Source organism: Ambystoma mexicanum, chromosome 8 (genome assembly GCF_040938575.1).
Source record: "Ambystoma mexicanum isolate Mex_15411 chromosome 8, UKY_AmexF1_1, whole genome shotgun sequence".
Classification (NCBI taxonomy): domain Eukaryota; kingdom Metazoa; phylum Chordata; class Amphibia; order Caudata; family Ambystomatidae; genus Ambystoma; species Ambystoma mexicanum.
Window position 1 is genome coordinate 1,466,196,190 of NC_090929.1, and position 72,089 is coordinate 1,466,268,278.

Below are 72,089 nucleotides of genomic sequence, written 5' to 3' on the forward strand. Positions count from 1 at the left end.
TTGGCATATGGGAAGAGACTGACGCATAAGGCTGTAAGAGTGAGTGCGCAAGTTATATTGAGGTGGAAGAGAAAACTTCAATTACTGTGTTTGACGTGGAGGATGAACAGCTGAAACTGAATAAGTTGCATACCCATTTGTGCTATTTTCCTTCTGGTGCACATTTAGTCTTTGAACATGGGGGCTGTTGATACCCTTTATCTGTTACGAGGATGAGCCTGAGGGGTTGACCTAATTGAGTATGGTCTCAATGGCGTTCTTGGTTTTGAAGCAAGACTGAGCTGACTGAGGCCAGTCTTAAGTGAATTTTTCCTTGTGATTCTTTGAGTCTGAGTCCATGATTGATATTACATTCTAGTGACCTAAATCTTCTAGTCTTTGTGTGTATCCCTGGTAATTTGTCTGTGGTGCTCTTGTGAACAGCTATGTTTTGAGAAATGTTCTTAATTTCAGGTGGTCTTTCACAGTGCAGAGTCAGCTGGCCATTTCATTCCAAGTGTTGGTTGCCAGAAACGACAAGGAGGTTCCTCCAGTTCAATTGTGGGACAGTTACTAGAGTCATTCTGCTGGATTGAAATGTTCAGGTAGGATTGTAGTGGGTGGATTTCTTCTTGGTGGAGGTTAGGTTTGTGCCGTCGAGGTGGTAGATAAGAGGGTTTGGAATTGTGTCCATCAATGAGATGAGGGATGTGACCAAGTAGTTTGGGCTGGACTGCCCCTTTTGTGGTGGGACCAAGCCTGATTTGCGCGTGGTCTTTCCCCTCTTGTAATGGCTTGGCAGGTGAAGGACAATGGTCTGGAAGGTGGCTTGGCAGGTGAAGGACAATGGTCTGGAAGGTGGCTTGGCAGGTGAAGGACAATGGTCTGGAAGGTTGCCCAGAGCAATGCCAGAGGTTAAGATTAATTCTAAACCTTCCAGCCATCACCTCTTTTGTTTAACTGTAGGCACCATGAGTGGGACGGGTATGCCCAGAGGTGGGTCCCATCCCTGTTAGGTCTAGTGACCCAGGCTACTCCACACTAATGAGGCACAACGAGGCCACAACATGTTTGGGGATGCTTGTGGTCTCCTGCAGAAGGAATGTGACCAAGCAGTTTGGGCTGGACTGCCCCTATTGGGGTGGGACCAAGCCTGATTTGGGCGTGGTCTTTCCCCTCTTGTAATGGCTTAGCAGGCAAAGGACAATGGTCTGGAAGGTTGCCCAGACCAATTCCAGAGATTAAGATTAATTCTAAACTTCCAGCCGCCACCTCTTTTGTTTTGCATCAATGGGAGAGCCAGGGAACAGAGCAAGGCAGTCTGCAGACATGACTGGGCTCTCTCTCTCCTAGCCCCATCTTACTCTGCTCCCTAACTAGGCACTAACTCTCTGTCCCTGCTAGACTCTATTTATTTTCCTTGTCTCCCAGATTCTTCTTCAAACCCCATCACTCCCCTTCCTCCTTCTTACATCCCTCCTACTTCCCCGCCCCACCCCTCCATTTTCCTTTTTTCTCTCCCCAGAACAGCTCTGTGATTTGATTTGAAGGTCTATGGAAAGGTCAATGTTGATGACCCTAATAAAGCGTCTAACTTGAGTCACTGGAATGGGACAGGGGCCAAGAACCAAAACCAGAGTCTACAGTCCCGGACATCAGAAATCAGAGAACTAATCTCAGGATTTTATTTCAGAGGGTTATGTTTGAGCCCATTAAGATCTATCTATTTTCAAACAGCTGACGTAAGGTAGGTAAATCGAGAGGTAGAAAGATTGAGAGACAAAGATGCACCTAGATCACCCACGTCTCTGGTGAGGATTTCGGTGTCATCTGCATACATTTGGAAAAGTGGTCCATAAATTTTGACTAGGTCCATACATTTTGACTGGATTAGTCAAAGGCAAAGGTTGTATATACTGATTGAAAAAGATAGGTAGAGCAACAGGTGATGGGGTCACCAAATGCAAAAGATTTGGGTTAAGCAGTGCACCCATGGACTGTCAGTGCTCCAAGAGAAGAACCCCTTTCCCGGCTGTTGGAGTGCTTACGTGCATCCCATCATGTTAGTGCCCCTGGATGTTGCTGTGGTACACAGTGTGGAATGAAACAGAAAGACCTAACAATACAAGTTCACCAGCACCGCCATCATACACCATCATCTCGGCATAGTCCAACACTGATGCAAGGACCAGTACCTGTACAACTCTCAGAGCACAAGCAAGCCTGATGGTGCTAAAGGATGACATTGACCTCAACTACTTGTTGTAGTTGATGGATTACTACCTTTTCCTGAGCCGTGCTTGTGAATGGCTGCATGCAAATTGTCTGAACTGGGTAGTTTGGGGATTTCGAGGTGAGAATTTTTCAACATTGTCAGATTTACATCATGCTTCAAAACAGTCCAAACCAGGATCAATTGTGATTGAGCAAATAACAATTTTCTAAAGATCTTCTAACACAAAATGCCCGAGTTCTTAGTAAAGGCTTGGTGGACAAGGTTCCCAAGGAGTCTGTCACTCTGCATTTGCCTATCAACGCGGGGAGAAACCTTTGACTCAGAGGCTCAAAGAAGCTGAGGGCCAGAAAAAGGCCATCATTGTCCAGTGCAGGATATTTCATACAGGGATTCAGGATATTGTCAAAAGTCTGGGTAGCAGATGAGAAATGTTGGTTTGCAGTGTAGATGAAGACTAGAGTTCACAAACAAGTCTTAATTCTTGAGTTAGGCAAATTTGGCTTTGAAAAGACGTTTTTTGTGGTTTAAATCTTGTTGCTGCAGCACACATTTGTTGGCAGCTACCAATTCTGTTGCAAACCATTATAACTCAGTCACTGTATGATTAGGTGCGGCACGTTTTATTTGTAGTGGGGCAAAGGAGTCAATGGAGAAAGGCAATTTACTATGGTAATTTGTCATAGAAAAGGAGTGGTGATTGGTGCTGGCTGAAGGTGTTTGTTCAGAATTACATGAAAGGAAAACATGTATGTAACATACATTTATGTATAAGACAAAAACTAAGATCCATTATCATGCAAAACAAAGCATATTTTTCTCCTCTAATAATGTTATTTTCAATGCAAGCATGTCCTACACCTGATGAACTCTGTTATGATACATTATAATTTCTGACATCTACAGCATACATTATACTCAATGATTTTTACACTGAGAACATCTTTTCACTGAGCTGGTGACTTAGTGGCCAGGGCAGCCAGGAAGCCCAAGAAAGACTTATATGGGCCACAAACCTTCAGTATGTGGTCACAAGTCCCACCCACCGTTCAACATCACAGTCCCCTTTGGAAAGTGATACGTCTTTATTTTTATCATTATTATTGTTAATGTAATTATTATTTTATTAATTAACCGTAGTCACTTTTCTTGCAGAGCGACTTGCGCACCTGGAGACCATGCAAATGGCAGCGGTGTGTGGTATAAATCAACATAACATTATTGTGGTATTTATTGAGCACAGTCCTAGCTTTGGGAAGCAACGGAACACTTTACAATCATAGGGGAAAGAACTTGGTAAGGGGAGCAGAAAAACAAGGGAGTGGGGAGCTAACTACAGTGGAGGGTGAGAGTGAGCAATTTGTCGGCAAGAGATCTACCAGCAACTAGGGGGGGAAAGAGTGGGGATCCGATCAGATCACTCAGTCTCAGCTCAGGTAGGGTGGGTAGTGGAGTGTGTGTAGATGGAGGTGCTAGGGAGGATCCATTTCTTGAAGAGAAGGGTCTTGAGCTCCTTCCTGAACTGGAGAAGTGGGCAGGTGAGTCTGATGTTGATGGGGAGGAGGTTCCAGACAGAGAAGGCATGTCTTCTGGGTCTTTCCTTCATGCACCAGCGGAGTTCAAGTCTGCACATGTCTTTAATTCTGTTGGATTGTAGGCCTTCAGAGAAGCTGTTTCTCAGTGAGGTAGATTGGGGATTTCAGGGTGACAGCCTTGTAGATGATGCAGTAGGCTTTGAACATGTAATTCAGGTTGAAGTGGTTGAATTTACAGAGTCCTTTGATGAGCGGTGCTGCAGCATGCAGGACACATCTCTGAGGTGCCAGAGTAGTTGCTGAAAAGCATTGCCATAATCCAGGCGGGTGATGACCAAGGCTTGGACAGCAGATCTGAAGTTGTTTTCTGGCATGAAGAGTTTGATTTTCTGCATTAGAGAAAGTTGGTAACAAGCCGTTTGAGTCTTCCTTCCAATGCGCGGTTTGAAGGAGAGGTGTCTGTGGATGTCCACCCAAGGAACTTGGCACAGTTGGCCAGCTGGGGTGTGAAGCCCCCAACGTGCATAGCAAAGAGCCAGGCCTGGATGTCAGGGTGTTCAGTGCTGTTCAGCAGTAGGAATTCAGTATTGGAGGGGTTGAGCTTCTGGTAATCACTTCACATCCAAGACTGGATCAAAGAGAGGCAGGCCTTGAGCCTGTAGGTGTCTTTGTTGGAGGATATCTTGAGGTAGAGCTGTGTGTCAACTGTGTATTGGTGGATGTGGATGTCTTGTGTAGCAAGGAGGTTTCCAAGTAGTTCCATGTACAGATTGAAAATCACAGGCGAGAGGATGGATCCTTGCGGGACTCCACATGTGATGGATAGATTAGGTGTATTAGGTAGGAGAGGGGCTAGGCTGTCTAGCTTTGGGGGTACATTAAAGGACGGCATTGAAGGGCGATATGAAAAGGCATGTTTTAGACTGTTTGAGACAGGTTGAGCTGCTTTAAGGTAATTGTGCCATTTATTAGAGATCAGAGTTGCTTTGAAATATGCTATCTTCTCAGGTTTATCCCATGCAAGTAGTATCAAGAGGACATTTTAAAAGTAAGGTGGAGAAAGTGAGTGGATAAGGATGCTTAAACTTTTATACAGTATGAACGGGCACATAAAGTGAATATGTCACCACAACTAGAGCTAAAGTGGGGTCTACTGATCATACTTTCAGCAGTAAAACATTAACATGATGTGAGAGATGTTCTAATGTGGCGTTAGTAACTCATTCCACGGGCTTCACCAAGGGGTTATGCCCTGGCAACCCGAGTTTATGGTCTGAGCAAAGTGAGGGCGGCTAAGAAGGGCTCTGGGACCAGGGGCATTGCTAGGGGGGGCTAAAGGGGATATAGCCCCTAATCTTTTGGTTGTAGCCCTGGATAGAATCTCAGGAGCTACAGCCAAAAGACTAGCTAGCCCCCAGTCCCAACAGTTCCGACACCAGCGTAGCCCCGGGTCTTTTCCAGACCTAGCATCTCCCCTGTCTGGGATGTTACCCCCAGTGTAGACCTTGGAACGGGTTACTAACGCCATTAGCACCACGGTTTACCAAAGAACTATATTTACCAGCTAAGGATGGTACATTAGAAATGTTTAAACAGTTCAAAGCAATATTATCAGCATTTGCTTTTCAGACAAAGTGTTCCATTCCCGCAATATTGTAGATTTTGTGTTCTCTATTGAAAAATATAGTTCTGGATGAACCAATACTTTTGGATTAGTCTGATCATTATCTGGTACCCTTCCCAAATCAAAGCAATTCATCTGACTTTTTTAAGACAAGGTAGGTCTGAAAAATCAGCTTTTCTGTCTGAAAAATCAGATTGCCCCTTTGACATTTTACCAGACAAATTGTCACTGGTCGGAACATAAAGGACTACGGAATTGGAAGTGGATGCACTCTATGCAATGAAGTCTTTAAGTCAGTTTGTAACCCAGTATGTACCAGAAAAGTATTCTAAGCCGAACAAGATGTCTGCTGCTTGGTCCCATAAAGAGTTATCTAGAAGGCAGAGAGACTGTGGAAACAGTTTTTTTTTTTAATGGCTAGAACGTCTTCAGATCCTTAGAAAAAAAAAGAAAAGCCAACATAAAAGCAGCAAAAGCTACAATTTATTCTAACAGTAATAGACAAGCAGGTTGTCAATCACAAGCTTTTTTAAAGAAGTGTGCCGTTGTATGAATCCACTATCAGGGATGAAGATTGAGCACGCTGTTAAAAAATCAAGTGACCTGAATTATTTTTTATCAGTACATTTAAAACGACGAAAAATGAACTTTAAATTAACAAAAATTATAAGCTTTTTCCAGGAATCATGCCAAGAGCTTTTACAGAATAGCATGCCTCTAAATCTTTCGATGTAAGTAGCCTAACCTCATTTATACATTCTACCTCACATATTGATTATATAGTTATCATCAATTATAAAATAATCAAAAGGTGAGGCTCGTCTTCCACTTTTTGCAATTGTAAATGCTTATTTAAAGCAATGTTTTTCCTGCAAATTTGAAGGTGAAGGCTGGTAGTATTCTTCCCCTTTAAAAAAAAGCTAAATTAGATCCAGCAGACTAGGTGAGCCTTAAACCACAAACCCAACTCCCCTTCTTAAGGGAAATAATTGTGAGGGTTGTGGCACTTTAAGAAAATATTGATCAAGCTGATCTGATTCAACCCTTTCAATCAGATTTTAGATCTAGGCCTGGTACTGAAACAGCGTTGCTCCAGTTGATGGACGCTGTTCTTCTGGTGTTTGATGGTGGTGCGGCGGCCTGCCTCTTTGTGCCGCTTGATCTTTCAATGGTATTTATACAGGTGACCATCAGATGCTTCTGCAGACTCTGAGGCAAGGGAGGCCAAGTCTGGAATGGTTTTTATTGTATTATTGTGGGACATATTTGGCCCAAAAGGAAGGAAGCTGCATTTAGCCACTTTGGGCCTAAAATAATGCAGGACATTGACAACATGCATAGATGAACAGCAAACTGAAAAGGCAGTTTTTAATTCATATCTGACACATACCATAATACTGTTTCAAATAAAGAGAAATCCACTTACTGATTGGGCCTTGCATGGTGATTGAAATAGCCAAGAAAAAACATGGAAAGCCTGGCATTTGCAAACACAGAAACTTCTATCATGGAAGTGGGTGCATTTCGCAGCTGAAATAAGAAACACATGGAGTTCAAATTCGCTTGCCAAAATGCATTGTATTGGGGTTCTAGCAATCCATAGTATTATCAGAAGTCTGTTGTGCTTTCAAAACTGCTAGCATTTTTATGTGTGTTGGGAAATGAAATATACAAAGTGGTGCATGCGCTGCTTTTGAAAATGGGAAAAGGTTGCAGTTGGTTTAAATCTCAATCGTATTAAGGAATGCTACTTCTCATGATCTTGTAATGTTCCAAGGTATTGTTTAAGGTTGACATTCTGGATTTGTTGTGGGACAGGAGGATTGAACTGTTTATTTGGCCTGTGTTCCATGGGCTGGGAGGATTCCTCAGGGGCAACGCGCTCGTCTTGCAAGACGAGGCAGAGCAACACAGGTTCAAATCCAGGATCCACGCTTAGAAACCTCTTCGGTATTAAGCAATTTATTAAAAACCAATAATAATTATAATTATGTACATGAGACCCAAAAGTGAAATACAAAAAGTGCATTTTTGTATTGAAGCTTTGTTTTGTGCCACAGAGAAGGTGGCGTGTGTAATCATTTGGTGAAAGCATTCATTGGACATATTATTTAATAAATATATATTCTCTCTGTACCCCGGCCTGGATCTTGGCTTATTGGTGGCACAGGTGGAGGGCTATAGGTGACTCTATATGAGTCCTAGTCAGGGCTGGATCTAATCAGACACATTATATATTGTGTGAAGCTTTAGTTGGGAGTTGGAGGCATGAACTCCCCATGTTAAGGGTAGTCTCTAAATATATTGTTACATCTTTCAGTTGGGACACAATTTATGTTGACAGAAACATCTTGGTTTGCTGCTCCTCCGTGTACTCTCTGGGGTTTCAAAAGGTATTCCAACTGTATCCTCTGTGTTAGCCAATCTATACCAGAAGCCTCTGGGAGGACTTGGCGGCAGGATGGAGATTTCTATCCATCAATATGCAGATGACACACAATTATATCTGTAAGTGCCATTGGTTGCACATGTCCACCACTTGGAGAGCTCCCTGGGTGCCAGTGAGAATCGGATGGCAGCTGCATCCCTGAAGTGGAATCCCTCGAAAACAGAATGTAGGCTTTTCACTCCTAAAAATAACCAGGAGTTTACTCCAGAATGAGATCTAAGCACTAGCATTCTAGCCAACCATCTCTCTCTCAGAAAGAAGGCTTAACATCCCTAGGCGTTCTTTTAGATCCAGAACTTAAATTCAATTCTCATGTAGAAGAGGGGCAAACAAAGCTTATTTTTGACTGCATTAAAAAAAAATTACAACATTTCTTTGGACCCCAGCGGATTTTTGTAGGATTGTGCTAGCTCGTGTGGATGCTGGGAATGCTCCCTTGATGGACATCTCTAAGATCATGCTGTACTGGCATTGAGATTGGACCATCATACTGCTACCAAATTGGTGACAGGGCATCGGAAGTTCGACTCAATAACACACATCTTGAGAATTGTACACTGGTTGCCCTTGGAGGCACTATTTTCAAAATAGGATGTCTGATGTATAAGCTACTTCGCTCTGGACAGCCAAGTTATTTGACAGAAAAATTGAAGTTGTCAGGAGGAAGCAGAACGACTTGTAGTGGCGATTAGAAAATCCATGTGCAAAAAAGGAAACCACAAGTAAACAAAACTTCATGCATTATGCCCCAACTCTGTGGAAATTGCTTTCAGTTTCCTTGCGTATATCCTCCTGACTACTTGTATTCAGAAAAATCACGGAAGACTCTATTATTTACTCAAGGTCACACGTTCGAGTTCCTTTGGAGATAACAGGAAGAAGTTTGGGTGAGAGGATGGGTTGCACATTTTCCCTGGTTTGTGTTTGGGGTTTTATTCGTGCTGTCTTTTTTAATGTTGTATTCTTTGTAGGCACTGCACCTTGCTACTTATTCGAGTTAGGTTTGCACATGATCACACTGCAAAAGAAAATAAAAACATTTCAATGTCACTCAACTCAAATTCAGTCCATCATTTGCGAGAATACGTCCTTAATTGCAATGTTAAAAATCGCTTCTGCTGTCTTTCTTTCTCACAGATGAATGTGAAATAACGTGGAGGTGCGGGTACCTTAAAAGAAGGACGACACGTCCTTTTCATGACCTCACTCAACCGCCTCTCTCAAAACCGTCTGGTTTCACCATTCTACGTTCCATCGTAGTTTCCAGAACTTTCCCCTGTGGCAGTGTAGGATACATGCCACAGGGTGCGCGGCGGGAGCAGTGCCTGTAAGATCATAAAGGGCTTCAGCATCCAAAGCCCTACCAGTTATCAGCAGCTGAAGGGAACGTTTCCAAGTTTAAAACAAAACAGACAGCCTTAGAAATAGGGGTAAAAACAGCAGATCGGAACATGGCCCTCATAAGGACTCCGGTGCTAAACCATGGTGCTATTAGCTAAACCCTTAACGCCTGGGTCGTAATGAGGCCCCATCATTTTAATGTAGCTGGTAGGATCGAGCAGTGGGTTAATTGGAATGACGAAGAGCTGCCAAACGTTAAATCAGAATATTATTTCAGACAAAATGTGCAGTCAACCTTTCAAAACATAATATTACATTTCTATGATCATGTTTAATCCCTGTGCAGCGTACAAATAAGGTGGTAAACCAAGGAATAAGAGGTGTACGTCTTGCTCGTATGCTCCAGGGATGTTAAATATGTTTTGCTGTCATAGCAGTGAGTGCCGGGAGGATAGCTTAGTGGTGACATGCTCGCCTTGGAAGCAAGACAACGTGGAGCAACACAGGTTAGATCCCGCGCTTAGAAACGCCTGGGTATTAAGGGTGTGATAAATACCCAATTATAATTATAGTGGTAGAGGGGAAGGGAAGGGAAATATGACTCCTCCTCTTTCTTCCCACTTGATATGATATTTATAATGCACTTAATACCTAGAGGTTTCTAAGTGCGGACCCGGGGATCAAACCTCTGGTGCTCTGTGTCATTTTATTTCCAAGGCGAGCACGTTGCCCCTGAGCTATCCTCCCGAGACTTGGCCTGCAAAATCATCTAGTTGTACACCTGCATGAGATTGTCATTGGAATCTATTGTACTAATTCTGCAAAGGGTTATTTGCCTTTACCTTTTTTACTGTGTTGAGATCTTTCTATATTCCTTCTCGCTCTCTTCATTCTTCTTCTCAGTTTCTATTGGCCCTCCCTGTGCGCAATCTCGTTTTTTGCTCTTTTGAACTTCTTAGCCCTCTTCACTGGAATGCTCTTCCTCTTTCTCCCCGTTCCATTCCGTGGTTCCCTAAGGTCTCACTTACTCCAACATCCCTGAGTAATTGTTCTCCGAATTTGATTGTATATTCATTTTAATTGTACCATTCCTCATCCTCTGTACGGCGCTCTGGTTTAAGGTCCTTAATAAAATCCAAATAAAATCCAACTACAAAATGGAGAGTGAAAGGAAAGAGTAAAGGGGATTTGCCTGCATTTACTCATTACGTTTGCACTCCGTTTTGTGAATGTGAAAAATTGTATGCAGGAGACCTAACAGCACTTATGTCCTAAAGTTAGTGGTCCCCTTTATGCAATGAGCACTTTTGTTAAAATGAGCCTCGATTGTGAGTGCGTGTTGGTCTCAGTGTTTGAGAACGCGTGTCTGACTGTGCAAGTGCCTGAGTGGGTGTTATGATATTATAGTTATTTATAACGCACTTAATACATAGAGATTTCCAAGCGTGGACCAGGGGATCGAACCCGTGGTGCTCCATGTCGTCTTGCTTCCAAGGCAAGCACGTTGTCCCTGAGCTATCCTGCTAATACTGTTGGTGTCGGGTGTGTGTGTGTCACCCAGTCACGTGCATGCATTCACATGCGCAGTGAATTACGTTTTGTAGGGGCGGCCCTTCTACTGATAAAGTACACCATAGTTGGGAAGCAAAAGTGCTCTTCTTTTGCTAAAAGAGAGTGGGCTAGTTCTTAATAGATACCAGCTACCCAAACCAGCCCAACCCCATGTGAACAGCATAGCTTAGGCATAATTTAACCAAACCCTTGGGCTAGTAATAACTGATTGGGCAGTGGCAGGCAGTGAATGTTTTTATTGCAAGGGTCCTAAACCAAACCAGGTGGATTCGGGTAAAGAAATGCATTCCCATAAGAATAGTTTTGAAATGATGGGTTAACATTGTATAATTCACAGCACATGTTTTGTGAAAAGTTAGGTAAAAAGCCATGCATTTTACAATTGCTTTTGTAGGATAACATGAAAAAATCCAATAGATACCAGGTTTCATCTGTACACAGGAGTATATCTCAATGCATTTTCATAATGCCTTTGCCCACAAGATTTACCAGTGTAAGAAGACATTTGTCTGCTGATTTTGCCTGCAAAATATGCCAGTATTCTGCCAGCGCAAGAAGATATTTTCATTAATGTGAGTATTGCACTATAAGAAAACGTGTCCTGGTTGGCTGTGACAATATGGACGAGTATTACCCTGTAAGTACACACATCTTGCCTTTTCCCATAATGCCAGTAATGCTACTGTACGTAAATATGTTCTTGCTGGCCGCACCAATATATGGCAGTTTTCCTATGTAAAAACACACGTTTGTTTTTCCCTTAATACCAGTAATGCCAAAGTAGGAAACATATAAATGCTGGTTATGCCAATATGTGCCCGCTTCATCCGAAAAAAAACATGCTCATGTTGGTTTTGTTCATAATGCCAGTAATGTCCCTGTACAAAAATATATCCATTTTGGCGGCACCAATATTTGCTGATACTGCCTTGAAAGAACACACAAGTTGGCTTTGCCCATAATGCCACTAATGCCACTTTAAGAAAAAACGACCCTCTTGGCAGTGCCAATATAGGCCAGTATTCCCAAATTACAACACACTAATCATGGTGTTTCCCATATTGCCAGTAATTCCACTCTAAGAAAAGATATCTGTGTCAATATATTCTAGCATTCCCCTCACTGCTGGGATCACAATGACACTCCTTTTCCATATGCCACCAAATGCCACAATCCCGATCCAACAACACATTACCCATGTGCAAGAGACTCCACTTACACATACAGCCACAGGCAGATACTCTCTACACTCACATACCCACATATTCACACATGTACATGTTTACAAATAAGAAGACATTTGTCTGCTGATTTTGCCTGCAAAATATGCCAGTATTCTGCCAGCGCAAGAAGATATTTTCATTAATGTGAGTATTGCACTATAAGAAAACGTGTCCTGGTTGGCTGTGACAATATGGACGAGTATTACCCTGTAAGTAAACACATCTTGCCTTTTCCCATAATGCCAGTAATGCTACTGTACGTAAATATGTTCTTGCTGGCCGCACCAATATATGGCAGTTTTCCTATGTAAAAACACACGTTTGTTTTTCCCTTAATACCCTTAATGCTGGGATCACAACGACACTCCTTTTCCATATGCCACCAAATGCCACAATCCCGATCCAACAACACATTACCCATGTGCAAGACACTCCACTTACACATACAGCCACAGGCAGATACTCGCTACACTCACATACCCACATATTCGTACATGTTTACAAATGCTCACATTCACACATGCTCGGTCATAGACACACACACACAATCCCTTGCATCCACCCACTGATACATATAAAAAAACACACACACACACACACACACACACACACACACACACACACACACACACACACACACACTCTCTCTCTCTCTCTCTCTCTCTCTCTCTCTCTCTCTCTCTCTCTCTCTCTCTCTCTCTCTCTCTCTCTCTCTCTCTCTCTCTCTCTCTCTCTCTCTCTCTCTCTCTCTCTCTCTCTCTCTCTCTCTCTCTCTCTCTCTCTCTCTCTCTATGGGATTTGTGAAGCACAAACCCAGCTGAGAACCAACAGAGTGATGTACATAGGGGATGCACCCAAAGGGTTACAAGTAGCGTGTTGGGGTTACAGAGGAGCCCGGAATGGTTTCAGGGGAGAAGGGGAAGGACTCATAGACAAAGGATTTTTTCTGCACTTACCTGCTCATCATTGCCTGAGCTCGAGACTCCTGCTTGCACACCTGACAATGCTGCTCAAGATGGCCCAGCCGAGCACAATGAAGGTCGGAACCAAGAAGCAGAGGGGTGTCAAACACCTCTCCCTGAATCTTGGTTCCTGATGCGCACTTATCACCAGGAAATCAATGCCTCCAAGGGTCTTTACGCATGAGGATACGTAGGTGTGCCCCTACCTGATTTTCAGCCTGCAGTACCCCTGCCAGCATGTTCAATGGGCCATGCAAGGGTGGGGAAGCAAAATGCCTGAGCCTTCCATGGCCCAGTGGGTATGCTCAACTGGGATACTCCAATCCAGCCAGGGTAATGAAGAGAGAGATATGAATGTGGCCCTTGTTGCACCGGTCCCTCCCTCGTCTCGACGTCACACAAATAAAAAGTTTACATTGTTCCTGGCCCCCTCCACCCCATAACCTCTGTGCCACAGATATGAGAAATGGTGTTCACTAAGACAGCCAAGCCGGGAGGCAAAGCTGGCACCAGCCACAAGGCCCAGCTCTAAGGCTGTTCAACCTGTCTTTCCCTGTCATGCGGGGATGCTGGATGAGGACCTTTCGGAGGTAAGATCTGCAACTTTCCTGTTAGATCTAGCCAGTTCGCTTGACCTTACCCATCTCTTCATTTCATAACCACCGAACTTAGACTGCATCTGCATACCATTTCTGAACTTCCTTTCTTTGGTAATTCCGACTATGTACACCTTCCTCTTGGCCTCTTTGCTTGCACTACATTTGTTAAAGGTATGCTGACTGTTCTTGCACGTTTGCAGCATGTTATGATATATATCGCCTCCTCGTGCTTTATTTCAAAAGCCTGCTAGTCACCTCTCCGATCATGCCTTCGATCACCTAGGCTGACAATGTATTGCAAACCTATAGACTACTGTGTTAAGAACTTGCCCGCTTTCTAAAAAAAAAAAAAGAGAAACGCTCTCAAAAAACGAGACCAACCTTGAGTGCCTCTCACCTGCATCCACATTCACTCTCTGCTTTAAGTATGCCCTCCATATGATGAGACCTCCTTTCTTTGATTACTACTGAACGGCCTCCTGAATAACTACAACTTGGTCGCATATGCTGCCTGGCGTAACCCCTTCGTAACACGAGGCGAGGCTTTGCCTGTACCTGTAATCCAACCTATTCTGACGTGTATGCAGCCTGACTTAGTCCCCCCCTATCATAAGCCAAGACTGTGCCAGTCTGTGTAATCTTACCTATCTTGACATTTATGCTGCATGATATAGCCCCCTATAACATAAATTGAGGCTTTGCCAGTTTGTATAATATTATCTACCTGACCCGCATGTTGCTGGTTGTAGCCTCCTGCAACATGAGATGAGGCTTGCTAGTCTGTGCACATTCTACAAATTCAACAATACAATGTAACCTTCATAAGTAATGTTTGTAACATTTACAAGAAAACAATGTAACCAACCCTCTTAAGCTAAAGCACCCAGATGCCTCAGTGTTAGGTGCGCTATACAAATGCCAAAATAAATAAATAAATAAATAAATAAATTCTCAGAAATGTGAGCAGGAAAATTAAGTTTATGGTCTCTAGACAAGTGACCTGAGATGTGAGGACAAAGCCTATTAATTGGAGCCAGACCGAAACCCTCATTCCCATCCAGCTCAGGACAGATGATACAATAATACTAGGTTAAAAGCTAAATGTTCTGTCTCAAGGCCTAGAGGATAGGAGATGGTAACCCTATTGGTACCAACAGCACCTTTGGGGTTGTTCCCATCTCATGGGCTGGTAACCATCCAAAACACCAAGGCTTAGAAGACCTTTGCTGACCAATCCCTACCCACCTTCCGCGCTAGTTCACACTTTATTGCATGGTCCAATTGTAATGTGTTGACTTGACATGCCAGTGTTTGCAGCATTTAGGAGGTGGTCGCAGGTGAAGCCACCAGATAACTTGTACCCAATGGAAACACTAACCCCATATGGTTTCTATATGTAGCTTACTTCACTAACCAATCCCATCCCACCTTAGGTTTATGCAATGTATCATTTGTTTGTGATGTCACATTTGAGTAAAACTCTGTGACAAGCATGTAACCATCTGAGTGAGCGTTGGAGATCCTTAGATGTCCATGTTTTGTCCCTGTTCTGAGATCTCTTAATGAACAGTGGGTTTTGTAACATTTGTGGAATTGTACGTTTCTTGGGTGTTGGGATTTCCCCTGAACCAGTTCCTCTTGCCTGTAACTAGGGGGAATTAATAAACCCCTCCACTTCAGGTGGTAGCAGAGGATGGTTCACTTAGAACCCCAGCGAATACCGTTTTTTCACACCGCATGCCTGAAGGGATGCGTCACTACACACGAGGACTGGATTGCTAACCACGTGTGGAAACTGAGACGATCATCAGGAGCCCCCTTGGTGAAATTCCTTTCCGCTCCCCGTGGGATACCCACTGGACCAGAAGGTAGAGTGGCAGATTGTGGGAGCGACGGTGTCCGAGTGCTTCAGCGGATCCAAAGAGTTCAAGTATGAGTCCAGAAATCTGACAAACACAGGTGGGAGGGAATTGTCGTGTTGTGACTTGGCATTTATGTTATTCTCAAGAGAATACCTGTTTCCAGGCGTTAGCTTAGGTTACGGATGAAGCGATGAATACCTGTTTCCAGGCGGTAGCTTAGGATACAAAAGGAGGTACCTTGTTGACTATTATAAAAAATATAAAATAATAAAAAAAACAGTGATGAAAATGTTATCCTATGCTTCAGTGTAGAGAGCCATACCCCTGAGTGGGCATTTTGAGAGATGAATCCCCTGTGAATTAAGAGTAGGACGACAGCCGTGGGGTATTTGTGTTGGGGTATTTTGTTGATTATTTTGGGTTTAAGAGTGTGCTTAATTGTTTTGCAAGCATAGTGTTTGGCGACGCCACAAGGAGCTTGCGAATAGGACATAGCACATTGACTGAAGGTTGGTGGCCTGCAGTGAGGTACAGAGCTGTTGGAGGAGGAAAGTGAAAAAAGGCGTTGTTTTGTAAGTTTTGGAGAATGGAAAGATTGTGCTACCATTGGGTTGAGCACTTGGAGGTTTGACTTGACCTTTAAGGGCATAGATTGGAGTGCGGGCGGTTTGTGGCCTATGCCCTTGTTGGTGTCAGTGAAGTCGGAGAGGCTAGTGGAATAGATTGGAGATTGTCACATTCTGGAAGAGTTGAATTATTGTGGACAAGAACCGTAATAGTAAGATTGGTATTATTTGAAGTGTACAAAAAGAAATAAAAAAATATCCTGCTTTGAGGTCAAGTAAGTATCGGCAGTCAGAAAGTGACTTGCCATCATGGGGAACACTCCCCTTAAACACTTGTGCAAGTCCCTTCCACGATATAAGTACAAAATATGCAAGTATCGCGCAGAATGGACTTGCAACACAGAGGGCCAAATAGTGAGTCCATGGCCCTGGGAGGGCAGACTTTCGAAATCTGTGCTGCAACACATGGCCACAAAGGAAAGACATTGAGTAGCAGATTAGCGATTTTGGAGCTATAGAAGTTATTTGAGGACAAGGAAGAGGACCCACCCAAGGGGAGTGGATGCTCAGCCAGCATAACATAGGGCGGACGAAGCGCCAACGGCACCTCCTCCACCTCCTCTAACAACTGACCCACCAACAGAAGGACAGGGATTTTACCCCTTGAAAGAGTTAAAAGCAGAGGCAGCCTACACTAACCCAGTGTATGGTAGTGAAGATACATCTAGTGGCGCTAAGCTGGCGAATAATAAAGCAGGGACTATGACGGACAAATGCAAAGAGCACAGCAAGCTGCAAGAAAAGTTGAAAGGGGTGAGGAGGTGTCCTGGAGACAAAAGAAGGACGATACGATGGTAGCCCTATCGAATGAGTGGGTGGGAGGACAAATATTACTTAAATTAGACAGAAAGAGCACAACAGAGCCCAGAGGCCCAAAGGGGTAAGGCTAAGAAGCAAAGGGGAAAAGAGGAAGAGGATGATAGAAGGAGAATAGAGGAGGAGGAAAGAGAATGGCCAGAGCTAATGGAAGAAACAAACAGAAGAGAAAGAGAGGAGCAGAAGGAACTGTAACAGCTGAGGATGGAATCAGAAAAGATGGAGAAGGAGAGTGAAGAAAAGGAAAGAAGGAGAAAACAGAAGGAAACAGAGGAGAGGGCGACGGGGAAGGCTATGGAGGAAAAAGAAAGCTAGGTGTAATTGAGAAGAGAGAAGAGGAAACTGCAGATTGAGAGGATTGTTAGAGAACGCCAGTACCGAGAGGAGGAAGATAGGGACAAAAAGTAGACGCGAGAATGAAAGAGTAGTAGGGAGAGAGACCTAAAGGAGTTGGAGGATATAATGATGGTCTCAAGACTTTCACACAAAGACGAGGAAGCGGGAATACGGAGGAGGATTGGGACACTGTATAAAAGCAGGAGAGATAGCACTGCTGCCCTTAAGGCAAACAGGAGCATAGCGGGTTCCCCACTGAGGGTGGGAAGGGACTCACTCTACAGAGCAGTGAGAGGGCAACAAGGAAAAAGTGTGCTGAGATGACTCAAATTTGAGGACGAAGGGGATGAAGACAGTGATGACAGATTAGGGACAATGAGATCAGATGAGAAACTATCGGAGAGCGGTGACGAAGAAGGGAGGAAGTCGTGCAGTTCCTCTGAAGGGGAGAGCCCAGAGCGGGATACACTATGGGATGATTAGGAGGATGTTGAAAGAGGAAAGCTAGAGCCAGAAGGGCACACCAAGTGCTCCAAAAGCTGATTACACAGAGCAGGTGAGGTTACTCCCTATGCAGAGAGATTGGCCGCACTGCCGGGACGCAAGAGAACTAGCATGAGGGGAGAATTTACAGTGACAAAAGACAATAGGGGAAAATGATAAAATTGTGGGACTAACACAATTTCTTCTGTTAGAAAAGGGTGCTGGGTGACCACAAAATATACCATGGCAACAGATGGACAAGGATCATTTAAGAAGTAAATTTCCATCGTTGGCTACAGGGCTGGGAAAATTGATTTATGAATTAGAAAGGTTGACAGCAGGGACAACAATGGCAGTGGGTGACATGAAGAGCTTACTCTCTGCTGTTATTGGGGAGGTAGCTGACGATGTTTGGAAACAAGCAGGGTATCCTGTAGTGACAGTGCAAAAACACAGCGCATGACAGAGCACCTTTTAATAACTGTAGGGCGTCTGTATGGTGGACCCTGACTGTACAGTACCCAGACACATCTGACATAAGCGTTATTATGGCATGCAAAATCCATGAGGACGAAGACTCAATTCAATATATTCAGCAGTTACAAGAATGTGGTTTCTTAAGACTCGTGAACCGTGGGACAAAACTGTGGGTTTATTTGACCATATACTAAGTCAGGGATTACCAGAGCAAGTGCAGAAGAAATTCAAGAAATTAGTGGGGATGGAGGCGAAGCCATGGTCAGAATTACAGTTGGCGGCTAATGCAAGAGAACGCAAGAATGAAAAACGAGGAGTGAAAACAAGAAGAAGCTAACTTAGTTCAGAAAAAATGGTCAAAGTATTCAATGGAAGGGGCAATGTTGACAAGCGGAGAGGGAGTGGTTACTCCGAATGCACAGTACCAACAGCCAATGGCAGGGGGAGGTTTTGCAGGAAGAGGGTACACTAACTGTTTGGCCATGAGGAAGAGGAGTTGTACCCAGGGGAATGGAAGCAGGATACCCAGTGCAATACAGAGGTGGCTGATTTAACGGGGTAACCCCCACCACAAAGTTGGACATGTGGAAAGACTGCCCACATAACCCAAGTGTGTAGAAACAGGGGAGGGATTCAACAGAAATGGCAAGATCAAAGATGGGGAATGACACATCAACCAGCATACAATACAGAGCTACTTGACTATTGTGCCCAAGATCACAGGCAGGCACAGACATATGCGCCGTAAATGGCGCCAGCACAACACGCATAGGCACAATCACAGCAACCCATGATGCATACACCGCAAGCATGGGTATACACATAGCCACCGAAAGCAGCATCACAAGCATCGACATAGCCGAACACTGTGGCCACGAGACATTTGGATACCACAGTACAGACTCCCGCACCGAAGATAGGGAATGTGACCGTAGTGGGAGGAAATCCTTTCACATGGCCAGGGATGATCTTATGCCCACAATAGGACAGCCCACAGACTGACTTGATGTGTTCAGTCTTATGTGTTACACCCATCCCAAATGTTGAACCATGAGTGGGGGTGACCATAGGTGACAAGACTTTCTTCTTTCTTGTAGACACAGGGGCGACCAGGTTCTGTGTTAGGGAAGGGAGATACCCCATGCCAGTCATTGCCGTGAACGCTCAAGGGTTTTCTGGGGCTACACATTTGGTTCTGTTCACTGACAAATTGCCAATCTCCATTGGAGAGCATGAACTTACTATGCCAACTGTTATATTCCTGCCAGAAACCAGTTAACCTAATACAAAGGGACAAGATGAGCAAAACTCAATATGATCATCTCATTCATTGAACAAGGGATAGTGTGTTATACCCCAGGAATTCACTATATGAATGTACGAGAATTTATTCAAGGATTCTGTGGTGAGACTGTACAGAGGGGGGTGCCCCTAGATCCCAAACTATTTCAGTATGGGGTGAACGTGATGCTAGCATGGCTCTAGGAATACAAGGCAAGATACTTTGCTTGCCAAATGAGATTTTGTTCAGACCATAAATTTCCTTTGACGAGTAGGAAGGACATGTATTCCCATTAGAGTTGGAAACAGTTATAGTGAGGGAAGAGAGAGTAGTCATTCACAGGACCCATGATTCGGGAAAAGCTTGCAGAGCATTAATCGCAATAGGAGAAGGACACCGACTGACTGACTTGACAGACGAAGAATTGTCCGGGAACCCTATTCAGATATTGAGACAGCATTTACCACGAGCATTACTTACTGGGTGAGAATCCATTACAAGGAAGTTCCACAGAGGATGGCCCTGATGAAAAAGACACCACCGCCGTTTCTTGAGGAAGACCTAGCACAGGTGCCAAGCATATCATGGGCCAACAGCCCGTACAACATTGGCCTGTTGAAAGGGGTAGGAGTAGTTAAAATAAAACTAAAGCCAGAGGCGATTCTACAGAGGGCAAAGCAATACCCTCTATCTAGAGAAGCAGACAAAGGCATTTTTGAGACATTTCTGTGCTAGTTGTGAGAAACCCAAGGGTATCTCACCCGCTAGTCCTCAGGGACTTGTCATCAGGGTGGCCAGGATGATGACCATTGCTTTTGGATCCAGTTTCTGGGGATGGACCAGTGCAGGAGGATGACCTGGGTGAGCGGTCTTTGGGGAGTGGGGGTGAGGCAGCCGATGGTGAGACACGGTATTCCCACCTATTTTGTTTATCTAAGCCATCCTATTTTTTAGGATTCTCTGAGGTCACGACCCCCCTTTTTACACAAAAACTGGGCATAGGTAGAACGTGACTGAGAGTAACGATACTAAATTTCACACATCGTACTGGACATGTCCCGCTAACCGGGTCAGGCAAAGTCAGGCACTTGACTCTAAGTGCATACACCTGATACCAATTAGCTCTCATCACACAAATAAAAGGCAGACCCTAGAAACACACTATGAGCAAGGTGGAACACGAGTACGAGCAGAACTTCCAGGGCAAAGGCAAACCTACTGGAGCAGAGCGATTGATCTCAAAAACGCCAAGAATTCCCTACTGGAGGTCATTTCCTCTGACAGGCCGTGAATGATATGTGGAGAAGGCCAGATCCAAAATCAGAAGTCTGTATTGTGTTTCAAGGACACCAGTGACCCTCCAAGGTGAACGGCAGAGTTGGAGATGCGAGGTCAAGCCTGTGGTGCTAACCTTGACTCGTGAATTGGAAATCGTAAAATGAAGAAAGAAACGCACATAGCCGGTGAGTTGGCAAGCAACCTGAGAGACCAGTGTGTGTTAAAGTTTGAAGTAGCAACATTATATCGCAAGTGAAGGCTGCACGCGTGTGGATGAGACACGAAGAAAGGCAGACCTGTGAATGAACTCTGAAGTAAGGACAGCTGTAAAATTAGTGATACCAAGTAACGGAGTGGTCCGGCAAAAGGAAGCAGCCCACTTGAAAGCCTCAGTGAAAGGTACATTGTTTGAAGCAAAAAATTCAAATGTAAGCAAAATAAACTCCTAGAGAAGGGGAGAGTGAACCTTGAGTCATAGTGGTCCTGTGGTGGTCTGTAAAGAAAGCCACGCATTCTCAAAAGTCTTTGACATTGAAAAAGGTGGTCCAAGCTCGAAAGAAGGAGACCCGAAGTGTACTAAGCTTGGGAAAGGGAACCCCCATGCCGGTTTTTGTTGACCTTTGTTGTGAAAGGTCTAAGCCTGACAGAGGAGGACCTGTAAAGGACCGGGGCCGGAGGGGGGTGTCTGTACTTCTGCTCTCTATATGGTAGAGGAGAGGCACAGAGGACCCCAGCCAGGATTCTCTATTGTGTTAGCAATGGACGAGCAATCAAGGCCTAGCTTCTCAGGAAGGTGATGCGGGCTGGTTCTTAAGTACAGTGTAGTCCCCAAGCACCCACAAAGGAATGTCCACACACTGTATCGGTTAAAACACAGTCTTTATATAATTAATAGTGAAGGTTATATACAATATCACGATAACGCACTTTGTGCTCGGTTATCTATAATGCCAAATATACAGTTCTATGTGGTACCACAATTACTATTAGATCTCTTTAAAGTGCATCAACTGTACGGTTACATGGCACACAAATCAGTTTGTAAAGGAAACCAACAATAGAGGTAAGAGGAAAGCAGTTGGTAAGAACAATTGGCAGAAATACTGGTCACTACCGTTAAACACAGTTCTGTGTGGAAATCCCCCCACCTGGGAAACCTGTAGAATAAAGATACAAGCCCAGTCCATATATTGTTCACAAGAGACTTCCCAATAGTTCTGCAACACCAAAGTACCTGGCGTTGTAGCGTTCCTCGTCAGGGAATCGATGGCCCTTCTTGAGTGCCCTCCCTTTAAGGCAGGAGTCACGGGTTGTCGAACGTCCGATGGAGAACAGGGTGAGCTACGACAGTGAAGTGGCAGCTTCGTTCTTAGCGGTGCTCATTGACGGGGAAGCGTAAACGTCCTGCAAGGAAGAGGTGTGCAGGGCACCTCAGTGTCGATAGTTCTGGACCGCAAGGAGTGTGAAGAACTGTGGCCCAGCAAGGGCGTTGTGTCGTCGGCATCTCTGTGGTCTTTTGGTGGCGGGAAACCCACCGGCGGATGCTCCTCGGCATGTCGGTGGTCAGGCCTTCTCCAAGGGGATACAGCGGCGACAATGCGGGAGGAATGTGACGTGACCAAGACAGACCCGCCAGTGCAGCAGGGGACAGATAAATGGAAGACAACACACCCATAAGAACTGTGCACGTAGAGTGTGACGGTGATGAGGACAGCCTGGGTTATGAGGATGTTGGTTCCCGGAGGGGAGACGAAGATGAGTGGAGCATGTTCGATGAGGATATGGAGGCAGAGCAAGCACCTCAACGTACCCCTAGAGTAGAGAGCTTATGGGCATGGCAGGTTGAGAGAGAGGTTTGGCCGAATGGCAGCAGCAAGGAAAAAGGGAAGTGTGATAAAGGGCGGGAAGAGCAAACTGAAAATGCAAATGCTCTTAATACACATGGGCACAAGGAGGCCACAATATGTACTTTGGGCACAGATGGACAAAAACAACCTAATAAAGGTGCTTCCGGCCCTCACGTTGGGCATGGGGAAGTGGATATACACTTTCAAGAAGCAAACAGCAGGGGTACCCCTAGCAGTAGGAGATATGAAAAGCTTGTTGGCGGCCGCTGTCAGTGATCAGGCTGCTGATGTGTGGGTGAAGGCAGGCTACCCAGGACTAACCCTTAGAAACGATGCTCATGATGGAGCATCCTTCAAAAGAATTAGAATAAAAGTATGGGAGGTGCTGCGGCAAGCTTTCACAGACACATCAGATCTACAGTCCATTATGCAGTGTACCATGGGAGATGATGAGGAAGCTGCACAATTCATTCTTAAGGTCCAAGAGATGTGGAGGGCAGAAACGGCTAATGCCTGGGACCAGTCAATACCCTTTTCCTATTTTACAGTAAAACAAGGCCTGCCCAAAGAAGTGCAAAAGGCACTCGACAGAATTGTGGGTTTTGAGGCGAAGGGGTGGCCTGAAATTCAAAGCATTATAGTGCATCATTGTAGAAGAATAAAAGAGCATGAGAAAGAAGTGCTTCAGAGGCGGCAGGCAGAGGAAGCACAACTAGTGCAAAACAAATTAGCTAAAGTAGCTGTGTTGTCCTTGGGACCGATGCCAACACAGATGGAAGAGGCGGGGTACACATCTAGCTTCACAAATGCCAGGATAGCAGCAGTGTCGACAGAAGGAGGACACGGGCAGTAGGGAGGAAGCCTGCAATTCTCTGGGCCGCAGTGGAAAGGAGGACAACAGGGAGGTAGAGGTGGGTTTAGAGGTTCAAGGGGAGGAGGCTTTGGTGGAATGGGACCTAGCGGAGGAGGAATGGGGCAATGTTGGGACTGTGGGAAGTGGGGCACTTCTCGAGGGAGTACAGGAACAGACAGAGAATGGGATATAATTATGGCCAGCAAAACTATGGTACACCACCCCAAGCGGTCCCTTAAGGGCGGACTCCCAGAATGACTTCAATACCATATGAAATACATCAAACCTACACCCATTTACCCCCCTGCAGATACCAGGCCCTCCGCTGCTGCGACATCCCTCACAGGTGATGCAGCATTACCCATACCACAACAACACTCATCAGACAGTGAGTGTGAACTCCTTCGGTGGTGCACCCAATGGCACAGTGGCCCTGTTTCAAGGTGCTACGGTCATGGGGGGAAACCCTTTCATGTTCCCAAGGACAGACACATATCCAGACTAGGACAGCCCACAGAGAGCACTTGCTTGTCCAGTCCTGTCGATGACTCTAAAACCAGAAGAGGAACCCTTGGTGGGGGCAGAGATAGGAAACAAACACTTCATCTATATGGTAGATTCAGGTGCTGAGAAATCGTGCATCAGTGAAGGTGACTATCTGGCAAAACTCTCGACACGCAGGGATTCTCTGGGGCTCTTAACGGTTCCATATACAAAAGACTTAGATGTAAAGGTGGGAGGAAAGGTATTACATGCCCCCTATTGTACTCTGAGAGCTCTCCTGTCAACCAGATTGGCAGGGACCTACTTAGAAAGTTGAACATGACGATCTCATTCACATACAACAGCATTGTCAGCACCACGCCAGGCATGTGCTCAATGAGGGCGATGCTCATAATACACGCCATGCCAAGTGACATAGTGGTGTGAAGCATTCCCGTGACCCAGACATGTTCATTTATGGCATAACAGTGCTTGTGCAAGCAATGCCGCAAATTAGCAAAGTCTGTTGGAGTGTGCCAACCGATTTCATTTTCCACACTGTAGTCTCCCCAGAGTTAATAGCAGGCACCATACTGTCCCTAGATCTGCAGGGGTTGTTGGTATCTGCAAGAAGAATTGTGGTCCTTCGCACAAACACCCAGGGGTACCAGTGGCACACTGTATTGTGCATTGATCTCACTGTAACCCTCAATGAATTGACAGATGCAGACTTTTTGAGGATAATGATGATGACGGGGAAATAATACTTGAGATTTGCATCCCTGCAATATCATGGTGCAGTATAGGCGAGTACAGAGCTCCCTAATGGCTGTTGTTGCGCTACCTCGCTGCATGCTGACACGGTTATGGACAACTAACCCACACGATGTAGAGCTACTAAAAGAAGTGACCCCCGTGAAGATCACACTAAAGAATGGAGCAGTACTACCCTGAGTGAAACAATACCCACTATCAAGGGCGGCAGAAGAAGTGATAACCGAGACAATACAGGCCTTACTGAACCAAGGGATCATAGTGCCCTCCATCTCACCATGCAAGACAGCCATATACCTTGTTTGCCCCATGGGTATTGCAAGAGCCCAAGCATGTTCAGCAATATACTGCACAAAAGCTTAGGTAACATCCATGTGCCCAGCACAGTCATCCAGAACGTGGACGACTTATTAGTGTGCAGTGAAAGTGAGCAAAACTGTCATAAAGACTCCATTACCCTACTGCAACTGTCACCCTGTAAGGGATATAAGGTTCAAAACACACACACATCTTGGACTGTTCAGGGTCTCATACCTAGAGACTTCCCTAAGTTAATTCTGTCACACAACAAAGTCTCAGGTAAGTTTAATACATAATTTTATATTGCCACCAAATGTTTCCCTAGTCTTTCTTGCTCTTCAACCACACTAAACTAAACCCTTATGTGTTTCTCGCGCTAGGTTGCGCTGGTTGCTCCGCTTATCTAGGGTGAGGGGATAGCAGAGAGAGGACTTGCTCTATCACTAACCTTCTGCACACACCATAAAGTTGGCTATTAAGGTTTTCCTAAAAGGCACATGTCATGACCATCGTGTCGTCTGCCTTACAAATGAAAATTTGAATTTTTTATTCAGCTTCTTTGTTTGGCAGAAATGTTTAAAACCAAATTACAAAAAAGTACTGTCAGTTTGTGTATTTGTATTTGAAGAAATACGAAACAGAGAGTACGTACTGTCAGAGAATTCCAGACAGATTTTTAGTTTTTCAAAAATACAACCCCATACATTACACAGAAAGAGTTTCTTTCCAATGGGCTCTATCTATTTTTGGTTCATAAGCAATTAGATCTGTATCCTTCCTGTAATTCTTGGAACTGTTTGAGAGGAGGAGGACAGAAGTGGCTGAGGAGCCAGAGATGTAGTGGATGGCAAGGGAGCCAGAGTGGTAGAAGGAGGAGGAGGCAGAGTAGCCCTAGAAGTTGTAGAAGGAATAGCAGGAGAACGAAAGAAGTTGATGAGATGGGGGATGTGCCTATCAAATAGAAGGAGATTGGGCTGAGGGCCCTGGACCATGACGGTGCCATTTATATATATACATTAATGATGACTCTGGAATACTGGAAGGGGACCATGAGGACCTCTCACTGAGTGCCACCATTAAGGGGAGAGAGGGAGGAGAGAGAAGGGAACCATATGAAGGGTCCATAGGTTGGGCGAAGGAATGACAAAGAGGATGTCAGGGAGAGTTTGTCTGGAAGAGGCACTGACATAGGTGTCAGCGATGGGAAGACCTGGATTGGATACCAAAGTGTCCTTCTTGAGCTTCTTCCTTCCAGACATAGTGAGAAGAGTAGGATAATAAATAGAAAAGCAGTTAGAAAAGATGGGGGAAATTGAGAGCACCATAGTGGGTGTGATAGACAGAGGCAAAGGAGAAGCGAGAGAAGACGAGAAGGAAAACACTGCACAGAGCTACGCCCCCCAGAGTGCACAAGGAGGTGTGTTGGGAACAACGGGGATCAAGTAACGGGGGAGCAACAGGCAACAGCACAACAGCAGAGCGCAGACAGAGACAAGCAGCACGGGCAGCAACAGACACTGCATGGAGTATGCGATGGGAGCCAACCAGGCTCAGCTCAACCAAGAGAGGAAAAAGCCTGGAGGGCAACCGCAGAGCTCACAGCATTAGAGACGCAATCCAGAGTGATGGCGGCCAATACATTAACCTAGAGGGAAACAAGCATAACAGCAGAGGAATGCAGAGAAACAGGGACTTATTACACGGTAGGTGGTAGGGATTTAACGTTACCGGTAATAGAATACCAGTAACGTTAAATCCACATGCCAATTACGACCCAGAACACCTCTATTAGCGGCACCGCTAAGTACGGTGCCACTAATAGCGGCCAGTCCGTGTGCGTGCGACCCTCCATCCCATAAATAACACCATGCCGCTAATAGCACAGCATCACAAGGCAAGCGGACATGCCAATAGCACAATGGTAAAGCCCCCAAAACCCCCTACCGCCATGGTGCTAATACCTGCATCGCGAACCACCCGTTAAGAGAACTGGGCAGTGTTCCCCCCTGCCACAGGTGCACACAATCAGCACAGGTGGAGGCAATGGAGACTGTGACAGCACAAAAGGAGCACACCACACCCCTTCACACACCAAGATGGTCCCAATACTAGCAGCATTACATGGGCTGGACGACATGATTGCAGCGCAGCAGCAACAACAACAGGCAGCACAGAGGAGACGCAGGAGGAGGAGGAGGAGGAGGAGGGCAAGACAGGCACAGCAAGCACCACCACGGCACCTAAACATACCACAGAGGCACCCACCAATCCCCAGGATCAGAGCAAGTCCATTTGACCTAACCCCTGAGCAGATACACACCATGTACAGTCTTGACCGGGATACTATCACCAGCATCGTGGACATGATACACAACGACATTGTGAGCCTCATAGATATCCGAACTGCCATCCCCCCCTCTACTCAAGGTGGTGACTGTGCTCCACTTCCTGGCCATAGGCACCTACCAGCATACAGTGGGGTAGATGCATGGCATCTCACAACCAGTATTCTCACGCACGCTTAACCAGGTACTCAATGCCCTCCTGAAGCATGCACCTGAACACATATTCATGCCACGGACTGCCCAGGAGATTGCAAACACCAAAGTTGGGTTCTATTCACTGGCAGGCATACCAAGTTGCATCGGGGCCATCGACTGTACCCATGTGTAATTGGTGGTCCCACATCACAATGAAGTAGTCTACCGAAACTCAATCAATGTCCAAATGGTATGTGACGCCAACAAGATAATCACACATTGCTGTGCCCGATTTCCCGGATCAACCCATGATTTCATGGTCCTGCGGAACTGAACTATCCCACGCTACATGGAGCGACAAGCCAGACAACGTTCGTGGCTACTTGGTGAGTAGCAGGGAAAGCACATGGCAGTGTGATTGGGGGGGAGATACTTACTCCAACTGGGTGTGATTGGGGGGGAGAGATACTTACTCCAACTGGGTGTGATTGGGGGGGAGAGATACATACTCCAACTGGGTGTGATTGAGGGGGGGGAGATACTTACTCCAACTGGGTGTGATTGGGGGAGGAGATATACATACTCGAAATGGGTGTAGCTTGTCGTCCGTCGGACAAATGCACATACAGATGTATGCCAATGTCCATCTGGGAAGGCCGCAACATACAAACAGACATGCAAGTATAAGCTACACAACATAGATGACAATCCAGGTCTAGAAACATTAAACATCCATCCACATCCACATTGCACAACATTCCACGCCACAAAATACACAAATCTCATACATGCTGTCAATATAGTCATACAGAATTAGCGCAGCACAACATCAATAATGCAATGTGCCCTTGAATGCATGCAAAGGGATCACCCCTAGCAATAGCATTGCACCATGCACCTATAGCACCACTGAAGTGATGCCTCTCAGCATGGCAACATCAATGTTGGAATGGCAGTACACCAGCAGTGTGTGGAACCAAATCGGCCTGGGCCCAGGGACACCTAAGACCTGGCCTCACCCAGGACATGTCAATTACTGTTGGAGGCATAAATGGGGCATGTCTACTTGCAGGATCGAGCTCACCTTTGCACATTGCAGTCACACAGACCGTCTGCATGTATGCTGTTAATTGTGTACTTCAATCACAATGCAAAGTCAATTTGTGTGATATGAACAGGCCGCTCTTGAGGTGAACAGTAACAGGACCCCATTCGTCCCCCCATACAGGTGATGCCGGCTATCCCCTGAAGAGGTGGCTCCTCACCCCTGTACGGAACCCACAGAACAGGCACGAAGAGGAATGCAATCGTGCACATACCTGTACCCGCATCGTGATCGAGCAGACTTTTGGCCTTTTGAAGACACGGTTTAGGTGCATTAGCAGGTCTGGTGGCGCTCTCCTGGATGGCCATGAGAAGGTGGCCAAGATCACCATGGCATGTGTCATGCTGCACAATATGTGTATCAGACAGAATGTGCCACTGCCCCCTGACGTTGAAATAGAAGCACCTAATGAGGATGATGATGGTGATGAGGACGGAGGTGAAGGGGATGCAGGTCATGCAACAGGGGATGGCCAGGAGGGACGTGCTGTGAGACAGCATCTGATCAACCAAATATTCTGAGTGACATGGTTTCTTACTGTCACATTGATATGGGTAGTAATGCACTGGTGTCTGTTTGGAAGCGCACAATGGACCCTGTCGTCAATAAAGTACACATACACAATGAAGAAGTCCAAGCCTGTGTTTTGATCAAACACCAGTGTATTAAGGAACGTAAAGATGAAAATGTGCATGTCGCCAAACATCCCACCACCCTTACCCCCACCCGCCACAACAGTCCCATAACACCCTTCTCCTTGCCCCCCACAACAGTCCTATAACACCCTTCCCCCCACCCCCCACAACAGTCCCATAACACCCTTCCACCCACCCCCACAACAGTCCCATAACACCCTTCCACCCACCCCCCACAACAGTTCCTCATGTGTCTGCCACAATGTTTCCGTCCAGCCATGAACACGGAAGCTTGACCATGCACTCCCTATTGGCCATTGCCAACACCAGCATTGGGAGGCTGCCTAGATGTGCGCCTGGTGGTGCCTGAGGAGCGGCGGAGGGGGCTTGACTGCCTCGAACTGGCGGATGAGGAAGTGGCTGACTGTCCTGGTGGTGGTGGTGGGAAGTGGCAGTCCATTGCGTCCGCTATCCGTGTGAGGACCTCCCTAAATCGGACAATCTCCCCACACAGCCTGCCTGTACAGGCCTTCATCCCCTCCCTGGAGTGCCTTGCTGTCTCCGTAATCCCCGCCCTGAGACGGGCAGCCTCCTCCACATGCTGCCCAACCAGCACTGTTATTTCCTGTTGCCACTGGTGATGCTGGCCAGGTCGAGGGCAGTGTTGGGTTCTGGTGTTGTGGATGCTGTGCCCTCTGATGCAACCAGGTCAACAGGTGTAGCCACCGGGGGGGCTACTAAAACCTCCCATGTTGTCCTCGCCAGTGACATTAGACCCAGGTGTCTGCTGTGGTGATGGCTCGGAGGTTCGAGGGGGGGTTGGGGTGTGCATCTCCATGTGGAAATCGTTGGTATCCTCCACATCTGATAGTGGTGCAGTGGCTGCCGCCTCTCCTGCGGAACTAGCTGCAGATGAGGGTGGGCCCTCCGTGGCTGGGATCGGTGGTGGTGGGTTCACCTCTGGAGGTGGGGCAGTTGTTGGTGGTGTGGCAACTTGTGTCTTGGCAGTGGCGCTCCACCGATGTTTGACACTCTGCATGTGGACCCTTCTACTTTTGCCCTTGATGTTGTGGGGGTGTCCTCTGTGTCCTGTGCCCTTGTTTTCTTACTCGCAGGGGGTGCCTAAGATGCATTGCCAGCATCCTCACTGTCTGTATGTGAGCCTGTCGGGGACAAGAAGGGGGATGGCATTAGTTACGGTTCTATGTACTTAATGCAGTATACATCAATAATGCAGTGTCAGTTCAGTGGCTCATCCATGCATGGTTGTGTGTGGCACTTGTCTCTGGTGATGTGTGCATGGGTGTGTGTTTGGGTCTGACACTGACATGGCCAGGGTTGGATGCATGTGTGGATGTTTGGCCATCCATGAGGTGATTCTGGGCTCACATTTGGGGGGACCAGTAGATTCACATTGCATGCTTTCATGTGTACACTCACCTCCATCTGAAGTGGTTGCCACGCCATGCTCCATTGTCCCGACTCCCTCTATTGATTCCACTCCAATGAGGTTGGCGCAGGTCTCCTCCCATTCCTTCAGTTTTATGGGCGAACCGGATCCACCTGCTGTGGCAATGTTGTGGTTTTTTGCAAGGATGCTTCTCACCCGGAGTCTGAGATCATCCCACCTCTTTCTGCACTCATGCACATTGCAGGTGGTGGTGCCCACAGCACTGACTTTCAAGGCGAGCTCAGCCCAGATTGCCTTCTTTTTGATGAGTGTCGAGGGTGTCCCTGTGGATTTCCTATTGCAAACTACTCAGAACAGGTCCAGGGGGCAGAGGATGGCAATGGATTGTATTTCCCGTTCCTGTGCGATGACGCTGTTTCCGGTTCCGCAAATTAACGGTCACCACTAATAGCGGTGACCGCTATTTGCATGCAGAGTGAGGGCGGAGGTGCTATCTGCACTTTCGTCGAAGCCGGTAAGAGACTTTTTGGTGACTTTAGCGGCATGGCGGCAGGGTCATTACCGGCATGGCGCTATGCTCGTGTCCCCGTACTCGTAATGGTACGCTATTAGCGCCCTCTTGCGAGGGCGGACACGTTAAGAGCGCCATGCCGGTAATTTGAGATTTTGAGATTTTTAGCGCACAACGTGTAATGAGGCCCACAGTGATTGAAGCCTAAACAAACACCTAGACGGGGAGAACATGCAGCAGATGCAACAGAAAAACAGAGAAACAGCTTGCAAGAACAGCAGAAAACAAAAGTACGACTACCTGGGAACGGGATAGACTACGGAATGCCTATAAAAAATGCATTGTGAGATACGAATTAAAATGGCGGTAAGCGCAAGGTAGGGCAGTTTAGTAGGATGCAGTAATGGCTGCGTCACCCACCCATGCTCGCAATCTGCATTCTGACCTCTTTCGTTGCCAAATACATGCGTCACACAACATTATGTGCTTGGCTTGCAAGGGCTTTGCCACAGAGTTGGCCCATCCTCAGTTTTTAAAGGTTTAAATGTGTGGATGTAGGCGCAACATTTTATGTACGGACAGGCAGCGTCCCCTCCGCACCTGCATCGCACAACACTGCAGCCTTGTCCTGCAAGTGTTTTACTGCAGAGGGTTCCGATCCTTGTTTTTTAAAGGCTTAGATATGTGGATGTAGGTGGAACATATTACGTACCAAAGGACAGCGTCTCCAGCGCACCTGCATCGCACAACACTGCGGCCTTGTCCTGCGAGGGCTTTGAGGATTAAGACCTAAGGCAATGTTCCTTTAGATGGTCACAGAACTATACAGTGACTTGAGATATTCCTTTTACATATAGTAGGGGTTGTTTCATTCCTTAAAACAAAATTCTTGGTTTACTGCTTACACTAATACCAGAGATTTCCCAGTTGGTGTTACATGCAATCAACATAGAATCTGCTAGGATGAAAAAACATCATTGTGCAGCTTCAAATGTGTTGTGAAAAAATAATGTAAACATTTTAATACAAAACGTTTAAAAGCAGTTTTTGTATTAAATAAGTGGAAAATGCATGTAGATTCTTGCTCTGCCGTGTTAAACATCAGCAGTGAATACAATAAACCTAAACATTTCCTAACCATTGAATAGGTATAAACTGCCACTGAAAGCTATTATAGAAGAAAGGAATCGGAAACACTAGTGACAGCTTGAATTAATTGTTCCATTGGCAGCTGGAATACTTCTCTGTGCTGTCTTAAATGTCAGGCGTTGTGATGTCACAATTCAACTGTGAGTTAAGTACCCAACCATACCTTATAAATATATTACAAGTCACAGAGGAGTTCGGGGCCTAATAGAGGAACGAGGGTGAAGGCCGAACTCCTTTATCAGGCCATGGTACTCCGAGTTGACTTACAATAGTGAAGTATAATGAAAAGTTTGCCACTTCAAGGATTTCTAATAAGATTAGGTTTATTGTAGGAAGTCCCCGGGAGGGCCAACCTTAACGACTCTTCATCTTCGTGTATAGCTCTGGAATGCCATTCCAGAACTATACACGAATGCATGATGTGTATTATAGAACTATGTACATCATAATGAGCGTCATGTGTTGAATACATTATAACATCTCCTCCTCCACATTTCTTTTATAATTAAACAGGAGAAAACATATCAACATGGATGTAAATGAACCATTTCGAATAAGAGAACATAAGGTGAAGAAATAGGTAAACTTAGATAACCAAACAGGAATTTACAACAACAAAAAACAATATAAAAGTTTTTTTAAAGGATATACACGGCCTCCATCACAAGTGATTGGTTCAGCTAGGCTCCATCAATGTACATATGTCCACAATGTTCAGTAATAGATTAAATCTTGTTTGTATTTCGGCACAATTCTTCTGGATTTCGAAGACATATACTTGTTTCCCAACAATTCTCCAGAATCATTTTGAGATGTTATCTCCTTAGCCGCATTACCACCACTTGCAGGCATAACATCATCTCTGACGTTCTTTGAAAACATATACTTGTCCTTTAACAATTCTCCCGTGGGACCTTGGCTTGTTTCACTTCTCAATATTTCTCCCCTCCTTGCAAGTATGACATCATCGCAAGACCACTTCTTGCCATCATCTAAAAGTACAGACTTCCTTGAACATTCCAATCACTCTTTGGGGAGCACGATACCTTGATTCTCCTTTCATTGCTTTTTTGGGTTCTTCAACCCTAATCCAATCTCCTTTCTCAACCCTATTTTCTAGCACATGCTTCTGCTTGTCATAATATTTCTTATATTCCTCTTGTCTCTTCTTTACTTTCTTCACTATCTCTTCCAAATTGATTTCCTTATTTTTTTTTAATATCAGCCAAGCAGGTCTAGGTCTATTAGTGGCAATTCTCCCTCTCATAAGAGTGAACGGTTCTTCCTCAGTCACAGAGTGTGGGGTGACCCTATAAATGTTGAGTGCTTCTTTAAGCGTCTCCCTCCATGGCAATTTATTAGAAATAGCCAATTGAATGATTCCCTTTATAAACTGGTTCATCCTTTCTACTAAACCGTTCCCCATGGGATGATACAATGCCGTTGTACTGTGTTTGATAGCTCGCGCCTTCAGAAAACTTTGAACTTCCAGTGATAAAAATTGGACACCATTATCAGATATAAGTTCTTGTGGTTCACCTTCCCTGCTGAATACTTCCTCTAAAAACTTCATAACTTTCATAGCCGTCACAGATCCTTCAATCACACCAAACTCTACCCACTTAGACGTATAATCCACTAACACGATGAACTAAACTTTCTGGGGTTCTAGCGTCTCATAAGGGCCAGTTATGTCAATGGCCAGCTTTCTCCAAACTGAACTAGGAATTTCTACAGGCTGTAGTGGTGTATTCTGGGTCAATTTTCCTTTATCGCTCACTGCACACGCAGTACATTCTTTGACCAAAGCTTCCAACTCACCCCACATTTTGGGCCACCAGTAGGCTTCTCTCACCCTTCTCTTCGTTAAGCCTCTTCCCACATGGCCTTCATGGGTAATTTCCATAATCATCTCTCTCAATACCGCTGGTGGAATTATACGATCACCCCGGTAAATGCATGTATTGTCACATGATATCTCGTCTTTTATCTTCTCCCACAACTTAATGTCTGTTCCCACATCTTTACAACCATTACCAATCGCTCTCCTCAGGCTTTCTTGTTCTACATCTTCCTTCATGGCCTTTATCCATTCCTCCTTCGAGAAACTGAGAGGGATATATGCTATGATGCATTCCGCTCCTTGATCTTCTGTTAGTTCATCGATCATATTATGATCTTCATCTCCAGCATCACATGGTAAACGGGAGAAACAGTCAGCCACCACAATAGATCTCCCTGGGGTATACTTTATTTTAACATTGTATTGCATGATGATTAAAGTCCATCTCCTAATTCGTGGAGATGTCAAAGGAGGATTTTTGGAATTCAATACATGTATAAGTGGCTTATGGTCAGTCTTGAGATCTATAGGAATACCCCAAATGAGTCCCTTAAAATGTTCCAGAATCCATTTGACTCCTAAAGCCTCTTTTTCAATGGTTGAGTAGTTTCTATCTGCCCCTTTTAAGGTTCTGGAGGCAAAAGCAATTGGAACTACAAAGCCTGCCTGCACCTGCTCCAAGACACCTCCCAAACCTATGTTACTGGTGTCCACAGATATCATAGTTTTGGCATTTTGGTCAAACATTTTGAGTGTTGGTGCTTTATTTATTAAAGTTTTGATCATGTTGAATTCTCTTCTCCATTCTTCAGACCATGAAAATCTTGCACCCTTGCACATCAGATCCCTCATCTGCTTTGTCTTATTAGAGTAATGATCAACAAACTTGGAATAGTATTCCGTTAGACCCAAATAACTCCGAAGCTGGTCCTTATTGATCGGATCTGGAATTTTAAGAATGGTGTCCACCAATGCTTCTTTAGGCTTTATACCATCAGCATTAATACAGTGACCTAGGTAAGTTACTTCTCTTTTTTTATCTTACATTTCTCAATCTTTAGTGTGAAGCCCTTCTGTTGAATAACTTGTAGCACACCCAGCAATTTCGCATCATGTTCATCTTCGGTCAGAACGGATACCAATATGTCGTCCTGGAAAGAATGCACTCCTTGAAGGCCATTAAACAGATAATGCATCAATCTTTGAAAGACAGCAGTTGCTGATGCTAGCCCAAATGGCATCCTCTTGTCACTGAAAGCTCCTAATGTGGTAATGAATGATGTAAGGGGCCTAGATTCTTCATCCAGTACCACTTGATGATATGCAGAGTATAGGTCTAATGTTGTGAAGAACTTTGCTGGTTTCATTGTAGTAAGCATCTCCCCAATATTTGGTAGCCGGTGCCGATCTACCCAAATGCTGCTGTTAAGATCTCTCAAATCAACACACATCCTGATCGACCCATCTGGTTTTTGCACAATGACAATTGGGGACAACCATTCAGAACTCTCAACTGGTTCTATTATATCTTGTTCACATAACTTTTCCAACTTCTTTTGTAGTGCTTCCTAGTGCCAATTGGTATATTCCTTACCTTATGGACTGCTGGTTTTGCCCCTCTTTTGAGTACGATGCAATGTTTGAATCCTTTTAAAATACCAATGCTATCATGGAATACTTTGGGAAAGCTTCTGGCCACATTTTCAGAGGTGTCACAACTGTTTTCCGTTATACTTAAAATTGGCACACTTTCACCAGGGTGTATCCTGATTCTCAACAATGCTTGTTCCCACTAGCCAACTATGTAGAACCCATTTTCTGCCACATATAACCTGCAGTAAGTTTTCCATCCATCAAAATTCAAATGCACCCATGTGTACCCTATTATATTAATGGGTGTCTTGCCATATCCAGTCGCTCTTCCTTTAGGAAATTGTAGATCCTCCATCTTCCCTTTCAAAACATTCAGAAAGGTCTCTATATCCACCATTGTATATGGAGAACCAGTGTCAACCATAACCTTCAGTGTTATGCCATTGATAGACATAGGTTCCTATCGACCTACAATGGCTTCGCCCGGTGTGAAAGCCAGTATGTGTACTTCTTCTTCAAATCCATTGGTGATTGCGAGTAAACTACTTGGACCACCTAACTCTTCTAATGCCTTTATACTCGTCATGTTGCCTCTTCCAAAATGACCGGCATTCCTCTGTGCATTGTTCATGTATCGTGAATTCAATTTGCCTCTCCCCCTACTATTTCTACAAACTTTGCCGCAATGACCCACCTGGCCACATCATTAGCATTCCGCAGAGATAGCTGGACATTCTTTTTCCACATTCATATGTTTGTACCAACCACATTTGTAGCATCTGTCTTGTGTCCTGTTCATGGCCTCTCTATCTTGTCTGGGGGCCATACCAAAATCAGATTTAACTATTGTCTTTACAATGGCAATTAAGGCCTCTTCATCTCTATCATGACTTCCCTCATGAACATCTTGAACAGACTTTACTTCAGCACACTCTGGCTTGTTCTGGATTTCTCTCATACACTTTTCACCCAGTTCCATTGACCTGGCAATTTCAAGTGCCTGTTCCAGCGTCGGATCTTTCACCTGCCACAATCGCTGTTGAATATGGGAATCTGCCACCTGAAGAACCAGTTGGTCCCTCAAATATTCATCTGCCACTCCCATAAAATTGCATGATGAAATAAGACCCCTTAATGCAGCTATATAGTTGTCAACACTTTTGCCTTTATATTGCTTCCTGGAGAAGAATCTGTAACGTTCCAGAACAATGTTGGTCTTATTACCAAAATGTTTGTTCAACTTTGCCAACGCTGTATCATATTTTCTGACACTACTTGCAGAGTCTCCAGAGCCTTCCTCAGAATCTGTTAATTCAGGCAAAGTTCTAAAAAACCTTAACACCTCAGCACCCAAACAATTGAGTAATGTGACTTCTTTTAAATCGTCATTATATTTAGCCCCTCCAATAGCTCTTAAGTATACCTGGAAACCGTCCCGCCATTGTTCCCACGTGCAAACAGGATTTCCAGGATGTGCCAAAAATTGAACTGGAGCTGCAATGTTCTGCATGCTGTAGGATGTGTCCTTTGCAATTTTTTTTACTAACTTCTGTTCTTTCCACTTGTTGTGTTGTAAGTGTTAATATTATACCCAGAAACTTGGTGTTCTGGTAGCAGTGATGCTTTGTGTGTTGATGCAGTGCCCAACAATGCTTTGAAAATGTTGCTTTTGTTTCACCTTTTTCTTTTTTTCTTTTAACTGCTTCTGAACTTGTGATTTAGTTGTGCACTGTTCCTTTAATCCTGATCTGTTTGCAGAATACACTAGCATCAACGTTGTGCTTGTGTTGCCTTTGTTCTCTTTTTCTCTATATTTGTCCAAGTAATTCCATGTCTGAACTGTATTTGTAACTTTGTTGCACATTGTGCCTTTATTCATGCTTTAACTGTGATAAATCCATTTATCAGTTCCTCCGTTAGACTTGCATACGATGCATCATTACGCGACGTATCTTTCATTGCTAGGTAGGCATGGCAACAAATGTTTATTCTGAAAATGGCGGCACGTAAATCGACGTTACTAAGGTACTTTACTTTAATGTGACAGGTATCTCACGCTTCACGGTGCTTTCCTCTAACAATCACAATCGGTTGGCCCTCGCCCGTGCACCATTCGTAAGACGCAGTTCAAAGATATGCAGAATAAGGTTACCTTTCTCTTCCTTCAAATCTGTCCAGTGCCACACTACTTATTTCTTTTTTATTCCGTACCTCGACGATGCACACGTAATGTTCAATTTTCACCTTGACACTCCTACATTAATGGTGGCTCCGTGGAAAACATAATCCGCATTCATGGCCCGGGACTTCCTTGAAACAACTCCTCGTCGCCAATTGAAGTATAATGAAAAGTTCGCCACTTCAAGGATTTCTAATAAGATTAGGTTTATTGTAGGAAGTCCCCGGGAGGGCCACCCTTAACGACCGTTCATCTTTGTGTATAGCTCTGGAATGCCATTCCAGAACTATACACGAATGCATGATGTGTATTATAAAACTATGTACATTATAATGAGCATCATGTGTTGAATACATTATAACAAATAGCCTCAAAATATATGTAAAGGGTATTGTATAAGAAAAGGATCCAAAGGATTTTAAAGATATATTGCAGCCCACCATGAATTATAAGGAAATTATCGTCCTACTTTCATGCAGATATTGTATGCAGCCTGCTACGCATCATTCATTTGTTAATAATTAAAATTCTCGTCCAACGAGTGTGTGATTTCAGTTCCCATGGCCACTTCTTGTAAGTACATTTCTTTACCCTGTTTCTGTGTCGACATGCCACACATGTGCTACATTTAAACTGTGCACATACTGGTTGGAACCCTCACATAGCAGTGAGGGTTTGGATTATGGTTCGGTCTGCATGTATTGTAACAAATGTTTCATTTAACATCAGTGTGTGAACTGTAGGTAATTGATAAAAAAAAAACACGAGAAGCCATTAAATAAATTGGATTCGTAGTGAGAGCCAGCAATCAAAATACAACACATCCATGAAATAAAGGTGAAAACAGGCTTGTTACTTGTCCTTGCCTAACACAGCACTTCCTCCATGACAAATCTATTTTTTCTTTGTTAGTTGACGGCCCTTACTTTTGAAAGAGAGAAATATTCATTAGCAGCATCTTTGCGAATGACAATGGACTATATGTAAATTAGCCCCCGGATGAGCAGTACAATTAACACCTGTGGGTAGACATTTTTTAAATGAATCTTTGTCGCTCAGCAGCATCTTTCGCAAAGTACAAATAATAGATTAATTGAAGCCAGTTGTTCATCCGTGGAGGCTACATCCTGTCTGAACGTAAACACATGTAAACATTGTATCCATGCACACACCCCTACACACACATGCCTGCACACATTCACACGTACACACCTACCTCAAGAGAGAGCAGGAGATATAGTGAGGGAGAGAGAAAGAGAGACACACACACACCTACCTCAAGAGAGAGCAGGAGATAAAGTGAGGGAGAGAAACAAACGCTCACACACAGACACACCTACCTATTGAGAGAGCAGGAGATATACTGAGGGAGAGAGAGAAAGAGAGACAGGTTGAAAAAGTTATGGAGGGTGGGCACCACGTAGGTCGATTGATTTGTTACAATGATAGAAATCCCAAGTTGTCAAAATCGTAAAGGCGTCAATCAGAATCTCCATGTACACATCATCGATACAAAAAACCTGAAACAAAAGAGTTGTCTGGTGAAACTATCAGCAGACGTGTGTGGGTGTGTGTGTGTGTGTGTGTGTGTTTGCGCGCGCGCGTGCCTGTCTCTGTTGACGCCAGAGGTGGTAGTAAACACTTTAATAGGTAACTTACATCATATCTTGTTTAGTACATATTCAGTGTAGAACAATGATATTCCAAAATCATATTTTGTGTGGAAATCTTCCTTTTGATCTTCATTTGCTTAGTTTGATGTACAGAGGCCAATTTCGCCAATGCCTTTCGGACCTTAGTTCTTCATCAGTGCGATCTCTGGTCTCTAATGGAAGATTTTTTGAATGTCAGTGTTCTACACTATATATGTACTAAACAAGATATGATATAAGTTACCTATAGTAGTGTTTACTACCACCTCTGGTGTCAACAGAGACAGGCACGCGCGCGCGCAAACACACACACACACACACACACACCCACACACCCACCCCCCCTATACATACATGTCATTTTAAATTGTATTGTTTGCTGCAGGGCAATTTTACAATGTGGCCCTGTTCGTTACTTTTATACAGATGCAACTATAGCATAACAAGGTCAGGTTTCCAGTTATCAATATATTCTTGGTACTTTGTAACATTTGCTACATAGAGAAAAAAAGGAATTCTAAATTGGCTCTGAATAGCGCACCACAGAATATGTTAGGCAAGATTGTATGCAGTACCCTTTGGTACTGAAACTACAATAACCTTGACCTCCTGGCAATAGGGACCCAACCTTTGGTATAAGTCGGAACTACACAGGTTAGTAGTGTTGTCGAGCAGCCAGGCTTATCTCAAGAGGGGTCAATGTAAGCAGTTATGTTGTGACATGGTTTCACAGTATAGTTATCCAAAAAACACTTACACCCAAGGTTTCTTGATAAAACAATTATTAATTTATTTCACAGTCAGTTATCTAAGCCTTCTTTAGAAAGGAAGCAACACATGTAACACTTAGATATACTTCAAAACGCACTCTTAGTTTCTCTAAATCAGATGATACCCATTGGGGATGGAACACAGACACTTCCTACACCCTCAGGTGACTTAAATAGCTAGGACACTGTGGACATTGATTTATCACTGGTACATTTAGAGCAATCCTGAGTTTGGTGTAAAAGATAGAATAGAGGAATAAAACAAAGGTTAACAAATAGTTCATAAAAAGGTAAGTAATTTGAAACCTTCCAATTTTCAGTAAATTAACCCTTTCCTGGGGAAAGGATAACACCCAGAGTCAGAGGTAAGAAGAGTCACTCAGGAAGCCAGGACAGTCTATGTTAATTGCACAATGTCAAGGGGAGCTGAAGATCTTCTTTGCAGGTAGGTAAAACGTCACACAATGTTTGTAGAAATGTTTGTAGAAAATAGAACACTTGAAAGGCCACAAGCTGGGAGGCTTGTGAGGGGCAAAGCTTTGGCATCTCTGCCAGGTAACCAAGGCAGGTCTCAACTGAGAGCAAGCAAGGCTACACAACAAGAGGTAAGTTCTCTTAGACTTTACAATATGTCTGGTTAGAGGAAATTGTTCCAGCTAGCTTCTGTTCCTGTACAGCTCCTCATATACTGTTGTTCCTGAGCCACAGTCATGGGGACAAGAGGGAGGACGTCTCGGGACTCCTGCTCTGCAATGGGACTGTCAGCGGCAGTACTGGACAAACTTCAATTCAGCGTTCCTTCAGTGTTCCAGCTCCTCATGTCTGACAGCAAATAGCAACACCGCGGTTCTCGGATACCACTTCAGACTTCCCTTGCTTCTGGGGTCCAGCACTCTGTTGAGGTAGCTCAGACTTGGTCAGTCCTGCAACAGGGAAGTCCGGAGGATCTTCCTAGCACTTGGGTCTTACTTAAAAGCAACGCACACAATTTGGTGCGGTTCCAGTAGCAACTGCAGTGGAAAATGCAAACCAGCTTTGAGATGATGTCCAGACGGGCTTACTTTGGAGTTGATTGGTCCCACCAACTCAAAGGGAGAAGTCGTCCTTGCAGGGCTTCTCTAGTCGAGGCGAATTCGGAGCTTCAGCAGAGCAGCAGGGCTTTTCTGGGTAAACCAACGGTCCAGGAGTTGCAGCAGGCGTCTCTTCCAAGTTCTTCTTCGGATTCCTTTGTCCAGTGGTCCACTCTGCCTTCCAAGCCAACAATCCTTGCCTTTTATGCAGGTTTCTCCATTCATTCCAGCCTAGCTGTCAATCACACAGCAGGGTGGCTGTCCTTGCCGGACAGCCAGTCAGCCAATCACCTTTGGGTGCATTCCTGTAACCAAGGGAATTAAGCACAGGGAGTTTTGGGCACCTCCCGTACGACCTGCCCCTGCCAGACATCCTCGAGCCAGAGGCAGGCTTCACTCGTGAATCCTGCCAAAGACAAAACGAACAAAGATACCAAACCTGGTTTGGCGCGCAGAGTAAATCTCAGGAAGGATCTTTCCAACAAGAAATGCCGAATGCAGCCCGCTGTAAAAACACACAATGGTAGTAAAAGGTAAACCACTGCCACCAGCCATTAATTATAGAAAGGGTAATATAAAAAATGTTACTTGAGAAACAAGACAAAGGGGATACTAAGTAACCCCTCCAGCTCCCTATTGTAAGATAGTGTGTGCTGGGCTAGAAAGTTACAAAATGTAAGTAAAGTCAATTTCAATTCACTGCTCTTGGAAACAGTAGTTTATCCAAGAGAAGGTATTTAAACCTTGGGGAAATCTAAGAGACTTTCCTGTGCCACTGCACTAAAGGTGCTGTGTGTCACAATGCAAAGATGGTGCCTATGTCAAAAGAAACACAGAGTCCAACTCACAGAAAAATACATGAGAGAGTTGGAAAAAGGTCTCACTCGCTCCAGGTTAGAAATTAAAAGTCCTAAAGTCCAGCAAAAGAGCTGGGGGTCTCTAAGGTATAAGGGAATTAGCACATTTCTGAGAATTCTCCCTAACAAACCAACATGGTAATTCCGCCACATTGTACGTGGAAATACTGCTGACATAATTCTGCAAAAAAACAGTACAGTTAAAAGGTGCAGGTAAATGCATGTGAGGGAAATGAAGGCCCATGTGCACCCAATGGACTCAAAAGGGTACATAAGACCCACACCTTCCTTAAACACATTTTCCAACACCATGCAGGCACTAGCTTTTGCCAACCTGTAAATCCAGCATCTCATGCTGTACAGTGAGATGCAGATGCATGAAAAGCACCATGGACCGCATAGTGCAGAGAGGCAGATGAGGCCCCATGCAAGGCGAGTGCCCATTTTCTGTCAGACTATCACCATGGACAGATAGATGGCCAGCTCAAAACTCTCTATCTGCTCAAAAGAGAGTCGACTGCTGAGCTACTTTTCCTGATCTAGGATGACATGCAGAGCAGGATTAACATCCGAATGGCCTTGTCACTGTTGCTCAAGCTTGGCTCTGTGCTGTTCTAGCCAAAGGCCACTACCAGCACACTTTGACCACGCTGTTTTGTATTTCAGAGCCCACATTTTCCTCAACATCACACACTGCTACATCCGCTTTACTTGTTCTATCCATAAGAGCATGGTCCTACGGAACTGCACACTGCCTGCCTGCATGGATTTGATTTGATTTGAGTATGTATATTGCGTTCAGGACGGACTTAACTGTATAAAGGCGCAGCTGGTTCAAGAAAATAGACTCAAGTAGGTAGCTAGTCCAAAGACAAAACAGATAAGTGACACCACGTGCCCCTCAAACTCCTCACATGGAAGGATGCAGAGGGCCTCGGACATGGATACTGGGTTAGTGCAAGGGCCATCACACATTACAAACTTGCATTCCAAGTGAAATGGTTCCTGAAAGGGGGCGGGGCAATACAACGAAAGATATATGCATGCCCTGTCAAAGCCCTGTCCATGCAGGACCTACCCTCTCACCCCACACATTACAGCCACCAGACCAGTGGACTAGGCCTGCAGCACAATGCTGTAGCATGGCAATAAAGCACAATGTTATAGCAAGTAAGTAATCCACAAAGAGAGAACTACATTTACCACATTACATAGGGAAACCATACCTGTTTGCCACTGCACAATGATAACGCAACACTTCCAGACAGTTTGGAATGTGCACTGCAAACCATGGATGCCATTACGCAAGAGCAGGAATTCCACAACCATATTCCCCTCGGGGTAAATACATAACAGCACAGCGTAGGATTAACACAGACAACATGTGCACTGCTAATCCTGTCACACTTACAGCGTTACAAATGGTGAATGAGAGATGTAAATAAATGGGAATACTAAAGTGATATATCCCCTGTAGTACATGACACATCATTAGTTTAGTTGTATACAGCCATGTTATTGATCAATGCGCCGTAATGTCATCATCAAGCTAGTGTTGATGAACATGCCACGAACAAATGCCACACATCCTCATGTTTCTGTTACTGACAACTGCGCCCTTTGCCCTTCCAGATGATTCTGAATTCCCACAGCTCATGTGGCTTATGACACCTGTGTGCAATCCACGCACGCCACATGAGGTGGCCTAAAATGAGGTACACATCAGGTGCAGGCTTAGCATCGTGCTGACCTTTGCTCTACTGAAGAGAGGTTTTGGGTGTCTCCACCTCGCGGGTGGGGAAAGTCTTTGTAGTGTGTGCCATGCTGCCCAACATATGTATCAGGCGACATGTCCACCGACCCCTAGATGTCGAAATTCCTCCCCAAAAGAACAATGACATACATGCTGCTGTTGAAGTGCTGCCACGCAGCGAGAGTGATGAAGGTAGGGACGGTCATCTGTTGTGGCAAGAACTCATAGACAAATTCTTTTAGGCACCTTTCTTTGCACCAAAAACACTCATTTGTACATAGCCACGTATTAAATTGTACATTCTCACTCAAAATGCATTATACTTGCATCATTTGGCTCATCAGTGTCTGCTTGCTGTGCCATCTGCTGCACGTTGACTCAAATGTTCAAGGGCAGTTGCCACTCTTCTGGAGGTACCCTGCACCACGTCTTGCATTCCCTGGGAGTGGCCCAGTTGTTCCTGGGCAATTCGTTCCATTCTCTCCTGGTGCCGGTCCATCTGTGAAAGCCTCTCCCAGATGGCATTGACACTTTGTTGAGGAACTGGGGTTTGAGTAACATGCCAGTGCCATCCCTCAGAGCCAGAAGCAGCCTGTGCTCCATCTGCATCTTCATCCCCTGAAGGGGATTCAGTGTACTCTAGATGGTGCCAATGCTGGGCAGAGTGAGATTATAAGGGGGAGCGACTGTTGTGAAGAGGTGAGATGATGGGCAGAGGAGAGCAGTTCATGGACATCTGGCTTAGTGAGGCAGCTGCAGTTGTAGTATCAGTGGTGCCTGGCACAGGTGCTGCTATGTGGGCAGGTAGGGTGTTTGTGTCCTGCACAGTGGCCTGCACGAGAGCATCACTGGTGGCTGTGGTTGGATAGGTGGTTTACAACCCAGACTTTGTGCCAGCAGTGGTGGGAGGTGACTGTGTGGGAGATGCTCCTGCAAGTTCTCCAAAGGCCGATGTTGGTGCCACACCATAGCAGGTGTGCTTTTGCCCCAGGAGGTGGCTGCAGTGATGCCCTTGGACTGAGGTCCTAGAGTTGTTCTTGTACCCAATTGCCTTTTTGGGGGCTGGAACACTGGAACATGCAGTATGTGCCAATGCTGTATTGCCACTTCCAGGAGCAGGAGTGCCAGTTGTGCTTGTCCCTTCCATAGCCTCATGGCTCTCCTGTGTGCCTTTTGGGAGACATGAAACATATCATTATTGCCCTTGTTAAAATGTTGTCATATGTGATTGTATGCAGTGCAGTGTAGTACTGAGGTGCTGTGAACTCTGGGTGTGCAGGGTGCTACAGTCCCACAACGGGCTTGTTCAAATGGCAGCCAGTATCACGGGTAACTGGCTTGATGATTGGTTGTAATTCCTAACTGTTGGGAATGGTACCTTGGCTGGCCTGTGGTCTCATGGGCTTCACGGTTGTGCAAGGTCATGAATGCCAATCTAGAACTGGTCACATTTTATGTTTGTAATGTGTAATAATATCACCTGAGGGGTGCCTTGCTGCCCATCATAATGTGAGTCCAACATTTGGTGGAACACGCTATTCATAGAGACCTTGCTTCTACTGATCTATTGAACTTTTTGTCTGTGAGGCCCAACAACAGTAGATGTTGGATTTGTGCCATGCTTTTGGTGAGTGGTGGCTCTTTATATGATTTGTGTTGTTGTGTTGCTGGTACATGTGTTCTGTGCATTCTGCCAACAAGGGTTGGTGATGACCTTCATATTGCATGTTTCTGATGTATGTCCTACATGCAGGTCCTCCACCTTATCTATGGTGGGTCTTTTTCGTGGGTACACACCTGCCATGCCTCCTGATGTACAGTCCTGAGGTGTTTGATGTGTTGCTTGTGTATTGGCTGCCCAATGCTCTGCAGGATAATTGCAAGTCTGTAGGCTGCCTTTTTTATTGGGGTTGGTGAGAAATGGGCCCATGAGTCACTCATGTACTCACTGAGGTCTTCCTGGCTGCCGGCTTCAACCTGTGCCGATCCTACACCCACCAGACCCGTCATGTGGAGTATGCTGCTCACTGTCTCCTCCCAGAGTGTGAGTTATAATGACTCCAGTGTCCCTCCTCCAGTGGCTGATGTCTCCCGACGGTGGTTGGATATGATGGTGCAGACCCTGGCTTTGAGGTCATTCTTCCTCTTCCTGAGGTCCTCACATTACTGATGACGTCACCGCCCAACTTGTAATGAGGGCTTTTGTTAGGACACATATTCATCGTGTGGGGCAGCTTCCACATTAAGCTTGATAACTGCATCCATGTTTTGTTCCTGCTCTACCACAAGGCCAGAAATGATCAGAAACATGCTATAAGAAGCCAGTAATTATTACCGGGTGTACAGTACAAAGTATTAAAGTGAATTTTTATCATTTTATATTTCACAGGTCTTTTGATGGCCAATGTTAAGCCCGCCCTAGCCACCCAGCAATCTTTTTTTGTCGCAAGGCATTAAGGTACAGTATAAAGCACTACAATAATGCAAATTCCCTCATTGTTTCACAGATCTGCGCTGAAAATCTGTCTATGTTGCAGAGCTATATTGCTGGCCGATGGCATGCATTCAACCCTTTTCCTAGTCCATCTACCAATGGGAGTGTTATGAATTGACTTCTGCCCTGCTAGAGTACAAGGTTGAGTAGAGGCTAAAGTGCCTACGCAGCTCTCATACTTCTATAAAGGAAGAGTGAACCCAATCATAAAGTTAAAACAGGCACACTTATGAGATATACCCCCTTCGCCTTTGTGGTAACGTGGTCTGAGGCAAGGCTTTATTCTAAAGAGTGGTGTGAATGTGATTCATTAGCCACCCAAACAGCAAAGTACAACAGTTCAAAATAAGGAGAATATCTTTATATACTTTAATGAAACACGCCATCTGCAATAATAACTAAAAGGAAAACACTATACAAACCACCCTTGTAGAAGGAACACAGAATATAAGATAGCAATAAAATAGAGGAGACAGGCAGTAACAACCACAATGTTGTTTGTAAAGGTTATGTCGTTGTAGAGAAAGGGATTTAAGTGACCTAGCCAGTCTCTAGAGCCCATAAATGGACCTGGGTGCAGTTATCATGCAATAGTACCTTTGCTGTGTCTTTGCGGTTCGACAAGGGGGATCCAGGCTTCTCTGTGCTGTGCTGGCGATTCGATTCTGGCTCAAATGCAGCAGTCATGGTAGTCAAGATGGCAAGAAAGGGCTGAGCTGAAGGTTGCTGCAGTTCAAAGCAAAGCTCAAGCTTTGCAGATCGTGGAGATCACCAGGTTAGGTTTGGAGGTCGAGGTTCATTGGCAGATGGGCTGACATCAGGAATATGCAAGACGAGTCAGTTCAATGTGGTGCTTGAAGGGCTCCGTTTGGGAAGAACACTAGGGTCAGTTCAACCGTCGACTTGTTTGGCAATGAAGAAGCTGGAGGTTCAAACACTAGCTTGAACAGTGCATGTGCAGTGATGCTTCTTTGTTTGGGCTGAGGCAATGATATGTTTTGGCTGGTGCAGTGTGGCTGAGAACTTGTTTGAACGTGCAGTACTGCAGTTCGAAGGTCAGCGAGTGCCAAAAGCAGCTCCAGAGGGTCTTATTGGTTTGCACTCGAATAACGGCTTGCAGCAGTTCAACTGTGAAAGTGCAGGAATCTTGGCTGTCTTGGCTTTCAGGTCTCAGGGGCAAGAGTAGTCATTTTTCTCAGACTGCCACACATTTGTATGGGTCCTGGGAAGCAGTGTGGCTGGCAGAGAGGCAGGTCTTGCTCCAGCAACAGGTTACTCCCAATGTGCTCTGAGGTTGGTTAGGGAGCAGAGCTTGCCTCTAACTTGGACTGCCTGTCTTCATCTCACAACTGGAGGATTTTGGAAAGGACTGCTCTTCAACAGGGTCCAAAAGAACTCTTCTTCAAGTGTTGAAGTCCAGAGATGGTTCAGAGAAGGATTGGGAGGCTCCTTCTTTTAAAGGCAAGGGTCTACAGTTGATTGGAGAAAAGCAAGCCTGCTTTAAGGGCCCAATCCCTATTCTTGGAACAAGTGAATGTTGCCTTCTGACATCGCACCCAAAGTGCTTTGTGTTAAAGGAAGTGGAGGGGAGAGGTAGGAAGAGTGATAAAGAGAGAAAACAAGATGATGGAACCTTCTTTCGGCTGGTCTGAGCTCCCTATGTCTACACTAAGGGGGTCATTATGAGTTGGGCAATTCCAAGGTCCCTTAGCGGGAACCGTAAGGGACGTGTGGTCGGACCACACGTCCTTTACGGGTCCCGCTAAGGGACCAGGGCGCTAATAACGGGCTTACTACTAGCGAGCACGTTATTAGCGCCCTCCCCATTCCCATTGAGCCCTATGGGGTTCAAGGTACTGGCAGCGAAAATCTCAAAAACAATGAACCCACCCAGAAGGTTCATAAAACATAGAATTTACAAGATAGCAGTTAAGAGATTCGATGAATCTTTTTAGCACAATTGTGAGTTCATAAATCCAAGAAAAGGTTTCTTGATCTCCAAAATCAAAATATGTTTATTCTGTGCTTTACAGATTTGCTTAATGATGTTTATGTATATATAATGACGTCACACGCAAAATGATGCCGAACGTCATCACGCAAAGTCGTGTTAAAACATTTTGAGGTCATATCTATTCATTTACAAAGGCCTAATAAGTGCAAAACATTAATCACTTTCAGGAACATCATTACAACAAAACACAAACACTGCAATTCATGTACTACGTACCTGTGCAATGACGTCTTGTGTTTACATAATGATGTCACACGTATTATTACATGTGACATCATCATGCAATGACGGTTTTTCCAAGTTATGTCATTTGTGGAACAGGAGTGCAGATTGTAAATGCATCCCCTGTGCTGCAGGTATGTGGCTGTCACCGCAGTGGTCCTGGAGGGCGATAGATGATGTGCAAGTTGAGGGTGGAGTTGGGTGATAGAGAGATCTTAAGTGACAGATGTTCACTAGAGTCACTTGTGATGTTGGAGATGGTTCTGGTAGGGATGTTAGTTTTGACGATGAAGGTTATCCCTCCTCCTTTAGCTGTGACTCTATCTTTCCTTAGGATAGTGCATCCTTCGGGTATAGGGAAGGAAAGGGCAGGGCCCGCTGCTGGGTCAACCAGGTTTCCGTGATAGCTAGGAAGTTGAGGTTGTTAGAAGAGATGGTGTTTGCAATGTCAATAGCATGGGCTATGAGCGAGCTGGCGTTGATGAGGGTGCCTTTCCGTTGCGTAGTTGAAGTTGATGCAGGGATTGGGGCAATGAGGTTGCTGATTTTTATCCTGGGAGGTGTTGTGGTTTTAATGACAAGACAGTTGGTAGGCATGTTACCTGGCATGTTATTAGGATTGTTGTTGTTGGTGTTGGATATAATTGGGGTCTTAGGAGGGTGGGGTCCAGCAAGGTGGAAGGTATGTTGGGCCGAGTGTGCTGCTCTAGGGTATGGTAGAGGTTGTGATTTTGAAGTAGTGGTCTTGATTCCTTCTTGTGGCAGATGGAGTGGATGTTGGTGTGTGGCATAGGGTGAGGCGGGAGCCTAGGCAAGTGCTTCTTTTGTAAGTAGAGCAGGGATTTTTTAGGTGGATGGGTGGTCATGTCCTGGGCTGCTGAGAGGGCTGGGGGTCATGCCTTTTGGAAGCGGAGGGAGGTGTGGGTTGCTAGATGCAAATTACTGCAAATTACTGCTAAGTGAGCTGGGGAGTTTGGCAGAGTGTGGAGAGTAGTGTGAGGAGGTGTGGGGGAGTGAGCTGGTGTATGTGTTTCTGGCACTGGGCAGGAATGGGGTGGGGGCGACGTCCCATGCATTTGGTGAGGTGGAGTGCATGATGGGGTAGTGAGCGGCTCTCGGTAGGGGGTGGTTTATACTGTGTGGCTAAGGGTAGTGCTGATTCAGGGCTACTGTGTGAGTGGGTTTTAGCGACGGTTGCAAGCCTGGTTGCGTGGTACTGTGGGTAAAGCGCACGTTGGATGGTCTGGAGCCCGGTCTAATAGAGCAGTTTGTGTGGCGCAGCAACTGGGGGTCTGCAGTTGCCGTTAAAGTTCGTTGGACGGATTCTTTGTGGCCTATCAGTATTGTTGTAAGGAGGCAGTGCGCATTTGCACGGGCAGCCTGTAATTGCGTTAAACGGCTGAGGAAATGATCTTACATGCAGCATGTAGCGACAAAGTGTGGAGGAGAGGTATTCAACAGCTAGTGTTTAGAATGATCACCACTCCGTCTGTCATGATAGTAATGACGGAATTAGATGGAAGTGATATTGGTGACTGTCAAAGTATATGTTAACAGTGCATGCAAGGCCATACATTCTTTGGTACAGTCCTCTAGCTGTTTTAACTTCAAATTTGCTTGATGGAAAAAAATATGAATTGCTTTGCCAGTCTAGAGTTGCCAGGGAGTACAGTTAGGTTAATGATCAGCGCTGTAGGCTATTGCAGTGTCTATCTGTACATCTGTTAATGCAGACTGGGGCCTGTCTTCATGATTTGTTTTCGAGAAGTGTAGTTTTAATATCAATTATTTCTTTAATTGTCAGTGTGGAATTGCATTGCTTTTGGCCTCCACTTGCAGTATTGCATTTGTAATTGTTCAAGAGGTATTTCATACATTTTAATGTTTGCAAGACTTTGGAATTAATGGTCAATTTTAATACCGACCTTATGAAGAAACCCTCAAAAAGGTCAACAACACACATACTGTTCAAAAGTAAATTCAGACTTTCAAAAAAGACCCAGGCCAACCTGTTTCAATCCCTAGTGTTAATGTGGGATCTTCTTTACAGGAAAACAATCCATAGTGATGATGATACCAAAACATGTTAGACTCCACTGTGTTAATATAAAATATTACTGAAGTGCAAAACAGTCAGTGGTGGTGATGGTACAATGCTACCTAAAATGAAATGCAAAGGGAAAAAAGTGCAAGGAAAAATCATCCTTCGAAAACACGCTGAATGTTAATAAGAGTGAAGGGACAAAATAACTCTCACTAAACTCAGAGAAATTAGGTCATATTCAAACTATACATCAGGGACTTGCTTCCAAAATATTTTTTGAATTGTTTTCTTTTGCTCCAGAGTTGCAGAATCAGGGCATCGGTCAACAGAATGATTTTGGCCCGTGGACAACCTGAAGCTTGTGTTCTAAATTCAACAGGGCTAACGTATCTCGATGTGAGGAATTGGCATCTAGCAAGACTGTAGAAGCCTGGACTTTATATTTTTATTAAGTAATACATTGATGCACTCAATTCCATTCCATCTCAGAAAGGGACCTGCTAACCAGGTTCTCCTTTCATAAGCTCCATAACAAAAGTATAGTGTACATCTGTGCCCTGATGAATCAGTAGTCTGATTTGCAGCGTCTACTCTCCAGTGGCACAAAGCAGGTTCGGGTCACAGGTGCTCTCTTGACCACTGCAGTGACAGCCACGTCCCTGCAGCACAGGGGATGCATTTACAATCTGCTTACTCCTTCTGCCTGGACATCCCCCGCTTCAAGCGTCAAAAAGCCAGTGGCAGCAGCTTCCCAGTGATCGCAGCTAAACACTGGAATGCCTTACCACTAGCGTTGAGAGCTGACCCATCCCTCTGGTCCTTCCGGAAAGAACTAAAAACATGGCTTTTCAACCTAGGGAACTAGTGACAACCGCACAACTGTATAACACTTTGTGAACCTGATCCCCCGTGTGTTGTCCTGTACCCCTGCATCACCAATGTATGACTAATGTTTCCTAAGATATCCAAAGCAAAACCTCTGTAACCTTAAGCAACATTAGAAACTATTTGTAAACACTATACTCCTGTAACCAGCATAACCAATGTACAAAACTGTAACCATAAGCAATATAAGTAATAACCTAACCAACATGATTATGTAACCAGAGCCTAGATGCCCCTGAGCTAAGTGCGCTTAACAAATGTTATAAATAAATAAATAAATCAACATACATTTAGAGGCTTGTGCAAGCGAAAGAGAAGTTAGCAAGAACACCTCTAGAGATAACCTCTAGAGATAACAATGAAAAATTGAGCCTTCTATTTGTGAATATCACATTAAAGATTTTCTTACTAAAAATGAACGTTCATTCATACTTTTTGACCATTTAACTGTACTAAAGTTCCAGCAGCCAGACAGCTCAACTAAAGGACGGCCCATTACTTCTGAGATACATAGGCTATTGCAGTAGGTCTGAATTTCAGGATGACTTCAATCCTGTGTTAAAACACTCTCTTCATTTTTAGAGGACACTAATGATGTGCCAGAGTCCTTAAACTAAATGGAAATAAGACTGGTACAGGCCAAAGACATTTGTTATAGCTTGTTTGTACTCCACAAACATGTTGTGGTGTTGAGGTTTCCATCAACAATAGTATGAGAAATGTGGCAGCTCTTACAAAACTGCTTTGTTTCCTGTTATGCACTACTGCTCGTTGCTACCTTGCCTTGTCCTTTCCCCTTGAATGGGCAGTTGTTCTGCCATTACTGCACAAGCTGCGCTTTGGTATAAAGCCTTAAGATAAGTGGCAATCATGAAAATATAACTGGGACTTTATGGCCAGACTTGTTCTGGACATCCCTGAACTTTGGCAGTTCTGTCCCCTCATTGCTGCTCTCCCTATAGTTCCCCTAGTTCACATTTTCCCACATGGTGACACATATTTTACAGAATAATTCCTTGCTTTTCCCTGGGATCTCCTAGTTATCACTGACTCTTGGGTTTCCAAAGACACGTATGATATTTATTTTTAATTAAATAATTTCTGCACCTCGGTCGAACTCAGCCAAACTCTTTAAAATCTGCAAGGAGCTGGCCAAACCCGCTGCAGTCTCGACCTCTCCTGTCCCCTCCCAGGCCCGCTGCACGGCCCTGGCTTCTCATTTCATCTCTAAAACCCAGAACATCCTGTCCACTCTCTCCTCCCCCTCCCTCTACTTTCTCCTTTACCTAAGGCCTCCCTGCGACCACCTTTCCTCCTCCCTTCTCTGCCTTTCTTCTGTTCACCCCATATGAGGTTTCAAGACAAGTCTGATCTATGAAGGTCTCATCAAAACAGGTTCTTCCCTGTTCTTCCAAAACCATCAAGGACCACATTGACATCCTCGCTCCAGCCTTGGCCGACTTCTGCAACCACTCTTTCACCACTCGAACCTTCCCCTCCCCCTGCAGCACTCTCTTGTGCACCTCTTCTCAAGAACCCTTCAGCCTGTCCGGCTATCTATCGTCCTATCTCCATTACTCCTTTCCTGGGCAAACTCTTGGAAAAGCCAGCCATCTACCAGCTTAATCTTCACACTGAATCTGTTGGCTGTCTCCATGACCATCAGTCTGGCTTCAGAGCAGCCAGATGCACGGAAACTGCTCTCCTGAATATCCGTGAAGACCTGCTCTCCAACCTTGATGTTAATCAGTCCTCTGTCCTCATCTTACTTGATCTCTCTTCTGCTTTTGACACTTTCAGCCATGCCATCCTGCTAAAACGGCTCTGTGATAACCTGGGTATCACTGATCAGGCCGTGGCCTGGCTGACCTCTTTCCTCTCGGGCCGACCCTCCCAGGTCCAACTTGGGTCCTTCCTCTCCTCTCTCACTCTCTACCCGTGGTGGTCCCCAGGGGTCTAACCTTTTTCCCTGGCTGTTCAACCAATACCTGGCACCTCTCACCCACTGCATTGCTGCTCTCTGCTCCAACTTTCAGTGCAATGCAGAAGACACTCACCTCACTTTCAGGCTCCCATGGGCTGCCTCTACTCCCTCTCTCATCTCAGATTGTCTCTCTGCAATCCAGGAGTGGTGTGCCACCAATGATCTCTACCTCAATGCCAGTAAGACGTATATCCTCCTCATCGGCACACATGCACCTTCCTTTAATTTCACTGCCTGGCCGGCCACTCTTGGCCCTCTTCTTGCTCTTACCTGTGAGGCTGAGAACCTAGGGGTCATTTTCGACTCCACACCCTCCTTCTCTCCTCACATCTCTGACGTCTCTAAGAAGTCAAACTACCAGCTGCACCTCCTCAGATGTATTTTCCCATTCCCCACCTTCCCCCAGAAGCTCACTGTCTCTGGAGCTCTGGTTCTCTCTAGGCTGGACTACTGCAACCGCCTCTTTTTGAATCTGCCTACCTCTACTCTCCGTCCTCTACAACTCACCCAGAACAGGACTGCGAGACTTGTGCTTGCCCTCAATCCCAGGAATTGTATCCCTCCAGCCCTGAAATTTCTCCATTGTTTCCCAGTGGCTGTAAGGATCAAGTTCAAGAACCTCTGCATTGTCCACAAGGCCTTCTGGGGCCTGGGACTGCAATACCTCCAACTCTCTCTTCGGAAATATCTTTCTACTCAAGCTCTTTGCTCCTACACCTCCAACTGCTTGAGGGTCAGTTGCTTCTCCAAGCAACGAGTTGGAGACAGATCTATTTCTCCAGCTGGCACCTCCCTCTGGAACAGCCTCCCTGCCTCTGTGGAACTTGAGCAGCATCATCTTCGGTTCCAGAAGCACCTCAAGACCTTCCTCTTTACTTCTGCCTTCTCTCTTCGTCTCCCCTGCTGATCTGCTGTTTGATACTGCACTGGTCACCTGGTTACCCTCTGAATTCAGGCCCAGATCCCTGCCCAGCCATTTGCACCCCTGCATTGCCCCTTGGCAACCCTTGCACTTTGGTCTGTATCTGCAAGACTACAGTCTTCTTATCTGCACTTATTAGACACCTGCTGTCTGGACTTTAACCCTCGCACTTGCTACCTGCTGGCTGCACTACTTGTTATTTTTATCACATGTTCAGCACTTGCCCATTCTCCCCTCCACTCTGGCACTTTCCCCTCCCCCCAGCAATTGTGCGATCTTAATGTTTTTAGTCCTAGTAAGATTGTTGTCTTTGTCCTCCCTCTGTTTTCCCTCCCTTGCCTCATTGCGTCTTGAAACACTTGTGTATAGGTGCATTATAAATGCCACAGCATATCATATCATATAATTTCATATCATATCATATCACCATACCAAATTCTCATTCTTAACCATCGTCTTAAATGAGGGTGAGGTTCTGCTCTGATTTTTAAAACGATATAAAAAACAAAATCCTTGTCCCACCCAAAAATGCATGCCTGCGATCCCCTACTGTTGCAGTGTACTCTATCCCCTTTCAAGCATTACAGGCAGTGGTTGAAGTGAGCGGGAACGGTCAGGAGCGGAGTTCCACTACTTTTATTGTTTACTGTTAAGTTCCACTGCTTTTTGCAACCATTTTCTCTGTTCCAGAACTGTTCTTTGTTAAGGCAAAGCACACTTCTCAAATTTACCACCAAATAGCAGTTGCAACTAAACTGAAAGCTGTTTCGAATCAATTGTCTGTCAACCAGCATGGCTGCCAACTTTGAAAAAATGTGTTGCATGACCCCCCCCCCGTGCCTACCTCGTCCCCCACTACTTCTTTTGGTACACTTCTACCATTGATTACAGGTCTTGCTAATTTACAGACCACCTATTATGGAGTCTCGTTTGCTGTATTTTCCCAACACTTAGTCAATTAGGGGATTTTAACACCTGGGCAGATAACCCTAAACAATCAGACTCCAAAATTGTCTGCAAAGCATTGACTTCCTGACTCTGTCACAAAGACTACAGATAATTCTCTGGGTCCTGATCTGGATGTTCACTTTTCTGCTCTTGATACCACTCAAGCGGTAGACATCTTATCCAGACATATTATTAGGATATTTCTTTTAATGTTTCTATCCAAAAATCAAACCAAAGTGTGGTAAAGAGCCCAAATAAGCGAATATTATCTTATTAGCCTCCTTTTTTGGCTCATCCCAAGAATCATATCATAGCAGTCTGCCACCCGTGTACCCTGCCCAGACCGCCTCATCAAATGTTCACATGGCCTCTCAGGCACACTTCAAACACTGCATCCGGCCAAAGAGTCTAGCTGTCAGAAGTATGGGTAATCAAATAATAGTTTGTTTACTCCAGAGCTCATCACTGCCAACAAAAAAAAAAGAAAAGTGCCTCAAAATGTATGACTGTGACAAAGTCCCCCTAGATTTGGTGACAAACAGGACGCTGGTCAAGGGGCAGAGGTGGCCCTGAGCTAGTGGACCTGGACGTAGTGTACAGGGATCCCAGACGATTCTGACTGGGTTCCCGTGCTAGGGCAGAAGGCAGCCACAGTTGCATGCCCACACCCAAAACACCTATGCACCACAATGAAATGGAGCTTGAGTGCCAAGACTTTGAAGACACCTCTAACCATAGAATTAATATACTAATGGAGTCATACAGAGTTGCATGGATTTTTTGTGCGAAACCCAGAAATATGAAGTTACCACATCTGCTGGTGATATTTTAGAAAATCCACTCAATTCAGGGTTGACCACTGGCAGACGTGCTATTTCTAGAATACCCCTGGAGGCATTTCAGAAATACTACTATCAACAGTGGTAACCTAAAAGGGTATCTTTTCAAACATTTTAGAGCCATTTCCACATTCAAAGTGAGGGTGGAAATGGATTAATGTACATTATTGATTCTGACTGCAACTCAACTGTATATGTTGTTAAGCATAAAAGGATCAATTTTGACTTGTTTTACTCATTACATGAATAAGGTGGAAGGGGGAGCATCTGATATTATCTCCTATTGACCCTCTTACTGTGGCCCACTGTAGAGTGTGTTTTCACTGTATTGAAGTAAAACACATGTTCTTCCATTCTGTACAGTACAAATGTGTTTACAAAAGTGTGGCCAATTTGGATTTTTTATTTTTATTTTTTATTTTTGTTTAATTGTATTACAATTTTTACAAAAAGGTTTTAACCAAGTCCATACATTCCATATGTTCTCTCCGTCTCCGTCTTTAAGCTTATTCATTCACATTTTTTCAATGTTCATCGTGTTTATCTAACATCAGGGAACGGAAGAAAAGAGCTACCCCCATTGTCCATCTTGTGTTCGGCCCACTTGCCAATGCATTCCACCATGTCTCTGCGTCGTAAGAAGCTCTGCTTGCCAAAATTTTTGACAGGTGTTGTTCTCTTTGTAAGTTGGTCCCTGGGCAGGCCAATAACAGATGGTGAGAGGTTTCAATTATGGCATTTCCTGCACAAAACTGTCAGTTATTTGTAACTGCTTGGTTCCTTCTTGCTTTTACTTTGTTTGCCAGAATTTGATTTAATCTAAACCTCAGGAATAATCTGATTTGTTTTTTATCTGGAAATTTGGCCGAAAAGTTTCTTACTGTGTTCACTTTTGCAGGAATGGTTGGAATGTCTCATATAGTCTTGTTCTGTTCCACCAGATCCAGGGTTGCAATCCAGTCCAATTCCAGCAATTTCTTGGTGGCTTTATTTGGGTTTGTAGACATTTCTTCAATTGAGATGTTCATGTCTATCAGCATCTGCTTGTTTTTTGTTGCCCATTTAGTCATGACGACGTTCTTTCCACTCTCCATTTCTGCATTGATAATTTGCATTATCTTTGTTTTTGGTTCGGTGAACGTTTTCCTAAAGAGCATCAACGTATTTCTCGCCGCCATTGCCGTTAATGATGATAAGCACAGTTCTCCCCTGATCAGCGTTATAGATGTAGTTTTTGACAGGCCAAGAATCTTCCTCCAAAAATAGCTCTCTATTTTAGCCCAGATATGTTCTGGTAGTTGAGGCATGGCATCAGATCCATATAGTAGGCTTGTTGCTACTTTTGATTTATAAAAATCAATCACTGGCATTAGAGAGAATCGGCCATATTTGTTATCAATAGCTTTTGCCTGCGATGTTAACATTTGTATTTTTGCAAAAAGGACTTCCTGCATTGGTTGTTCCAGAGGTGTGGTGCTTAGCGTCACACGTGGTATTTAAACACCTCAACTTTTTCTAAAGCTGTACCATTTGCAGTCCATCTGTACTTTGTTCCTTTGTTTTTGTTTTCTCCAAAGGCTAAGATTTTGATTTTTGTTTTGTTTATTTCTAAGTTGTCTCTCCAAGTAGTTTGTCAAGTTGTTTATCTACCTTTGAAGGCCTACCGGTGTCATGTCAAGCAAAATAATATCATCAGCATAGATGATTCTGGAGACCTTTACACCACCTACTGTTGGAGGAAAGATTCTCAGCTCTTTCTCAGTGTCTGCAAAGTCTGCAATATAAGCGTTATACAATGCAGGGGCCAACGGGCAGCCCTGCTTCATGCCCTGGTCGGTTTTATCTCATCCGATAAATCCCCTGCTTTGTTCAGTCTTACTCGCATTGTGGTGTTGTGATACAACGCTTGTATAGGACCTGTGATTGCTTCTGGGCAGTTGTTATTTTCGAGTTTTTTCCATAGCCTTTCTCTACATACTCGGTCAAACGCTTGCACCAGATCTATTAGTGCTAAATAGACTCTCGGGCCTTTCTGGAGTGTTTTTGCTTTTATGGCACTCACCAGCAAAATGTTTGTTGTAGTCCCCGTGTTTCTTGTAAAGCTTGATTGAAATCGGTCGGCCAAGTTGGCAGCTTTTGGCCAAGTCTGAAAAGCATCAAGAGCCAGAGACCCAAACACCTTGCCAATTATCCACTAGTGCAATCGGCCGATATTGGGCTGGATCATCCTTTGCACCTCTTTTGAAGAAAGGAATTACCGTAGCTTCTCTCCAAGAGGCTGGAATTTCTCTTGTGTTGTTACATCTTTTAAAGATTTCACTCATTAGATTTGCCCAAGCTTCCGGATTTTTCTTCAGTTCTAAATTAGATAACCCGTCAGGGCCAGGTGCTCTCGAGTTCGACAATTTCTTGATTTTTAATAGAATTGTTTCGAAATCCTCAGAGATCCCCCACTTTGCCTTGCTACATGTCGTAGTTTCATCTGTTCTGGATGCTGGGGTTTTATATAGGCTGGTGAAATGTGTGACCCATTTTGCTTCCCCAACAGTATTCATCAAAACATCGTCCGTTGAGCAATTGGTGTTTCTAATAAGCAACCAGAACGCTTTTGCATTTTTTGCTGTATGGCCATGAGCATTTCCTCAGCGTCTTTTTGATAGAAAGCGTATTTTCGTTGTATCAACCAGTGTCTATACTGTATCTTGGCCTGCTTCAGCCTTGCTTGATTTTCCAGCGTCAGAGATTTTTTATTAATTCTGGTTAACCGCCGCAGAATTTTTTTTTTCTCTACCAGCTGTATATCATAACTATGATGATGATGCTTCCTTCTTTCACGATCGCTTCCTCTTTTTATCGTATAGATTTGAAGGAGGGCAGTGTAGTCAGTGACTTTGTTTACTTCTTTATTACTTTTGGTTGTGCTTGCCGAATTTTCTAGATACTTGCTTGTTATACACTGGATTGCTCTCTCAGAAAGCTTGACTCTATTGCCTTGGTTTGCCGGTTCTATTTCATGCTGCATTTTTACTTTCCTGTCTGTTAAGGCTCTCCAGCTTGTTTTCAAGATGTTATAATCACTGTTGGGATTTCTGATAACTGTGAAGTTTTCTATCAGCCCAAGGATTTCTACAGACACGTAAGTATGGTCTAACGCGCTGATTTGCGTGTTACGTTCCCAAGTAGGCATATTGATGTTTGATCTGTGACGGGTCCAATGAAGATTATGAAGATCTTTTCCAGCCATCCAATGTTCCAGCAGTTTTCCTCTTCCCAGGATTGGGGCAGATCTCGCAAGGTGCTTTTTTTGGTCTCCTATATCCGAACAAATTGCGTTAAAATCCCCAGTGACAATAATGTGATCCAGATGAAAATTCGCGGAAGCTTCATCTAGGGTATCAGTTAGTGAGGTTAGATATTCTTTATCTCTAATGGCCTCCGGGTTCCAATATGTGTTTATTAGGACGATGTTTTCCTTGACCATAGGTCCTTCCATATTCCTTCTTCTATTCCATTACAGTACTGCAGCTTGAATGAATGGCGAGAGTGATATCTCTCCTGATTAGCTCCTTCCCCATTGGGGCATAAATGGGAAAGGGGAAGGGCCATGGAGAAAGGAGGAATTACCGCCCCGTCAACCTTGGAATGGGGTGGTAATTCCCCTTTCCTCCATGGTGGTACCGGTATGGTACCGGCGGCAACTATGGTGCTAGTAGCACCATGGTTTACCGCCTACCGTGTAATGAGGCCCCATATCCCAAAAAAGGAAGCCATTGTAAACACTGCTTGCCATGCTTAAATCGCAGGTGGCATATGGTCAAACCACTACGAAGTGCAAAAACAAAGGTATAAATTACTCATGCAGTTATATATTTCTTTTCCACTTTACAGTGCAAATGACTCACATTGCATTGAGGGGATCTGTTTGCATGTAAGTACAAATTTAACGGGCCCCTTGTGTGCAAATCACCGGCACTAGGAAAGCAAGGAGAGCTACAGGAAGAACAATGAATCCCATTTTTGATCAGGTGTGTGTCGCTCCGCCTCCAACCAGCTGATAAATCAAATATTTTTCTTCTCTTAGTACCACAGGCAGAAGGCACTGGATTAGCATCACAAAACCTTAAGTCTAGTAGCACTTCAGCAGTCTCTATGAATCTAACTGTTGCAAAGTTTACCTTTGTGCTGGTGGAGCCAGAACTCAAGGTGGTCAGAACCAAAAGGAAAAATGTAATTTATTAAGTGACATACCCAAGTCACTCCCAGCCCAGTGACTGCAAATATGATTTCTCAGTCTTTCAGTTCTTTGTTACTTGGGCCAAGACCAATCCGGCCAAATGTAAGCTACAACAATGAATAGACATAAGCACAAACTGGCAAACTGCACAGCTCCTGAACAGCTATTTGTTTAACTATGTTTTCTGTTAAGTTCTTCTTTAAACACATATATTTAGTAAAGAATGAATAGGGATCAAAGAGTGCTTTTAGGAGAGGCTTGGGCATGTGGAGCTCATTAATGGCAGCACTTTTCTGGAGTTCTGGCACAGGGCCCCGCTTTCTGAGCCACTCAGGGATTGAAAAAAGAGAAAGGTAATAAAGGCAGTAACTTTGAGCCCAAATTGGGAGGTGCCCTGGATTACACTCTCTAAACATGTGACGACAGCTCTGGATCTTCGAAAGATGAGTTTGCCGCCTTACTAATTAGAAATCCGATCCAACATGGCACTGGCTGCTCTGCACTTGGTTTGATCTTCTCAGAGAAGGTGGCACTCGATGGCTGGGGGTTGTGAAGAGGCCTGGCACTGAGGAGAGTGAAGACAGGAAGCCTGCATGGTGGATGCTGTGGTGAACCAGACATGAGGCACTTCTCTGTGAGGGGAGTGTTGGTGACAAAGAAAAAAGCTGGGGAGCTTGGAACAGGCCACACAAGTGTACACCCTGACCGCAGGGTTCGGGAAGAACGGGGGCTCATTGGGTGACTGCAGCACTGGATCCGCTCAATGTGATGGGACTGGACCCTGGTTAGCTGTGAGGGAATTCTGACTGTATCAACTTGGAAACCCGAAGCAATCCAATTGCGATCTCTAGAACGCTTCCCCAAAACCCTGGTGTACAAAAGGCTCCGTCAAGTTGCGTGATGCAGCGTATGTGTTTTCATGGAAGCGACCTGGAGGGAATCATGGAACTGAAACCAAATTTGCAGACCTTGATTCTAGAGTTGTGTAAATGCAGAGCTGCCGTCAAACGTTCATGACCTTTCCAGATGGTGCAATCTGCTTGATTGTCAATCTTGAGTCAAATGTACAGCCTTCAGCAAAGAACGCGAGAGCAGGAAAACTTCAAATACCGTGATTGCCAACACCTGGGGAGGGAAAGGATTTCATGCTGGAGATTCAGGATGTTCTGTGTGGAGAAGCTACACCAGGATCTGGGATGTTCAAGGTGATGAAGGTCCACAGATTTCATACTAGGGGGGAAGTAAGTTTCTAAAGAGGACTTAGGGCATGTATTGTGGTACTGTGCAGTGCATCTGACATTTAAGAGATCATACAAGCCTTACAACTTGCAAGGCATGTGCAAAGGAAGAAACGTCAGACTTTAAAAAACAGTTCTCAAGAAAAGTGGAGGCATCCATTTTGTATGCTAGCAAATTGTGGGTGTCTAATAAAGGGAAGCCACACATCTTCACAGGTATAGAAAATCCCAGTCTTTTTTCAAGATGTTAATAAAGAAGCAATGTGACATTTGAGTCGGTGTCATTACTTTTATTGGTACCATGTGTCAATATCCCCACAAAAATATTGACATATTTGTGGGCGATATTAAGCCATGGAACCTGCGAGGGACATCCCCGCAACCTCCATAATTTTTTTAATGGAGCGGGGGACACCCACACAACCCCCAGTCCCAATAACCCTATAAATTATCCCCACTAACAATATTGCCTATGGCCTTACCCCACGACCATATATATGGTGATATTGCTGGTGGGGATAATGTTACCTGATACCCTTTTAGTGTGTTCGATCTCATGTGGATAAGTCCGGATAGATGGCTTTGCTTTCCTCCTAGGCGTGGACATAGGTGGGAAACTTGCTGTGCCTAGAGATCCAACATACACCACAGTGGCAATGCCCAATGTGGCTTGCAGAAGGGATGTGACCTAGCGGTTTGTGGTGGACTGCATTTTTGTGGAGGAACGAACTCTGATTTTCTTTCACCTTCTGTAATCGCTTTGCAGGCTGAAACATGACGGCCTGGAAGGTTGCCCGTAGCAATGATAGAGATTACCATTCATTCAAATTCTTCCAGTCACCAAATTTCAGTTTGCCAAATGTTACCTTGATTGGAATGGGTGTACCCAGATGTGGGTTCTAAGCCTGCTGTGCTAGACCAAAGCTAACCCTCACTGCTAATCCCAAGTGAGGCTGAAACATGCCTGGATTGCTGGTGGTCTTGTACAGCAGGTTTGTGACCTAACAGTTCATGTTAGACTACTCCTTTTGAGGAGGGACCAAGCCTGATCCGCATATGTTCTTTCCCCTCTGTAATGGTATGGCAGGCTAAAGAACGGTGGTCTGGAGCAGTGCCCGCAGCAATGCCAAATTGTATGATTCATTCAAAATCTTGTATCAATCATCATTCCCTTTTCCAAGTACCCCAGAGAGGTTGTTTAGTCACTAGCTGCACTGCATCGATGCAGTGGAATTTGTCAAGGGTTTATTTTGTTTGGGGGACTGAGAAAGGCATTAGCATGTAATGTTTTGCTGATATGCATTATACCTCATAAAAAATTGGGGAAGACCAGAGTGTTTAATTTGCAATGTGTGCTCATCATTACTGCCATTACATTAAAACAAGAACTATTTTGCCCTTGTAAAATACATGGACATCTATTCAGTATTCTGTCTAAATATTAGATATACTATTCGATACAACCCTTGCTCATTTACTTTCTGTTATTTCTGGGAACTGTGCCTTCAAACTCAATTTTTCATTTTGGTCAGTTTCTGAATGGCTCTAGGAAATTTGCCTACAAGTTTCACCATGAAGCAATTCTACGTTCAATCAGTTTTATAATGGATCTAGGAAACTTGAATTCAAGTCTGTTGCATTTCATCTTTCAATCTGTATCTTAATGGCTCTAGGAAATCTAGCTTTAAGCACTGGTATGCAGTGTTTCTCCTTTCGATCAGTTTCCCAGTGGCTCAAAGAGCTTTGCCTTTAAGTGCTTTCAAGTGCAACATTGCAATGTTTCTCCTTTCAATCCATGTCTTAATGATTCTAACAGGGTCTGCAACCTTTGAGTCTTTGTACGTATTGGATTACAAGTCCCATCAGACGTAGTCAGCATGGTCAATGGTGAGGGATTATGGGAGTTGCTGTCCAAAACATATGTAGAGCCATAGGTTGCAGGCTGCTGCTCAAGGACCTGTAGCTCAAGTACCACCATGCATCATTTCTCCTTTCAAGCCCTTACTTAATGGCTCTAGTAAGTGCGTCCTCAAGTTCCACCTTGCATCATTTCTCCTTTCAATCCTCCTTTCAAGCCCTTACTTAATGGCTCTAGTAAGTGCGTCCTCAAGTTCTAACATGCATCATTTCTTCTTTCAAGCCCTTACTTAATGGCTCTAGTAAGTGCGTCCTCAAGTTCCACCATGCAACATTTCTCCTTTCAAGCCCTTACTTAATGGCTCTAGTAAGTGCGTCCTCAAGTTCCACCATGCAATATTTCTCCTTTCAAGCCTTTACTTAATGGCTCTAGTAAGTGCGTCCTCAAGATCTAACATGCAACATTTCTCCTTTCAAGCCCTTACTTAATGGCTCTAGTAAGTGCGTCCTCAAGTTCTAACATGAAACATTTCTCCTTTCAATCCCTTTCTTAACAGCTATATGAACTTTGCCTTCAGGTTCCACCATGCAGTGTTTCTCCTTTCAATCCCTTTCTTAATGACTCTTACAACTTTGCCTTCAAGTTCCACCATGCAGTGTTTCTCCTTTCAATCTGTTTCTCAATGACTCTTAAAATTTTGCATTCAAGTTTCACCATGCAGCATTTCCCTGTTTGCTTCGTTTTTTAACTGCTCTATTAACATTATGTTCGAGTTACACAATGCAGAATTTATTCTTACACCAGTACATAAGGGAAACCCCTAGTGTTGGGTACATGGGGTTTAACATGAATTTTCTAAAATAAATGTGGGCACATTTTTTTCTGCATATTTCAATATTATTAAATCTACTCATTTTGCAATTAATGCCAATATATTTCTCCGGACTGTCAAACAATTTCACCATGTTAGTGGTATATTTCTTCTTCAGTTTTTCCATTCTTTTTTTGATGCTATGCATCCATAATTTAGTGCAAACACTGCATTGCTCATAGCATTGCCAAAATACATACATTTTCCATTCACAGTATTTTCAATGAATTTGCCAGTTTTCTTGCCATACTTCCATATTCAATCATAATTTTTCAGACATCCTGTCGTGCAAAAATGGTCTATAAAATAAAGATGAAAAATGCAATTCTCAAAAGCACCACGTGTAGTGATACCCACTGAACACCAAAATGAACACTAATTAAAATGTTTAGCCAAACAGGGTCTACGTTTCCAGATAGATGGAAAGATCCAGATAGATGGAAAGAATTTCTCTTGTTTGATGTTTTTCGCAGGGGAGTTAATGTGTCACCTACTGTGAACTTGACGTTTCGGCTGCATTATGATTTAACCACCTTCTTTAGGACCTTGTATTGTTGTGTGGCGCTGGGAAAAACCAAATGTTGTATATAAACTATATTAAAAATGTAATTTTGTATCAAAAGATCAATTTGCCAAAGTACCATTCTTAGTGTGAAAACATCACAATTTTAATGACCTTGTACTTTGCTTTACTTTGCCCGTTCATTCAACCTTAGAAATCTTATGTATCATCTTCCGATGATTGTGGCTTCTGCCATTCACTGTTTAAAATGACCAACATGTATTTTAATATATTATTTGGGTTAATCTATATGGCTACCTGTTACGTTGGGTCCCTGGTCAAGAGTGACACTGACATCATTGCAGGAGCAATCAACTTCTTTACTGTGCTGCAGGTACATCATACAGGTACATCAGGTAAGGTAAGTACATAGGGACAGGAACACCCACGGGCATCCTCTCTCAGTCACCCCATCATCTCAACTGACATTCATGGAACCACTCATACCATAACATTCTCTCAGTCAGTGTTCCACGTCAGTCACTCACAGCATTCCATCCATAAAAAGCAGGGTGCAGGTAAAGGTACGTCACAAAATAATTCCCCCCTTTATACCAACACAAAACAACACCCACAAAGCAAGGGATATACCTACACACTGGACATTGGCAACAACTATTTTCTCTTTAAACATTCCTATAGTCACATAAACACTTCTTACATATTAATAACGGATGCACTAAACTGTGCATTTTAACACATTTGACTCTTATCGTATTGTCCATAAAGTCCAACCTGAAAATTAAAGGTTAATACAACTAACTTCACACCGTGCTATTCACTAACAGTGCAGACTCTCCAAGGTCTGCTAAAAGTCCATCTATGAAAGGGAAATATTAAAACATTTCTCTAAACATCTCTTCGCAAATAATAATTAATTGCACTCTAAACGTACTTAAGCAAGCACATTCAAATGCACCTCAACTCAACCTAACAGAGGCCACGACTTCATACCCCTCACACATCCTTCACTTCACTATCAAACACCTCTGGTAGCACCTGCTTGCAGCACCACCACCCGGCAGCACCTCACTGCTCAATACCCAGGACCCACCTGGTCATCCTGAAAACTGCAGCACCTCACTGCACAATATCAGGACCTACCCAGCCATCCTGAAAACCGCAGCACCTCACTGCTCCATACCCAGGACCTACCCAGCCATGCTGAAAACCGCAGCACCTCACTGCTTCATACCCAGGACTCACCTGGCCATCCTGAAAACCGCAGCACCTCACTGCTCCATACCCAGGACCCACCAGGCCATCCTGAAAACTGCAGCAAATCAAGCTGCACCTCACTGCAGCACCTTACTGCAGCACCTCACTCTGCACCTCACAGCAGCACCTCACCCTGCAGCACCTCACCCTGCAGCACCTCACCCTGCAGCACCTCACTTCTGCCCTGCAACACCTTACTACGAAACACATTCCATTCCTCACATCATGGACAGGCCTAACATCACGTTCTACATACACAACACAAAATCAAATTTCCGTTCTGGATTAAACATTTTCCTTTACATTGCTAAATCCCCAACGATCAAACTCCAATGTATCACTCCTCCTCCTCCTGACAACTCCGGTAGAGTACCTCTGGGGACATGGCCCCCTTGAGCTCTCTCTATACTTGCAATCCGCTTTGGGGAAACGTGATCCCTTCTTCTCAGTGGGTATTTTCTGCATCTCCCGACGCTTTTCGAAGGCATTTCTCTGCCTTGCCAGCTTACCACGCCTTGTGACCCTCGCCCTCCTCCCTAAAGGTCCCTGCAATCAGACCTGTCCTCCTGATGCAGCACTGCTGGACTCCAAGTCCCAGAAAACATACGAGCGCAACATTGCCCCGCCTCCAAATCTCTTCAAAAGTACAATGAATGCCGCCTCGCAGATCAGTTCATAAGGGATACTGCTCCACTGCCATAAGTCACTCAGCTGATCTCCGGCAACGGGCTCCAAGCCCCTCCAATGCTCTGCTATGGGTTCCCAGCCCCACAATAACGTCCTCTCTACTACTTGAGGACTCACTGGCCCTTGGCAATTCCTCTGTCTGCTCACTGGCATTCTCGCTGGCCCTTGGCCTTGACGCCGCTTTAATACTTCAATAGCTAGTCCTCACTTGCCCCACTGCGCTCCTACCTGAGAGAGGATCTTCTCAGCGCTTGGGGCCGGTGGATGTGCCATTCATGGTGCTGTCCCCCCAGCACAGCCAGCATCCTCGTCACCAATGTTACATTGGGTCCCTGGCCAAGAATGACACTAACCTCATTGCAGGAGCAATCAACTTGTTTACTGTGCTCCAGGTACATCATACAGGTACATCAGGTCAGGTAAGTACATAGGGACAGGAACACCCACTGGCATCCTCTGACATTGACATTCATGGAACCACTCATAACATAACATTCTCTCACTCAGCATTCCACATCAGTCACTCACAGCATTCCATCCATACAAAGCAGGGTGCAGGTAAAGTGTTATATGTTCTAATGTTACTCCGTTCTACCCAGAACGGAGAATGCTTTGTCCCCTCGTTCCACCACGGAATGTAAAGCCATTTTCCCCCTGACTGCCCCACCCTCCGGGGGCCGTAAAATAAAGCTCCTAGTTACTTACCCCGGTGTCAGAGTTTATTACAATTGGCGACGAGGACCCTTTTCCTTTTGACACCCCGGCCCCCGGAGTTTCCCTGCCAGTGCTCCAGCCTTCCTCCAGTGACAGTGACGGCCCGGCAGTTCCCCAGCGGCCCCCCTTGCCGCCGCCTCCGCTGCCCCCCCCAGCCTTGCCATCTTGTGGGGAAGGGGCCGCCCGGCAGGCCGCCCGGCAGGCAACAGGTACAAGTTACAGCAAAAAACAGGTACAATTTCATCTATATTGTGTCGAAAATCAACATGGGCTGCCAGCGTCACAGTGCATTTTTCGAGCACTATCCAACGGCCGTTCGAGGAAAGGACCTCGTTACGTGCCCTGCGTGCGGCCATTTTGCCTGGGCCAGTCTTTGTTCTTATGCTCACCAGCCGTATTCCATCAGCTGTCTTCAGCGACCGCCACAAGGCCGCGCACCACAGCGCCCCCACAGGTCGCAGGGGGCAGAGAACAGTAAAGCTGTGAAGCACATCAGCTGTCCTCAGCGACCGCAATAAGGCCGCGCCACACAGCGCCCCCACAGGTTGCAAGGGGCAGAGAACTCTGGACAGAGAACAGTAAAACTGCGTCTCATCAGCTGTCCTCGGCGACCACAACAAGGCCGCGCACCACAACGCCCCCATAAGCTCCAAGGGGCAGTGAATCTCATTCTCAACGACATAAGCTCCCCTTGGCTCAACAAAAAAAAAAAACATATAAAAAGAAGCAAAAGAAAACAAATAGCACGGCCTTGTACCAACACGCATTTCTTGAACAAACACTTTGTGATTACAGGTTGTGTCAACCATCCATGGTGCCAGTGCACACATCACTGTCGGCACTGCCCAGAAATTTGGCCCTAGAGCACAAGCACACCAGCCAACCATGGAGAAGGAGATACCAGCCGCTCAGTGATGCTATGACCTAAACCATCAGTGACCATAGCACACATCACATCGCTGTCTCCCCAACCACTAGCTTCATCATCCTTACCAGCTACCATGCAAAACGTACCGCACCCCACCAAATTTCTTCCCTGCCCCGGAACCCCAACCTGCCCCTGGGAGCAGTGGCTGGACAGCTTCCAAATATATCTCAGGGCCATTGTCGGAAGTAAATTTAGCGACGACCTTAAGGAAGCGACCCTTCTGAACTGCACAAGAACCGAGGGTCTCAGGCTATTCAGGGCGCTCCCAGAGCCAGACGGTGCAAGTGGAGATGGCAACCGGAAGTTTGACACTGCATTGACCAAGCTCACTAAGCACTTCGACAGCAAGATAAACTTAGTGCTAGAAAGATATAAATTCTTTTCTCGGAAGCAAACGAAAGGCGAGTCTGTCGACGCATACCTAGCCTCCCTCAGAGTACTGATGTCCATGTGCGAATTCACAGGTGTCAGTGACGAGTACTTGAGAGACCAGCTTGTCCTCAATGTGGCAGATCCCCGCATACAGCAAAAACTATGGCAAACAAAGAATCCCTCGCTGGACCAAGCCACTGAAATAGTGAGGAGCATGGAATTTGGGGACCGTTGTATGAAGGAGAGACTGGTTCTGAAAGAGGGCGCTGGTGTGGAAGTGAAGTCTGTGGAAGGCAGTTCCGACTACGACCAAGATGGGGCATTAGTAGCAGCTGTGAAAAATGCTCCTCAAAGTACCAGAAGAAGTTCTAGAAGGGGGGGAACATCAGCTTACGATAATCAAAACCCCACACGCTGTCAGAAGTGCGGATGGTATACGATGCTGGGAAGATGTGCCCGGCCAATAATGTTGAGTGCTACAAGTGTGGCCAGTTAGACCACTTTGCTAAACTCTGCCGAAACACCCGAGGGAGACCACGTGGACCTGGCAACAGCAGCAGACGACCCATCAACAGATATGGGTCCATGAAAACAGTGGACTATGATCAAATGTCAGACAGTATGCTATCCGTCAATCAGACATACCCACAGGTACAGATCCTCACAGTCACTTCCTTCCAAGAGACGAATGGTCCATGGGTTAACATGTACGTCAATGACATACCCTTGAGAGTGATGGTAGACACCAGGTCCCCCTATACCATGGTGGTTCTGGAAACCTTTGTAAAAGTACTTTCTGGCAAAGTCCATGACCTACGGAGCTCTTCAGTAAGAGCCACTGGGTATGGGAAAACACCCATTGACATCATGGGATACACGTGGGTCAAGCTCAAATTTCATGATAGACAAACATACTGCAAGTTGTTTGTAGCCAAGCACGGGTCCTCTGTAGTAGGATGGGAAGAGCAGGCGGCTCTCCAAGTGAGAATCCATACCGGGGAAGATATCCCCATACTGAGTGTGCTCAAAAACGATACCGACATCAAAGTTAACTTGGCTGAACAATTCCCCAAAGTGTTCTGCGATAAAATCGGATTGCTCAAGGGCTTCCAGCACAGAATAATCTTGAAAAGAGGTGCTGTTCCCGTGGTCCATCGAGTGCGTGGTGTACCTTTTGGGACCAAGGCGGCACTCAAGGACGAACTCACGCGTCTATGCAATGAGAACATTATACAACCCATAGAGAGTTCTGAATGGCTTGCCCCCATCGTCCTTGTAAAGAAACCTGACAATTCCATACGCATGTGTGTTGACCTAAGGGACCTAAACAAAAACATATGGGTCGATAGACACTCACTTCCCAATATAACAGAACTTCTTTCAACCATGGAACCAGCAAGTTTTTTTAGCACCTTAGACCTCTCCTCGGCATACCACCAGATTGCCTTAGATGACAGTTCAAAGGCCCTCACTTCCTTCGTCACACCTTTGGGAGCATACATGTTCAACAGAATGCCGTTCGGGCTTGCTTCGGCCGCGGCAGTATTCCAGAGACTCATGTCACATCTCTTTGGAGGTCTTGATCGGGTACGATGCTTCCAGGACGATATTCTTATATCAGCCAAAACCGAGGAAGATCACGATGCCAAACTAATGGGCGTGCTACGGATAATCCAAAAAAGTGGACTCACCCTCAAATTAGAGAAATGCAACATAAAGTGCAATGAAGTCTCTTATCTTGGCCATTCCATCGATGCCAGAGGCATCCGTCCCAAGAAAAAACTATTAGACACAATATTGAGCTTGGCTGAACCCACCAACAAAGACCAGTTGAAAGGTTTTTTAGGAATGACGGAGTACTACTCCAAATTCGTGAGTAACTATGCCAACAAGACGGAAAACATGAGGAAACTCATGAAGAAAAGTAACAGATTTGAATGGTCCATAGATTGCAAAAATGAATTTGAGAGCCTCAAGTCCGACATCAACCGAGGTCCAGCCTTAAGCATGTTTGATTATAAAGCTAGGACAATAGTGTCACTGGATGCCAGTAAGATCGGCCTCGGTGCAGTACTAGAACAACAACAGAAGGGCAACATCGTGACCATCGCATTTGCATCGAGAGCGCTAAGGGGTGCTGAATTGAATTATTCCACCATTGAGAGAGAAGCCCTGGCTGTCAAGTGGGCCCTACAACACTTCAGAAATCTAATTTGGGGCCTACCCATTCTCTTAAAGACTGATCACAAACCCCTTGTCAACATCCTACAATCTAAAATGCCACACCTCATATCTCCCAGAATAAGGCGCTGGTTCCTGGACGTGATGCAATACAATCTTCAAGTTTTCTACAATCCTGGTCCACTAAACCAAGTAGCAGATTGTCTCTCCAGACTAACCACCATTCAAGACAAAGCAGACACTGAAAATGAAGTTCAAGACGAAGACATCATAGCCAGCATTTATCCTGCCATCCCCTCCGATGAATGGACACGCATCACCAAAGCCGACACAGAGCAACAAAAAATCAGAAGAGCCGTGATGAATGACTGGGAAGGTGTTGGACAAGAGTTGGTAAATTTCACTCCATTCAAAGATGAGATATCCATTAACGACAATCATATCTTGAGAGGAAGTAGAATAATTCCAGCTGTGGCACTCAGAAAGAAACTACTTGAACTAGCCCATGAAGGACACCTGGGAAGGAGCCTGACAAAGAACAGGATAAGGAGCAACTACTGGTGGCCCAGCATGTGGAAAGAGGCGGAAGAGACAGTAAAAAACTGCAGTGCCTGCGCTTCAAGCGACAAAACACCACTTCAGCCTGTAGAAACCCCCAAACACGTATGGTCAAAGCTGGCAATAGACATCATGGGCCCTTTTGAAAATCTGGAAGCAGTAAAAATATTCATCATCGTGATCATGGACTACACTTCCAAATGGACTGAATGGGGTGTGGTAGAAACCAGCGCAACCACAAAAAGGTAATTGACTTCCTGACGGAAATATTTAACAGGGAAGGTGACCCCAGGGACATAGTCTCAGACAACGGGTCCCAGTTCACTTTGTCGGAATTCCGAGAATTCCTTGCAAAGAAATCCATCAACCACATC